The 72,089-nt window shown below is 42.7% G+C and overlaps 2 protein-coding genes across 3 annotated transcripts; both read left to right on the plus strand.

Moving 5' to 3' along the window:
• Positions 1-295: 295 nt before the first annotated feature.
• LOC124663684 (protein MON2 homolog) lies at positions 296-21,436 on the plus strand. Of its 2 annotated transcripts, none has more exons than XM_047201358.1 (44): positions 296-583; positions 2,343-2,528; positions 2,824-2,913; positions 3,491-3,564; positions 3,645-3,800; positions 4,732-4,843; positions 5,013-5,068; positions 6,359-6,413; positions 6,498-6,554; positions 7,469-7,570; positions 7,965-8,045; positions 8,124-8,176; positions 9,254-9,323; positions 10,510-10,573; positions 10,681-10,829; positions 10,911-11,035; positions 11,126-11,183; positions 11,413-11,510; positions 11,787-11,874; positions 11,961-12,026; positions 12,097-12,156; positions 12,248-12,334; positions 12,463-12,637; positions 13,245-13,288; positions 13,378-13,509; positions 13,609-13,737; positions 13,811-13,863; positions 13,943-13,991; positions 14,177-14,235; positions 14,537-14,688; positions 14,766-14,920; positions 15,059-15,187; positions 15,279-15,364; positions 15,851-15,966; positions 16,061-16,173; positions 17,051-17,174; positions 17,254-17,372; positions 18,128-18,332; positions 18,424-18,595; positions 19,113-19,437; positions 19,550-19,689; positions 19,797-19,918; positions 20,073-20,274; positions 21,018-21,436. In XM_047201358.1, the coding sequence occupies exons 1-44, from the start codon at positions 479-481 to the stop codon at positions 21,094-21,096; spliced, it is 4,872 nt and encodes a 1,623-aa protein (XP_047057314.1). In that variant the 5' UTR covers positions 296-478; the 3' UTR covers positions 21,097-21,436. The 2 variants fall into 2 exon arrangements, with proteins under 2 accessions (XP_047057314.1, XP_047057315.1); XM_047201359.1 differs by having other exon boundaries at positions 11,790-11,874.
• A 1,200-nt stretch (positions 21,437-22,636) lies between these two features.
• Positions 22,637-24,935, plus strand: LOC124665631 (single-stranded DNA-binding protein, mitochondrial-like). Its single transcript, XM_047203030.1, has 7 exons — positions 22,637-22,734; positions 23,099-23,398; positions 23,482-23,690; positions 23,803-23,903; positions 24,334-24,393; positions 24,599-24,645; positions 24,758-24,935. Exons 2-6 carry the CDS (start codon positions 23,231-23,233, stop codon positions 24,613-24,615), a joined length of 555 nt encoding a protein of 184 aa, XP_047058986.1. The 5' UTR covers positions 22,637-22,734; positions 23,099-23,230; the 3' UTR covers positions 24,616-24,645; positions 24,758-24,935.
• The last annotated feature ends 47,154 nt before the right edge of the window (positions 24,936-72,089 follow it).

A 72,089-nucleotide genomic window follows, 5' to 3' on the forward strand; every position in this document is an offset into this window, starting at 1 on the left:
GTGGTGGAGGCCAACATCTCTTCTAAGGTGCCTCTAGGCAGCGTTGGAGTTTGGCGAGCGTAGGAATCCTTAAGAATAGTTAGGAGTTTTTCTACAAAGTTCTCCTTATGTAGTTTTCATGTTTATTTACTCATGTTACATTATTTTCTATTAATAAAATACGTGGGTTGTCTAAAAAAATACTAACAAAAGTTGGCTAGAGCTTAATTAGGCTTAAAGCAAACACACCCATAGATCATGATCCAACGGTTCTGCGACCATCTCCCCACCACAACACAAGAAGAAATCAGCGATGGTCGATTGCAACTAACATCACAAAGCTCCTGTCGTCGTCGTCGTCGTCTCCGTCTCACCTCATCAGATCTCACCAATCCTCCATTTTCCGTCGGGTCCTGCTCCGATCTCCGGGAGGAGATAGTCCAAAACCCTAACCCCTAGCCTCCCGGCTCAACCGGAGGAGGAGAATCAAGAGGCGGGGATGGCCTTCATGGCGGCTCTGGAGGCCGATCTCCGCGCTCTCTCCGCCGAGGCGCGCCGCCGCCACCCGGCCGTCAAGGACGCCGCCGAGCATGCAACTCTCAAGGTCCGCCTCTCCCCATGGTTCCCCGAGATTTCAGTGCGGCTACTCATTTCGCGTTCGTGTCGCTTGCTAGCTCGTTTCGGATCCAACTGGCCGAGGAAGTAGTGTCCAAACATCTCGAAGTGTGGCTCGACGCTGCTGTTAGTCTCTGTAACTCTGTTTTCTGTTTGGTTTCGCGATAGCAATGCGTAGTGAGCTACTGATGTAGGAGTGGGACTCCCGCCTGATGATTTTAGGTGATATTTTCCAGGAGAACTAAGGTTTGGCCAATTCCACTTAGGTGACTTGTAGGATAGACATTTCTGCTACCTTTGATGAATTTCAGTTAGTCCCAGTTAATGGTTAGTGCTAGGGAGGGTTTGTCTGTTTGGTAGGTGTAGAGTTTCAAATGCAAAGAATGGTTGCGAGTTGCTTACATTTAGAAGTTTGCAACTGATTTCGGTTAGAGCATCGTTTTTCATTGGAGATCCCAAGCTAAAGCTTGGGCCAATGGCACATAGCTTGTGAGAGTAGTTCAAGTAGCTCCACAAGAAGACTGGGCATACACCCTGTAGAGATGGAGGAAATTTATCGGTTTCTCCAGTTGAAGGGTTCAATACCTAGTTACCTACTAAGTTCGGTTTGTGGTTGGAGGGATAACTTTTATTTACTGTAGTGGGGACTGGAGACACACAAATGACTTCTCTTGTTCGCATGTTTCTGGGTGGCGGATACCATAGAAGTAGCTTTTACGGGATTTCATGATAGAACACACACAAACAGGCCCTGATATTTGCATAACTTGACCAAAATATACTGGTTCCGTTCTATGATTAAGATGAAATACTACATACTACATATCTACATTACAAGAGTTTTCACAAAAAAATATCCATGAACAAATGACATAATGAAACAGTGCTGCTCATATTCATTTGATCAAATGCGATCAACCGGTAGACTAAACAGAACAGCAACTGCACTATACCTCTTAGCAGTCTTGGTGCATGAAAATAACATTCACACATACCTTTTTTTGTGTGTGTACTGAGGTGAGGGGTGGTGTTTACCATTTTTCCGTTTCTTCTCGTAGCATTACTGTATTTGTGCGCACTACCAAGGTTTTCTGTTGGATATACTTGAAATAGAGGAGTGAACTTTAGTGATGCTGGCACACAATGTTGCCCATAACTAATTCAATAGTTGAAATAACCAATGTCTTTGTTGTCAACAATGTGCTCTAAGTTTGAACTGAATTAGCTTAGATTTTAGTCAGCACTTAGTTGCACTTGGCCCGTATTGAAGATGTTGTCCATATTTATGCTTATTTCTTCCTTGCACCAGTGTTTGATCTTGTGGAACCTCCCTGCCACTTCCCCGTATTAGTTTTCTATGTTTAACACACTTTTGATGTTGTTGTGACCTATGAAGGAACTAACCAAGTAGTTGTCATATAATTATATTCCATCACCATTTTATCTGCTTTGGGATGCATCAACAACATAACCTGATTTTTCTGTTTCAGAAAAAATGATTAAGCATACTGCATACCCATCCAAAATTACACGTTGGGGCTAATTCCTCCTAGAATCAAAATTTGTGCATCTGTAGTTGCTAATGATGGATGGATTTTTTTTGTTTTGTTTCTTATGTTACTCCTGCAAAGATGCTAGTACTTTGTAGCCTTTTTCTATGTTTAACATTCATTTTTATTTCTCATGTGATGTAAGTGGTATGCCGCTTGCTTATTACACATTCGTGTTCAATTATCTTTGGCTTGCAGCTCCGTTCTCTATCCAATCCAAGGGAAATAGCTCAAAATGGGGATATATTGCGGATATTTCTGATGGCATGCAACGTCAAATCAGTGAAGCTGAGTGTGATAGGACTATCCTGTTTGCAGAAGCTTATATCACATGATGCTGTAGCATCTTCTGCGTTGAAGGAGATATTAGCTACTTTGAGGGATGTGAGTCCCTAGTTACTTCTGTATCTATTTGAGCTTAGTCTAATGACTTTAACCTAATTGGCATATGTCGAAGGGTTTGTGTTAAATATTATCATGGATATTTGAGTTTGATAATGTGTTTTTCTCCGGAAAGCTGATTCTTAATTAGAACAGTTTATAATTTATAAGATCTTCTGTTTTATCTTTCCATATGTAAGTATCTGTGTGATTTGATTTGATGGATCTTCCTGTAGTACCTTAACTCTTAAGGCTGTTAAAGTAATTATCACTCAACTTTTTTTTTTTCTGACTGCAGCACGCTGAGATGACAGATGAGAGTCTTCAGTTGAAGACTTTGCAGACAATGTTAATTGTCTTTCAGTCACATTTACGTCCTGAAAGTGAGGTAGCACATATCGACCAGTATTATATAAATTATCTAGATTATTTAATATCTGTAATAGATGAAATAGTTTCTTATTATGTGTTATGGTTCGCTAACCTTGTAACACATAGAAGCTTCCCTCTATAGAAAACGTTAATATATGACTCTAATAGTGCGCCAATGAGTAGTTGCCACTCTTAGCCTTCTGTTTTCGAATTTGGCTTATGTCCACTTATTATTTTAGTCTTGTAAAATAAGGTACCATGCCTTTTTTTTTTTTTGCTTTATTTGGGGTTCTGGCGCCTGGCTATTTGGGCTTGGGTTACCAGATGTTTATGTGTTAAACATATTGCATTATGGCAATAGCGAATCTTTATTACCTATCTGCAATGGAAAAAATAGTAACTCCAGCTGCACGATAAATTGTTATTTCTGCCCAGAGGGGAGCATTGCTGTTGATTATTTCTTGGAATGTACATGAAACTTGACTATTTTTTGTAGTTCATGCAATTCTACTGAATGCTGTACTATTTTGAGGGCTATTATTCTTACCATCAATAGGCCAATCTTATCAGCACATTGTTTTCATTTCTCTCAGGAGGACATGTCTCAAGCCCTTGGCATATGTCTTCACCTACTTGAAAGCAGTCGGTCTTCTGACAGTGTCCGCAAGTAAGCTCATTCACATGTTGTTGGCTCAATATTCTTAATTCCTTCTTTACGATCTCCTAAATTATACATTCTTCATTTAGCACGGCAGCAGCTACATTTAGACAAGCAGTGGCGTTGGTCTTTGATAATGTTGTTCTTGCTGAATCACTTCCGACTGGTAAAGCATCCCCAGCAAGACTCAGTTCGCGTGCTAGCTCTGTTGCCAATAATCTTACTCGTAGCTTCGGCCAGACGCTGTAAGGCTCAGTATATTTCTCTTCATTCTTCAACATTATGCTCATATCCTGCAGTAATACAGAGCAATCTACTCTAATATCGAAAATGTTTGTTAGCAAGAAACACACCTTTTATGCATTATCTCTTTGGGTTAATTTCTGGCACATTATCTAGTGTCGACACACACATGAGATGAGACACTAAGCATGAAGTATGGTGTGGTAAAAAGATCCCTAATAGATTGTTTGCTCTAGTTTATCAAGTATGAAAGGTACCAAGAAGAAGGAATCATAAAATGTTCAGAAAGTTGAGTTAGAAACTTATCTCTATCTGATGATCCCTTTCGTTGTTGTTTAGTCATGAATGTAGAATAAGATGAGCATTTGAGTATATTTTTAATAGAAGATATACTTAGTAGCCCTTTTAGGATGGTCTTAGCAGCCAATCGACATTCAGTCCGTGCAAATTAACTTTGATCCTTGGGCAACCTTGCTTTTCTTTTATCTTGTATACTTGGGTGTCTGAAGCTTATTTCCCCCTATTGTATTTCTATCCATTGACAACACTGGCATCAATGCATTCTGCTAGAATCTTATCAGCTGCACCATCCTTATTGCTGTGTGATGGATATCTACTGATGATTGCACATTGCTGTTGCCCATTCAACCCAGACAGATCTTGCTCGTTGGTCCTGTGCTTTTTTAGTACATCTGTCATGATCATGCCATTCACATGGATGATGATTTAACCAATTCTACATTTCTTGTGTTTCCGTTTCATCATCTTCCTCCAGATAATGTAAAACAACTTCTTCCTTCAAGTTAAAGTGAAAGCCATTTGATATTAAAATACTTCAGCATGCAGTATGTCAGATATTAAATTGTTAAATGTATTATTTTGTAATTTCTCTTTACTTGTTTTAGTCGATATTCAACTTACCCTGTGTGACAGCTCACAAGCGTTCAACTATGGTGAACTCACCATGAGGGAAGATCTTACTGACGTCGGAAAGCTCGGTCTCCGTCTGCTCGAAGACCTGACAGCTCTTGCCGCAGGTGGATCTGTATGTGTGAACAATTTCTGATAGCACCTTTTCTGTCCTTCTTTAAATATGAATAATTAACTCGCTCATATTATGTTGTTACATTTTATTCAGTAACTCTGAACTTAAATTACTGAATTTCTAGACCCAATTTTTCTTGATAAAGTTACAACTATTTCTCTTTCTTTAGGCTAGGTGGTTGCATGCTCAGTCACTGCATAGGACGTTTGCCCTTGACATACTTGAGTAAGTTCTCTAAGTTTCATAATGAAAATCTTGGGATACTTCCATTACTCAGTTGTCACAGCTTTCATGATGCTCAATATTCTACAAATTTCGTGTTTTAACTAAGTTCACTAGTCTTAGTTAAAAAGCTCCTTGAGCTGCTGTTGTCACATGTCATTGGCGAAGCTGACGTCGCAATGGTGCTTATATAGAGGGCTGGGTTCTGCTGTGGCAAGATTTCTGGAAGCAATTGTGAAGTGCACTATACACACACTAAAATAAATATCAATCCAAAGCAAAAAAATAAAATAATCTAGAAACTAAACTTGAGTTTGATTTTCTTATAAGCATCATTATTTTATTTTTGATTCTAAGGGTCACATTAGATTGGTCCCATGTGAGGTCCTTCTAGGGCACAAACCAATGGCAGGTGCCATCTACTTGCCCTGTTGAAGTCGTGAAGTATGGAACTATGGAATGACTTCTAAAAACTAAAGTGACGAGTATCTCTGATGGAAGAGCTGCTTGGTGAGATGGTTAGAAGAGGGAGTTTGCTATGTCTGTAAGCGTCAATTCAAAAGCCCAACCCTTTAGTGCAAGTATATATGCTTTGAGGTGGTTACATCTTCCTACAAACTCACAGGTGCCCATACAAGCATTATTAGTGCTTAAAGCATTTAATTCATGCTTGAGGATCATACATAATCATTGAAGGTATCTGAGGTAGTAAAATAGTGGACGATTGCAATTCAAACCCTTAATGCGTTGTCCAGTTTAAGTTTCTGAGGGGAGCTTGGAAGCGCTACTTGTCACATTATAATCCCACAGATAGTCTGATATAAAAATAAGGGGCATTGATGCTTGCAAGTGCAATAGATCACATTACTTTTTCAAAGATGGTTCCATTCATAAACAAGAGATACAGTCAGTACTTTGTAAACTGGTACAAACTTTTTGTTTCATCTTATAGTTTCTTTCTATCTGTTAAATTTTGAATACGCTAAATATGTCAGACTTGGAATAAGCAAGCATAACTTTAGTTTACTTGTCATGTTGACTTGAGTTTTTCTTTTCATTTTGTTTGGTCGGAGTTATGAATGTGTTTTCCAAATTTCTGGACTGTTGTAACATGTGTCAACATCCTTTTCTGTTTCTGTTGTAATTGCATTTTTCTTCAGTTTCTGCATTTTGTCTTATGATCTGTTACTGATTGTTCTGTTTTATTTGTTAAGTAACACAACGAAATTTGTTGTACTGTTTTATCCTAAGTCTTTACTGACGCTGAGTGTGTCTTGACCTTCTTTATGCCAGGTTTGTGCTATCCACATATGTTCCTGTATTCCGGACATTATTATCTTACCAGCAGGTTTGTGTTTCTGTACAACTTTTGTCCTCAGATATGTTGGTTAACCATTGACCCATAACTAAAGAGCCTCTTAAAACTTGCCAGGTACTGCGCCATCAAATATGCTCACTTCTTATGACTTCGCTCCGCACAAATGTGGAGGTAAGTAAAAATAAGGAGTTTGCCTTTTCAAATTTATAGTATGCTAAGTAGCTACCAGCACATTATAAGGCTTCGCCACAGTTGCAAAATTTATATGCAGAAGCATGAATTTGACCTGCCACTTTACTAACGAAGAAGTTTGAAGTGCTCTTCATTTCTTCAAGTACTTTTAGGTGCATACAGTATCCATTTACTTTTTTAGCACTGTTTTGTGGCTGGATGTAACTTTGATTTGACAGCGGTAGCTCTAGCTCTGTAGCAATACAGGAAAAACACATGCCTCATTCCACTCAAGTCTTGGCTAGTAAGATTTGGCCTTAAATAAGTAGCCATTCTATATAGTTCGTCCTTACTTTATGATTAGGACCTTGCTCGGGCTAGACAACCAATTTGGCAATTTCATCCTGTGGTGTTAAGTTTGTGTAGCATATGAAGTTCTCCATCCTGAGAAAGCTCCTCCTCTTTCCCCGACAAGGTGGGCAGGTTCTTGCCAAAATGGGCAAGATATACTAATGCACCCAAATGAAAAGCAAAGCTAGGATCTTTAAATTGGGCAGTGATTGATATTTTATTCCTTTTCTGGTTAGGGCAACAAAACTCGTGCATTTTATGCAATTAACAGCATAGAACACCAGCCCATTCTTCAAAAGAATTGGTCTTAAGTTCTGAGATGGACTGTGTTAAGAAACATGGCGCATTCTCTGCTCCCAATCGTTAGAGTCCCAGGAATTTAGAGGCAGATGTGAAATAATGAACCTCATCTTTTGACGTGCCAGTACCTAGTTTAGTTGCCAGGAAATAAAAAATTAAAGCAAGATGGATTTCACGAGTTTACCATTTCTGCTACCTGATTTCTTGCATGATCCAATTATTAAACTAATTCTGTATTCATATGTTTGCTGATTTATCTTCAGCTTGAAGGTGAAGCAGGGGAACCTGCTTTTCGCCGTTTAGTCCTACGTTTGGTTGCTCATGTCATCAGACTCTACAGCTCTTCACTTGTCACTGAAAGTGAGGTATTATTCTGTCCAAGCTCATGTATATTCCAGTACTGCAATGGGCCTGTGAGCATCGAGAACGATCAACCTATGCTCCAACTCTTAGCTTTCTGATAACTTTAATTGATCAACTGGAGTCCGGACCACCAGCATTGCAGTGGATTATGACCATTGCCCGCCTCGTTTGGTAGAACTACTTTCAGATGTTTGCACTTTTGGTTAGCTATTTCTCATTTGTGCTAAAAATCAAATTGCGAAAGAGAGAAATTGCTATGTCCAGATAACAGAACAATCCACTGGAAATTGCCAGCTGGCAGCTCTATATAATAACGACATAATGAGTGCTCAATGTGCTTTTACTTTATTCTGTTTGTGTTATTCTACATGAGCACTAAGATGCTTGTATTGACAGGTGTTCCTGAACATGCTTGTGAAAGTTACCCGCCTGGATTTACCTTTATGGCATCAGATACTTGTTCTTGAAATTTTGAGGGTAAGTTCCCTGGGTACAACGGAAATTGATGCTTGTGGATGACCTATTCTTACTTGTGTGCACCCGTTGATTCATCAGGGTTTTTGTGTAGAAGCTCGCACTCTGCGCTCGCTATTTCAGACATTTGACATGTATGTATTGTATCCACATAACACCATTATTTCTATGCCTCTTTCTCTGCTGGTGGTTGGTCTTATTTTTGACTTGTCTAGAAGCTTCCACATCATGCTTGTGTTGCAGGATAGAAAGTTGGTGTCTGCATGCCTTTCCCAAAAACAATGTTGGCACTATTATATATACTGTCTCATAGTTCACATTTTGTTATTAGCGGTCAATTTCCAAGAGAATTGGTCCCTGAATTTAACTAGCGTAGGCATGTAGGTAGTACGTATTCTCATGCTTGAAATTATATTCAGTAGAAATTGTTTAACATGCTTCATTTGTATGAGAGCAAGGTTTTCTAGACCGGTGCCTAAAGGCATATATGGTTCCTTTGCCCATCCTGTCTGCCTCAGTAATGAGCTGAACTACCAAATGTCTAATCAGGATTCAGCAAGCTGTACCTTCTGTGAAGTTTGTCATAGCTATTCTTGAGTTATAATAACCTTGCGAGTGTGGAATGGAACTTGAAAATATATTATCGTGGCAACTCATATCCCAAATTCAGGACAATTATGTCAAGTTGTGTTAGTTGGGATTAGGGTATACGGTTGCAGTGCTGTCAACAGTACTGTTGCTATAGGACAAGTAGGTGGATTTAAGAATCTGCTGGAGATACCATGACCCTAAAATCTTTAGCATTATTGTTTATATTGTATGTAACCAATGGACATAGGGCAAGTTATCTCATCTTTAAAAGGTTTCACTTCACAGATATCCATGTAGAGAAGGTACATATGCTCCTTGTTTTCTCGTGGTGGCTTGGTTGTGTATAAACCCCCCAAGGAATTTAAGTATTCTAACATGCGCTATATACAGTTATTTATATGTTTGGAGCAAAGAGCCTATTGGAGGCTACAACTGAATTACTGAAAGCACCCCTGTTATGTTCTACATTATAGGTGCCTAGGTTAGAAGTCTGCTTTGTACCTCCTTGTCATACTAGTTACTGCACTGATGCATTTCATCTCTTGGGCATACATTATACATTTATAATTTCTTTTGGAAACTTTCAGCTAATAATTTTATATTTTTTGCCAATAATACAGAAACCCTACAAATACTAATGTTGTGGAGAACATTGTTAAAGCACTTGCCTTGGTGGTAGCTACTGTTCAGGTGATATACCTTGGTACATACCATTTCCATAACATGAGTTTCTCTTTTTCTTTTGGGTCGTATATTCTTTATTTGTGTTTGTGCAAACATGTGTTTATTTATGTCTCAAGATCAAATTGATTGACTTGGTAATTCTGTTTCCAGTACAAGCCACCTTGTTGTTTCTATGCCCTATTACTATTCTTGATTTTAGATGTATTGACTTGTCGTGCTGATATGCATCCATACCATGCTTTAGCTGGCGTAGTCCCGCTTTGGTGTGCAGTGATCTAAAAGTAGTCGCACACCTCAAATGTAGCTTTGTTGAAAATGACAATTTTATAATGCTCTGGTTTTTGTTTCAGTGACTAAAATTACCATGCTTTCAGTGAAAGCATCCTATCACAGTATCTCACAAGTTATACTCAGCCTAGCGCCCTAGCCCTAGCAATCTTGCTGCCGTGCGTTTGAGTCATTTAATTTAGGTGAGACATCATAATACTTCCTCCATTTCACCCTGTAGGTCTAACATTACAATGCGCTCATGCCAATAGAACACAAAGCTAATGTAACACTTATGCTGCCCCTATTAAATAAGGTGCCCCCACCGCTCAACATTATCTGTCTTATTTCAACAAAGGTCTCTATCATTATTAAAATTATGGGTGGACATGGAAACAACATAATAACTACACCCTTGATGGGTCTATTCCAGTTTGTATGTGATTTTTGGGAAGGACTATTCCTAAGAGTTTCTTATACAACAAAACGGAATGGAGAGTCACCATGCCTGTATGGCAGGATGCAATGCCAAACCACCTGAGCTACGCTTTCCCTTATCTTCTGTCATCCAGAAGTGCATTTCTCAAAGTTTCCTTGGTATGATAATTCATGTTTCACTCTTGTTTTATACTCAAGTTAGAAGCATACTCCTGCTTTGACTTCCAGCAGCTCTCATTTAGCTAAATTCCATCTTGGTATCCTGTTTTCACCAATAAGGAGAACTAAAAATCATTGCTACCTTCAGTACCTGTATGTGCGTGGTCGTAAATTTGGTCTGTGTTGTTTACATGAGATCTTGTCAAATCTTGCTGGTAAGGTCTTACAAGAGACAGTGAGTTTGACATGATTGATGTATGTTCATCGTCATTTTGTTTCTAGTGCAATGCTACATACGTACATATGTTGAGTACATCTTCAATTATAGGCTTCAGATTCAAGTGAAGAGACTCTTGCAGCTGTTGCTGGAATGTTCAGTAGTAAAGCTAAAGGTACCTACAATATCCAAATTCATTGATAGTACTTCCTCTGTTTTCTTCATTTGTTTTCCCAGATTGCTGAAGAAATACAAATAAAATAAAACTGATATTATTTGCAGGGATTGAGTGGAGCATGGATAACGATGCATCAAATGCTGCTGTTTTGGTTGCTAGCGAAGCACATACCATCACTCTTGCCCTTGAAGGCCTCTTGGGTGTAGTTTTCACCATTGCTACTTTGACAGACGAGGCTCTAGATGCTGGTGAGGTAAGAAAGAGAGAAATTATTTAGAAGAAATTTATGAATTTGGGAAGGTAAAGGTGATAATTCTGTTTTTGTTCCCTTTAGCTTGAATCACCAAGATGTGAAGTGGATCGTTTGGAATGTAGTGGGCAATCGGCTCTTCTTTGTGGTGCCATGGTCAATTCAACATGGTTAACTATCCTTGATTCCCTTTCACTTATTTTAATGAGGTGAGGTCCATAGCCAAACTTACATTATTCCTGTATTTGAAGTTGTATTCTTGTTTTTCTATGCTTTGCTCATGGGAATCAAATTAATAGGTCACAGGGAGAAGCTATAATATTGGAAATACTGAAGGGGTACCAGGCATTCACTCAGGTGATTATAATACCCTGTTTGGTGTACGAACCGCTTTGGAGAAAACTCTGTTTGAGTCCTCTTATAGAATGACATCCATTTGCTATGACTTTTAAATGGGATGCTGATTTGTTCTGTTTCTGTTTTATCCCTTCATTGTCTATTGTATTCCTTTCTGCAGAATTATAAATTAGAATTATATCAATTATCTTTTCTTCACCATGATAATATGGCACGCAAACTCTTTCAGGCCTGTGGAGTTCTCCGTGCTATAGAGCCATTGAACTCTTTTCTTGCATCACTTTGCAAATTTACAATCAATAACCCAAGCGAAGGGGAGAAGAAAAGGTATGCCACTGGGATCTTGTTTCTTAGTATATCTGTACAGGAAACTTTGTTAGAACAATACCACATTTCTCTACGGGGAGCTCCTTTTGAGTCTCCTGCAGCTTGAACACATGATGTCTTTTTCAGTATAATTGACTGCAGTTACAATATATGCATGTCTTAGTGATTGTGGTCATAGTACTTCAGCTGTCCATAAAATAAAGCCAGAAAGTTGCTCGCTTATTTATCTTTATTCATGAACTTTGAGCACTTCTTTTCTTCTTCTACACATGTTAGTAGTATCTTGCTCTCTCCTGGATCGAAGAAGCTTGAGACGTTGATGGATCAGCGTGATAGCATTGTTCTGACACCCAAAAATGTGCAGGTAACAGGCGAGATTTGCAGCTAGTTTATTTTGGTTGCATTTTCAATTTGCATTACATATCTACAGTTGGTTATTTTTAAATCCAGGCATTGAGGACACTTTTTAATGTGGCACATCGATTACACAATGTCCTGGGTCCCTCCTGGGTTTTGGTAAGCAGAGAATTAGATTAACTAGCTTTAACTACTGTGCTACTACATCTGATTCTTGAAAACTTTCAAGGTCTTGGAGACTCTTGCAGCACTTGATCGGACTATACATGCTCCGCATGCTTCGACTCAGGTTGTGCAATGTAAAGTTTATGAAATTCTTGTACTATCAGTGTTATCCGAGGTCCTAACTCCTCTGAAGTGGTGCAACAAATTTCCAACAGGAAGTATCGGCTTCTGTTTCAAGACTCTCAAGAGATACATCTGGACAGTACAGTGACTTCCATATACTCTCTTCTTTAAATTCTCAGGTCAGGAGGCAAACATGATATTATTGTTGTTTTTTTAGGGGGTCGTCATGCTTTTCTCCTCTGTTTTTCATCTCTTAACTACATTTTGCATACACTGAATGTTGTTTTGTTTCTTTGTTTGGATGCAGTTGTTTGAAAGTTCATCCTTGATGAACGTAACTGCAGTGAAGTCACTTTTATCTGCGTTGCATCAATTGTCAAGTCAGCACATATCAGGAAATTCTCAATTATCAGGCCAGCAGATTGGGAGCATTGCATTTTCAGTGGAGCACATGACATCGATACTTGTCAATAATCTGCATCGTGGGTGCTTTCCTTCTTGAAGCATGGACATGTTATTTTCAGACAAGCAACCTATTTAAATGATGACAATCGTCATGTTCTTTGCGAGAAGTACCCAAAAAGATATATCTGTAAAAGAAAAATGATAATTTGTGACCAATCAAGTATAGACACTCAGGAAGATTCATTTGCTAAATAAAACAGTTATGGTTGCTATATGTATGCTTTTTCACACGATGAACATAATTTGCAACTAATGTAATTTATTTATACTATGTGTGTAACTCATCTGACAGATTCATAGTAGGCCATTGGGTATTAAATCGATATCATCTCATATCCATGTTAATAGATCACATTAAATTGTCATCCTTGTTTTGTTGGCAAGTGTCCCGTCACATGAAATATAGCATAAAAGTTTACCAGTGCGTGAAATTATTCATTTGAAATAATGAGCTTTGGATTTTGGCTGATGGGGATTTAACAATAATGTTCTGAACTTGGATCTTAAATATTAACTCGATAGTTGCAACTGAATGTGCAGTATAGTCAGGATATAAAGTTTATTGATACCATAGTATTGTGTCCTTGGTGTTTTCTTATATGTGGTTGTTTCATCATGCTACAGGGGTCGAACCAATATGGGATCAAATTGCTGCACATCATCTTGAGGTAACGGTGCATATGTTTGGATTGACTGTTTGCTTTCTTGCTGTCATTTGTAATGCCGTGATGATCTTGATGATGGTAACAAATTGCAGCTTGCCAATTGCTCCAACCCACAATTACGTAGTATGGCGCTGGATTCGTTGGATCATTCAATTTGCTCTGTAGTGGGTTCTGAAAATTTTCAGGGTATCACTTCAGCATCTTACCAGTTTAAAGAGTACCAAGTAAGAGCGCATTAAACTAATCTTATTATCCTTCATGATTTGTCTGACCTTTTGATTTCTGTACTTCTTTTTACTGGAATTGATTTCTGTGCTTGCTAGTTGGCCGAAGAAAGTGAAACACGATCATTTGAGTATGCAGTTTTATCTCCATTGGTGATCCTTTATTCGTCTAACAAGAACATTGATGTTCAAATGGGTGCACTGAAAATTCTTTTGCATGTCCTTGAGGTACTTACCTTGTTCCATATGTCTTCCGTTTGGGTACATCATACCATATTACTTCTTACTAGTACTGTTTCAGAGACATGGAGAAAAGCTGTCCTATAGCTGGCCCAGCATTCTACATATGTTGAGGTGTTACTGCAATTCATTCTTGATGGGTTTTCTGTTTTGTATTTATTACTTGTAGTTCCTTACATTCATTTTCTGCTAGGACTGTTACCGACGCATCTGAAAAAGATACCATCTCCTTAGGCTTTCAGGTAAATTCTGAACCGCAGTGCCTATATTTGGCATACATGTTAGTTCTATCAAAAGTTTGTAGCTCACTTCTGAGCCTGCAATATCGACCTTTAACTCCAGGTTATGGATATGGAATGGGACTACAATGTTACTTATGCCAATAATCAATTTTGTAGCCTCAACACAAATTTTCTTTTTTTTGCAGAGTATACGTGTAATAATGAATGAGGGACTGGCAACAATACCTGTACAATGTCTTGATGAGTAAGTCTTGAATCCATTGTTCTCCCAGATACTATGAGATCTCTGTCAAAGAATAAACTCCTTTTGATAGCTGGTTGGGCACCGTAAATGTTCACAAGTTAGTTACACAAAGTTGCAAAGAATAAATACACTAAAGTCAATATCCTCATTTTTTACCAGGAGATTTTGTGCATACAAAATCTATGATGCCTGAGCTGTAAAGTTAAGGATGCTACTAGTTGGGCATGTACATCCAAAGTTTATGAGTTGTTCACTATCTACTTCAAATTTCTCTGATACTTTCTTGTGCCAACAAATGCAGATGCATTTTGGTTACTGGAGCATATGGTGCCCAGAAAACTGACATAAACATAAGTTTGACAGCAGTTGGTCTTCTGTGGACTGCTACCGATTTTATTGTGAAGGGATTAATCGGCAAGTCTGTTCAGAGAGCTAATCACATGAATGAAGAAGGTACATGGCCACTTCAGATAACATTACCATTCTCTCTGATTCTGTATACTTCATACATGGTTTCTTTTGGATCGCAGAGGTTCAGTCGGGTTTATCAATGAAAGAGGGAGATATACCAACCAACGAAAAAGACGTTAATCAAAATCCCTTACAACAACTGGTTGATTACAATAAGCTGTTCTTTTCAGTTTTTTCTGTTCTTCAAAAATTGGGTGCAGATGACCGTCCAGAGGTATGTCTTCTGTGCATGGCCATAAATGGTTTGCTTACTTATCTTTTGAGTAGCTTATTGGTGATTCTGTGGCATGATTGATATTCTTTGACATGTACAACACACCAGAATTTATGCAAAGTTTTTGTTTATTTCAAGGTTCGGAACTCAGCAGTTCGGACTCTGTTTCAGACTCTCTGTACGCATGGGCAAAAACTTTCTCCAACTATGTGGGAGGATTGCCTTTGGATATATGTTTTCCCAATGTTAGAACATGTTTCCCACTTGGTAAGTATTGTAGAATTGCTTAGCATGTTTTGATATTTCCCTTAAATTTTCTCTAGTTATAATTAGCCTTAGTCTTTATTTTCATTTTCAGGCATCTACTTCATCTAAAGATGAGTGGCAAGGAAAGGAATTAGGAACCCGTGCAGGGAAAGCTGTTCATATGCTTATCCATCACAGGTTTTCAGTCTTTTAAAGCACTATAATCAGACTATATCCGGTTGATGTGAAATATTGTGTTTAAAGCAAAAAAAATACCACTTGTGTTATTTGGTTAGGTCTCCATACAAATCAAATTGGAAGTTAAGTTGTTAATTGATTAATGATTATACGGATAACTCGTTTTGATTTTAGAGATGGAACAAGGCTGAAGGATGTGCTGCCCATTCTAGGAAAACATTGGAGTTTCCACAACCCCACTTAGTGCACACATGTTCATGTACTCCGATTAACTAGAATACACCTTGTTTATCTGATGAATTGAACTCAGATTGATGTTAATTAACACTGTCGCTGTCACAATTAAGCCACATGCCGATCAGTATTTAGTCTTGCTCGTTGTGGCATCAAACAATGTAGAGTTCTTTGTAAGCTTTCATGTTTCTTGGTGATTTTCCTTGTTCCCTCCTTTTATTTACTGGATGGACTCTTCTTTTGCTTTTCCAGTCGAAATACCGCCCAAAAACAATGGGACGAAACTATTGTTCTTTTACTAGGTGGTATAGCGAGGCTTCTACGATCATTTTTCCCTCTCCTCCAGCAACTGAACAAATTTTCTTCTGGTCAGTTCTTTATAGTGCTCATTATGCTTATGTTCGTATCAGTTAATAAATTACCTGTAACTGTTATTGACTTGTCATGCTTAAAAATGTTCAGGTTGGGAAATTTTGCTTGCTTTTCTAAAAAATAGCATCTTAAATGGTAGCAAGGAGGTTGCTCTTGCAGCTATAAATTGTTTGCAGACATTTGTTGGTTCGAACTGTCCAAAGGTTAGTAAGCTAAATTGAATTGTTGAGCTATCATTATCTGCCTGCTCAAATTATTTGTGATGCTGAATGTTTAATGTTGTATTTCGTTATGGGAGCAACTGAGTGTGCTACCTACTGTTTTCACGGTTTGAACATTCTGCTATGCCATGACCTTGCCTTTGTCATCCACAGTTTTGTTTATATGTCATTGCCATCTCCCGATAAAATAGATAATATAGCTGTTAAATTAGTGAAAACACTTGCATAAGATGTCATGAGAACTGATAATAACTTTGTCCATGAAGCAAAGAATTCAGTTATTTCTGGACCAACTACGTCAAACTGGAACTGTTTAACCAACGTGACTTGAAAATTGAAGTAATCCGCCGGCTCAGTCTTCTAGAGATGCTCATAGGGGTAGGGTGTGCGTGTGTGCGTTCATAGGGGTGAGTGTATGCGCGTGTATGTGAGCGTCTACGTTTGTACTGTGTTTCTAAAAAAAAGATAGGGTTTGTGCATTCGTATATGTGTTTACCATCTTTGAAATGCGAGCTGTCAGTGGAATGCAGTCACTTGATGACTGCTATTATGACTAATGACTGTAGTGGCTACTTTATGTTTTTTGTTGCACCTGGAAGAAGCTAAGAGATGTTTTCACAACCGCGAGGGAGTAGTATTTTTAAGGAGACCACTTTAAAAACTTGACTAATTTCTCTGGACTTCTGTGTTGAAAGACTTGATTTTAACTTTCACGGTGGATAAATGGCATGTCTTGGACCTGTCATGTTACTCTTTTATTATCTGTGTAAATATCATGAGTGATGAGTAGATGTTTTAAGATATTATTGACATAAGCATCACGAATACATGTTTGATGTATAATTAATATTTTTTTCAGGGAAATCTAGAATCATCCTATGTCCAATCCGTTCTTGATATTTACGAACTTGTTCTTCAAACTTCACCAAACTATAAGAGTGACTCGGCCGAGAAAGTGAAGCAAGAGGTCCTTCGCGGTCTTGGTAAATTTCTGAACTTCGCAGTTTGTGTCATTAAGTTTCATATTTTAGAATGAGTACTAATCATGTTGCATTCATGCAGGAGATCTTTATGTTCAAGCACAGTCTCTGTTTAATGATGACATGTACCTAAGGCTCATGGCTATTATGCATCTAATGATTAAGAGTTCCATGAATTCTATAGATTGTGATAGTGAATTGGTATTTGCTCGTGAGCTCCATTTTTATAAGTATCATTTGCTACACTCTAGAGTTTATTTCTAGAATTCTAGAAGTGTCCTATGTGCAAAGTATTTGGATATTTCACTGGTTGGCCATCCCAGTACATGTACGGTGGGCATGATGAGCAGGGCTTAGAAAACCAGTCAGAACTGGCTGTTTACCACTGTTTGCGGTCCTACCAGCCTGGGATTGGAAGGTTTAGTAGTCTATTAGTGCCATTTGAAAATTGCTCTGGCTCAGCCATTTTTGACCAATTCCTAATGCTTTAACTGGGAACAAATAGTTCATTGTCCCGTCCCCGACAAACTAACAGTGGACCAGAACATGCCTGTTTCTTTTTTTATACCCTGGGTAGGATAATACACGATGAAAAGCTTTAGTGTCTATAATTTTTTAGATAGTTTTGGAAGGTGACTTTTATTACATGGTTGATGGAACTAAAGCTGCTATGTGTTCTCTTAAAAGAAACATTCCATAGTAACATCGTCTCCTAGGAGACCAGTAAACAAATCCCTACCTTTTCAATTAAATGAAGCGCAAGTCCTTTGCGTTATCTCGGAAAAACTTATCTTGCGACCACTGGCCATGAGATTCACTACGAAAGAAGCCTTTAGTCTTCATTCTCCTTACATGCTCTGGGGATCTGTTTTTTTTTCCTTATTTCTATCTTGACAACTTTCTTGCATGCTTTGCTGTATTGAACTCCACGACTCACTTAGTCTTTTATGCTTTAGGGTAGCATCCCTCCTGTGCAGCGTGGTATCTTGGAAATTATTCCTATGCTACACCCAACAACTATGTTATCATCAATGTGGTCGCCTCTCCTGCTTGAGCTGCTATGCTATCTTAACGGAGAAGAAAGTCCCATGCACAAGAGTATTAAAGAAGTACGCGGACAGAATACTGATGCTTTGGCCAATGGCACAAAGCGTGCTTCTGGTAAGACATGTCATCATATCTTACATACATTTGCATAATTTATGAAATGTGACACCTTGAGTAATTTATGTGTAATTTATCATGGCTACAGTTGAGCGAGGCCATATCAATGGCAGTGGCACAAAAGGGGATACTATGGTGGGCTGTGGATGGGGCATTCTATTTGTAGAAAAGCTTGTGCCGATCATGGCCAACCTTTTTTTAGAGGCTCCACCACATGAAAGGTTTAGTGCCGCTCCAGAAATTATTCAAGGTCTTGGAAGGTAAATTGCTTTAGCTTACAGTCCCTAGCAAAGCTTTGGAGGAAATAGTTATTTGTCCTTATTTGTGAACCCATCCTGGTACTTCCTGCACGGTTTGCAGATTCAACCATATGTTCCATTCTCCACATAAATTATCTTGGCATATCTGTATTAGGTATTCATACATGAAAGTAGAGTAGTTGAATACAAGCTTTGATGGGGCAAAGCAGCTTCGATGCTTTGCTAAAATGAGGCTTTATTTGAATATTGTTTTAGAGTTAAATTTGATGGCATAACTTGTTCGGTTGTTATATTTCAACCTGTACATCTGAAGTTCCCAACTTTTTATGTGGTATAAAAAGAATACAATGCGAAATGTAAGAATATTTCCCCCAGTGAAGAAGATTATGTGCTCACTTCAGAGTGTTCATACTAATTATATATTTGAGAAAAGTTAATTCGGAACCATCTAGATTATGAGCCGAAGGAATTGGATTGTTTAGTTACTCCATGCTTACTCTGAAAGTTGTTAACACAGGTGCATGAACACAAGGAGAGACAATCCCAGGGGTACTCTTTGGAGAGTTTCTGCTGAATGCTTCAACCGTGTTGTGACAGATGAGGTGACGCAGGAAAATGCTGAATGTAGAAGTGACGTGAATTCATATAAACTTTCTAGAGCTCGCTTCTGGAAGGAGGTTGCAGATGTGTATGAAACTTTTCTTGTTGGATCTTGTGGGCGTGTGTTGTCTTCAGATGTTCCTTCAGCTGACTCTGTTACTGCCGATGAAAGCCTTGAAATGACTGTCCTCGCAGTTTTTGGAGACTGTGTTCTGAAACAGCAGAAGGAGGCTCCTGTTGAGGTTTGTTCACTAATAAGATGCACTTGTTGTGTCTTGAAAGAGTTCAAAAAGTCCTTGTGAATGCTCCATTGTTTCCATCTCACAGGTAGTTCAAATGTTTGTTCTCTTCCAGGTATTGCAAAGGCTTGTGAACTGTCTTGACCGGTGTGCATCACGAACAGGATCCCTGCCTATTCAAACTGTCAGTCTTCTACCATTGCACTGCAGCAGATTTTCTCTGGGCTGTTTGCAGATGATGTTTTCTTTATGCAGGTGCACCATTTTTTTTTGTTTCATTTGGCTGCGCTTGATTATGCGAACTACCAAACTGAGAATACACTTAGAACAGAATATTAACTTGTTTTTGTAATTGATGGCAGTTGTACATTGAAGACAAGCTCATACCTGGCAGTATCAGAAACCAGTAAAGCTTCTATTTCCATTCTTACAAAGCGATGTGAGACTATATTGGGTCAGTTTTTAGCTGATGAAAATGACCTAGGTATTTTTCTAAATCTATGATCATTTAATCTTGAGCTTGCTTCCATAGTAATGCTGCTGCATCATTTTTTGTTATCTTTAACACTGTAATTATCAACATAAGTGCTTTCATTTATCACTTGTGAAATTGTACTGATCATGTTGTATTGTTGCAGGAGACCATCCATTGCCTAGTGTCAGAATTGAAGAAACGGTTTGTGTCCTTCAAGAGCTTGCTAGACTAATAATAAACATTGAAACAACTAATGCTCTCAACATACCACTGTACATGAAAGAGGCTTTAGGAAAAAATCAGTCCCACGGGAGGGCTCACTTATTGTCGTTGCTTCCCACTTTCTCTGAGCTTGTTGTCTCAAGGTAAGAAAAGGGTTGTCTCTGAGCTTGTTGATTGACATGTAGAGTTACTAGCAAGTAATATAGGGCTATAGTATCAAATTGTTAGCAAGCAATGAAAAGTTAATGCAGGTAGTTGCGGTCAAATAGTGTGCACAACGATGGATTCTAGCTGCAGTTGAGTAATAAGGAGCTGTTAGGTAGCTTAACATATAGAATTTCCAGTAAATAATGTAGATCTATCACCCTCATGATTATTTTCTGTCCATGGTAGGAAAAATGTTACCAACTTGCTATAACTATGTAGTTCAATCTCTTGGTAATGAACCAATGAGTAGCTGATAACTGCTGTTCCTGTTAGTTGATCAACTCCGCCAGAATTGTTTTCCTGAATTTGCCCATTAATATAAAAAAATAGATAGTTTTCTTAAATAATTTCTCCCGCAGAATAGAATATGTGGTTTTCTTAAGTAATGTCTTCCGTAGAATAGAATATATGACAAGTAATAGAATATGTGGGTTTCTTAAGTAATGTCTTCCGTAGAATATAATATATGATAAGTTATAGGATATGAATCTTCCATAGAATTTAGGTAGGATCTCAGATTCTACGATTCAACCATTTCATTCATCCTACTCAGTCGGGATCTTGATCCTCACAACCTTGGTTGGCATGTAGGATTATATTATAGCTTTGGGTTAATTTCAGCCGTTTTTCTTCTTCTTACTCTTCAAATTTACACTGGCATTCTATGTCCCTGCATCAGAGAATCCAGGGTTCGGGAGCTTGTTCAAGTGCTTCTCAGACTCATTTCCTCGGAGCTAGGACTGCAACGTCTTACGTAAAGATGAATGATTAACTCCAGTTTTATTCTTTTGCTGGATGGGAATCTGATAGCTTTGTTAGTATTCCACCTCATTATTTACATCCATGATTCTGTATATCCATCATGACATGCAATAGGCGCTTGGGGAATCACATCTATACATGAATAGGGTTGTACATGTAACATTTTGTTGGGAAAATGGTGTACTTTTTTCTGTAACATTAGGTATATAGCCTGCTAATTTTATTTTTGACGTAGCAGTAATCAACTCTGGTTGTGACAATAACTTGTATTCTGGATTGGGGATTAAGGCTGTGATTGTCTTGAAAGAAAATAATTATCTGTTTTCACTGATTCAATCATCTGTAAGGTTGATTTCCATTTTGCCAGAGGAAACGATGGTGTTCTTATCAGCGGTGCGACATTTTTTTCTGGCAAGAAGGGCATTTCTGACGAGTGACACATATACATGTATGATGTCCGGAGTGCGGATTTCCACACATGGTTTATATGCCTGAACAGTGGAAGTATTCTGTACTTTTTTGTGCATCTCGCTCTAGATCGCATGTAAATGCAAACCACCTCTTGGTGCAAAAATAAAGAACGGGATCTTAGTTAGAAGGCAACGAAAAAAACATTGTTTTGCTGAGTGAATCTTTTTTTCTGTATTTTCTATGAAAAGGTTCACTATTCTATTAATAAAATAATTACAAAGTAGCCCCAAAGTAATAAAGAATACCAATTGGTACTTGTACCACCAGTGACAATACAAGTAATAAACAATAAACAATACCAATCGCTCCTCCCTATCTGAGTCGGGTAAATCTTGTTGAAGTTGATAGTCAGGATGGTAAGGCCTCAAAGAAAAGGACACTAAATCGTGGGTCGAAAGGGCTTGACTTACAACCACACAACATGAGAACCGCTGATCGATCTAGGGAATGCACATGAAACAACTCCATGCGCCTCAGAGCATATGTGCAGCGCGAAGATGATCAATTATGACATCGAGATGTTGCAATCGCCACGAAGCATATGTGTACCGCGAATGAGAGGGCCGGATCTGCCACACTTCCAAGGCCCGACGGATCATCTGAAATGGGGCACACCGGTAACATCTTTTGCGACCGGGACTAAAACCCTAGGTACATGTTGATCGCCTTTTCTGTTCTCCTCCCATGGCACAACCGGTGCAATAGCACATACTACCCTACCCTCACATCAGTAGAACCATGAAAAGCAAGATCTCAAATAAGAAAACAGAAACCGAGGAAACCACAAGAGTGAAGACTAGTAGAGTTTCGTCTTTTGTCATTCTTTGCTCATTTTTCACTCAATGATTCATTCTAATTTTCCGACCCAATATTCTAGGTAGGATATTGCTACTCACTTTCTGAAAAGAAAAAAGACTTCACAAACTCGCCTACCTTCCCTCTTCCTCCCATGACCCCCATGACCTAAGAAGGCCCTGACGTTGCCAAGCAGCTCCAAGTCCAATCCAACCGATTGCGGCTCTTAAACCTCTCTAAAGTCTACCCACCGCCGTGCCTCAGAGCTGCCCTCCGAAGCCTCCCGCTTCTCTGCGTCGCCTCCGCCGTCGCGCATCGCGTGCCTGCCGTCTCCACCCAGCCCGCAATCTTGTGCATCGATTTTTGAGGTATGAGTCCCGCTTAGTAATCCCGTGATTAATTCAATCCTAACTGATCCCTTCAAGTTCCGGGATGAGATGAATCCATCTAGATCCGCCCGTCTTGACAACTGAGGATGAGATGAATCCATCTAGATCCGCCCGTGTTGACAACTGAGGATGAGATATGAGCGATACAGTGTCCCTTATGGCAAATCAAACGATAAGTAGTCAACAATTTGCTCGGCGTTCGTGCTAAAAGAAAATCACCGACTTTCTGATAAGAAGTTTTTATGAATTACACACAAACTAGCTGCACGCGTTTAGTGTTGAAGTTATTTAATTGTTATGTGATTATATGTCATTTCACCATTCCCCCCCTCCCTGTATATAGGCTTACAATGAGCGCGAAATTGCTCAAGAGCTTGAGCCTGAGGAGGCTCGTAGGACAACAAAGAAATCCAATCGGTGGGCACTGCATATTTGTTTTTGTTTACTCTGATCGTGAAAGGTGCTTGTCGCATATATGACTCCTTGGTTGTCTTCTTCTTTGGTAGATTTATGCAGAACATCGCGAGCATGGAGCTCTACCGCTTCTTTTCCTGGCGTTGATGAGAAGAATGGTGTGAATGGCGATGCAGATGATGGTCTTGCAGGTTCTGGGAAGGAGACCGAATTTCGTGGTGTCCACCGGGTACTTGATATATATCCTGTCAGAATTACGATTCTTATTTTGGTTCTCATGCTGCACTTGGTTGACTTGTTTGCTTCTGTTAGGCAATTATTTGTGGCAACGTTGGACAAGTCCCTGTGCAGAAAATACTGAGGAACGGGCACACGGTGACTGTATTTACTGTCGGGACAGGGGGCATGTTTGACCAGAGGAGAGTCGGTGCTGAAAACTTGCCATTGCCAGCTCAGTGGCATCGCATAGCTGTTCATAATGAGGAGCTTGGTACTTATGCTGTTCAAAAGTTGGTCAAGAAGTATGTGGTTTGTACTTCAATTCTGTTTCCCCCCTTGTTGATAGGACACTATGCAGTTCAGATTCTTAATTCTCCATGTATATAAATTGGTTATTGTTATGTCTTATTTCAGTGCTGCAGTTTATGTTGAGGGTGATATTGAGACTAGAGTCTACAATGACAGAATCAATAATCAAGTGAAAAATATACCTGAGATCTGTGTGCGGCGTGATGGTATGTTAATCTGAGGTTTGAGTACAATTTTTTTTTCCTTTGCATTGCTGTAGAGACAGTATTAGCAACATAAACTTACAAATGCATTAGCTGAGCACCTAGTAGCTGACTTAGTCCTCCAAGATTTCCCTCCTAGTTATCTTTCCTTTGCAATACCCCACCGAACACTGTCAAATGTGCGTTAATAAGAAAACCTAGGCCTACCTTCAAGGAATAGCCCCTGTGGCTTTTCCATAAAGGAGAGACAACCGCGAGCTGACTGCGGAGTCTAGAACTGGAATGCAGTTCTCCATGCAGCTTACTTTTGAATCCTCCCAATATATTGTATTATTATTTCTGAATTCATGATGTTCTCATTCTTTCAGTTTTCTATTTTGTTACTATTTCCATTTGTATAAGGTTGATGTATAGAAGTTTTATCTCTTTGCAGGCAAGATTCACTTGGTTCAGTCTGGGGACAGTGATGTCAGCCAATCATTGGAAGAATTAAGTAAGTGCAATCAGCATCTTATTATTTTTTATGAAAGAAACACATCACAACATATAGTGAAGTGTAGGGGAAAAAAAATCTGATAGGCAGCATATCTGTTCTTTCCCCTGCGCTACGCTATGTCTGTGAACAATCTTATAAAACTTGTGAGGATAAACAAGTCGTGTCTCAACATGCGTTCATCACAATAACTTCTTTTTGGCAGGGGAAGGACTATTCTAGTCGCGATCAATGCTAGGGAAGGACAACAAGGTAGAGGAAGAATTGGACAGTTGAAGTCTTATACTTGGGACAAGCCTGCGGAATTTATTTATTTTTCTTAAAAAGTTTCATCAATACTATTAGTACTGAAGGTCCCTTGTAGATGCAAAGCCCTGTGCTTCATTTCCGTCTATGGAAGCGTATGGATTTTAGTGTTGAAGTTGATTTTGTATTGTCGCCTGCTCTTGAGCTCTTGGAGAGAAACTGTGAACATGCTTTGTTTCTGACTGATGCTCGGGGCACCTGTGGCCTGTGCTCTTAGTGAAGACCAGTTTCAGTTATATTTGTCTGTAACTTGGTTCATTCTAGTTACCCGTTCTTGCAGTGTCGCACTCTGTTCGTTGATATGACCGAACTTTGTCTGCTGCAGAAATAGAGCCGGCGAGTGAGGGTTTCTCCTGCCTTTTGGGAATAGCCTTTGGTATATTGGTAGCCATTGATCTCATAGTTGCACGCTTGGTTACCTGGGCTAATATTTTGCACCACTATGCCAGTTGGAAGAAACCATCTGCGCATCGGAGACGGGTCATAGGCCAAAAAAGCCATGATTTTTGTCCCGGGTAGGATAGCGAGTCCACATTGTTTGGTTCCTCGCATGCTTCTCCTAGCCTCACCTATATAGAAACATGGTGACCTTGCCTCACCCATCACAAACATGAGCACGTCGCCGACCTCGCCGACCACGAAGCATGCAACCACCATGGCACCGCCGGTTACAAGCATCACCACGTCGCCGACCACGAAGATGAAGACCACCATGCCACTGTCGGTCACGCCGGTCACAAGCATGGGCACGTCGCCGACCATGAAGATGAATACCACCATGACACCGCCGTTCACGCCGGTCACAAGCATCACCACGTTGCCGACCACAAAGATGAAGACCACCATGACACCGCCGTCACGCCGGTCACGAGCATCACCATGTCGCCGACCACAGAGATGAACACCACCATGACACTGTTGTTCACGCCTGTCACAAGCATCACCATGTCGCCGACCATGCAGACGAACACCACCATGCCGCCACCATCATGGATTATCACCACTCACTTCTCACCTATCATCACCATGTCACCATCCGTGAACATGACAAGTGAGAAGTTGAGCAAAAGTACTCCAAAACATACTCACACATACATACGAATTACACTATACTAGCGAGTTATTTATCTAACAATCTATATCTACCGAAACAAAAACCTTTCAACATGAAAGTCACGCGGAATGGTGAAGTGAACCTACTTCTCAAAGGAAATTTCAAACGGTTGAGCGTGTGCGTCAAATTTGGCAAAATTCGCTCAAAACTTTATACACGAAACTGACGATTTACGACTAACGAAACTCGAAACCGATTGTCAGAATTGATTCATATCATCAACATGCATCTTTTTCATGTACAACTTATTTGGATTCGAAGTATAGTTATGTTGATTTGAAGAGAGGGTGTGTGGAGTAGTGTAAGAGTGAGCATGTCCAGGTGCATAGGTTGCATACATCGAGTAGAGGAGTGAGAGGAGTGAAGAGAAGGTGGATCTGACCGTTCCTCCAGGGCTGTCCCTAGGGCCACTTTTTTTTTTCGAGGATACACCATGGAAAGGTGTATCAATCATATAGAAGAAAGCCAAAGAAGGCAAAGTTGATGCTGCCCACAAGGGGGAGCAGCTCCCCACGCACGCCTACTCTCCTAGCTGCCACGGGAGAAGACTAGGATCAAGAAAAGCAAAAAGGGTGCCACGGAAGAGCTTGGCCAGCCGCCACCTATCAAACTCCAGACTAATCCTGTCTCTAATGGTGAACTGCGAAGCCGCCACGCCGTTGAAGACCACATCGTTCCGGTGCCTCCAAATACACCAGAAAACTAGGATGATCGCGGTCCACATGTCCCGCCTATGCGCCGCCGGGCAGGTATGAGAAGACCACCACTCCAGAAGCTCGGTGTCCGCCGCTGGGAGCCAGTCCTCCTTGCCCCAACAGCGAAGGGCCCATAACCAGACCTCCCGCGACACCACGCAGCCAAGGAGCAGATGCTGCAGGGACTCTGGCTCCTGGTCGCACAAAGGACAGGCCGGTGGGCGAGGCAGGCCACGTCTCTGAAGTCTATCCGCCGTCCAACAACGGTTCTTCGCGGCGAGCCACGCAAAGAACTTGCAACTATAGGGAGCCCGGGAGAGCCAAATCTCATCGGAGATAGGAGCCCTCACCTGTCCCGCGAAGAAGGCTCCATACGCCGACTTGGCGGAGTAGCAACCGTCAGGCGACCATCTCCACAGAGGCAAATCCTCTCGCTCAGGGTCCAAGTGGAAGTTGGCCAACCTCTGCCAGAGAACGAAGAACTCTGGGAGAGCCTCGACACTCATAGCGGGGCCACAATCGCGAAGCCACTGGCCCGAGAGGCCCTCCCTCACCGAGCATGCCGCTGCTCTCCTCCTCGAGACCATGCTAACCACGTTCGGAGCGATCTCCGCCACTTTGGCCCCGTCTAGCCAGCGATCCGTCCAGAATCTAGCCCGGTCGCCATTGCCCACCGTGTAACAAATAGCAGCGTCCGAGATTGCCATGCGGAGGCCGGGGAGTTGAATGTTGAACTCCGCCCAAGCCTTTGACGGATCCACCTTTGCAGCCACGCCCAACGACATCGAAGGGCAAGATTGAGGAGGCGAAGGTTCGGAATACCTAGGCCCCCAAGCGGCTTTGGGGAAGCCACTTTGTCCCACGCGACCAAGCAGTGACCGCCCGAGATCTCCCGCCGCCCTTTCCAAAGGAAGGCGCGACAAATCTTCAACAACGCCTCGATGACCTTCGGAGGGATGTCCAGAGACATCATGGCGTGAACCGGGATCGCCGAGAGAGTAGTCCGGACCGGAATGGTCCTCCCTCCACGGGTGAGAAGATTGGCACACCACGGCTGCAGCCTATTGGCCGCACTGTCCACCACGGGCTGTAGCTGTGCCGCTGTCACCTTTCTAAGTCCAAGGGGGAGTCCTAAGTACTTGAAAGGGAAAGAGGCCCTAGGGCCACTTTAATATTCGATTCGTGTAACAACGTGAGCGAGCTCAGAAAACCAGACTATTTTTTGCTGGTCCGATGCGAGTCAAGTCGAGCTCAGCCTACTAAACGCGCCCTTTGCAAGTGGCTACTTCCCCGGTTCATTTTTGTACATAACACCTCTCAGTTTGTTGTCCACGAAGAAATTCAGACTTTAGCTAATGACATAATAAAGGGACGTGCACGTTTGGAACTTGGGTACGCGCGTACCCAGTTTTCCAAAAAATGAAAAAAACGATATTTAAAAGTTTTAAAAAAATCTGACGTAAAATTTTGCATGTACGTATTATGTTGATACTTACTCGTGTGCGTTTTCACGAAAAAATATCATTGTATGTGGCCTACACAAAAATGACAAAATGCCCTAATGACAATAGTGAATAGAAATTTGTACTATTCACAGGATCCGAAAATTGCATTTTGTCATTTTTGTGTAGGCCACATACAATGGCATTTCTTCGTGAAAACGCACACGAGTAGGTATCAACATAATATGAAAATGCAAAATTTTACTTCACATTTTTTTGAAACTTTTAAATAGCATTTTTTTGAATTTTTCATAACTGGGTGCGCGCGTACCCAGGTTCCGTTTGGCATTTTCGCATAATAAAGCGACTAATAAAGAGTGGGGGAAACTTGCGTCGCATCTCGGCCGTTTGATCTGATGCCACAGGCTAGAGAAACCAGCGATTACGCTTGTAAAATAAACAAGAAATAGCGCTTAATTCAGATGTGGGACTTTTAAGCTTCGCAGAAAATCTTCTCCTTTTTCCAAGTGAAGCTTATCAGACGGTTAATTCACTAAACGAAAACTTTAGAAGTAACCATCGGGAGCTAGACTGTTACTGTGCACAAACCAATTTACAATTCCATTGTGTGCATCCTCTGCGTTGAAACTCTGCATTGGCATCCTGATCGGCTATCCGCCGAAAAATAATCACTCAAGATTGCCAATTGCAACCTCAATTTGTTCAAACTACCTCTGATCACCGCTCATGCCTTCCCCAAACATTCCACGCATTATTTTAAATCCATGAATTTCAAGAACCTGTATTTCACCTACTTGCAGTGGAAACATCACCAATTTTGATATGAGATTTTTTTTCCAGAGTTTCATAGCTTGCCTCGGTGGCTTCTGTGATTTTCTCACTGAATAAAAAGATCGCATCTGATTCATGTGTTTAAATTGTTCATTTTAACCCAATAGTGAAAACCGATTTCTGCTTGCATCTCTAGATTAGAGCATCTCTAGCAGAACCCGTAAAAAAGACGGAAACTGAAAAACTCCGGCGATAATACGGGTTTGGGCTGAAACTGGGCTAGAACGGAGCCCGAACTCGCGGCCTGGCCCGTATAACCAGTTCGGGCCCCCGAGAAACTGCGCGGCCGCCCCGTATTAAAAGGGGCCGCGGAGGGGAGTTCGGTTTCCAAACGCTACTCCCCTCCGCCGCCACCTCACATGTATTCCGGCGAGCAATCGAGCAGGCCGCAACCACCCCTCCAACCTCCTAAGCGGCGCGATGGCCTCCCGTGGCGGCTCAGCAGGCCGCGGCGCCGGATTGGGCGGCGGGGACTCGCCGCCGCGTCCCCCTGTGTTCCGCACCGACGCGGAACATCGGAAGTGGAACCGGTCGGAGGGCGCGCGCAAGCGCAGCGCCCGCCGGTGGACGAACTGGGGGCTCACGCCCCCAAGGAAGCTGGCGAGGTACGCCAACAGCGGCGAGGGGTCGTCGTTAGGCGGCTCCAGTCGTGCACCGCGGCCCCCATCGCTGATAGATCCGACGACGACGAGCTCGTCCCCGCGCGGTCGCCCACCTTCTCAGCGGGCGACTACGTCCACCGCTCCGACGAGGAGGACGCCGTGCTTGCGCAGACGAAGGCCATCTCCGCGGCAGAGGCCCATGCTCGCTTCCGCTAGGAGGAGGCGGACGCCGTCCGCCAAGTGCGCGACTACGAGGCGGCCCGCTGGGAGGAGCGCGTCCGTCGCGTCAAGCTCGAGAGCTTGACGCCGAGGAGTGAAGTTCCTCGACGCTAGCATCGACGCCGTCTGCCGCCGAGACGCTCCGCCACCACCGGCACCGCCGCGCACAAACCATTATTTAGGTCGCATTTTGGTTCAAATTAGTAGCGCCCGCCGGTGTACTTAGTAATTTAGGTTTAATTTATCGAATTATGTAACTTTTGATGTTAATTGGAGCATCAAATCCATCTATATATTTGATCATCCACCAATTTCACCGCGATATTTTAAATTCAGTTTTTCATTTCTTGTTTTACGGATTCTACTCTGTGACAAGGTTTTCCGATCCATAAACACGAGTTCGGTGAACTGAACTCCGAGTTTTCAGTTCACGTGTTTACGGCTCTGCTAGAGATGCTCCTAGGCCTGTACCATGCTGACCAACCCATCCCCATTTATTCACCCAAAGCAGCCTACTATGGACACAAGTCACACAACACCACTGTCCACCTCCCTCGCTTCTTTCCTTTCCGCTCCCAGCTGAGACCAAAAACCTCACTGCCTTCTCTCCTCCAGATCCCATCCAAGACCATAAGGTGAAGCTCTGCATGTTACACCAGCACATTGCCCTTTGACCCAGCTTTCAATACATTCAGGAAACAGGTACATGCACGAGCAATTTAAGGATTTCGAAAGGGGCGGAAGCTTGAGTTCATTCTCGTCTACATCAGGTTATTTTCTCTGCTTCCATGGAGTCGATGTCGCCCTGGAGGTTCATCATATTCAATATATAGGCTTCTTCTCGCCGTACACCATCTCCAACATCCTTCTTGCAACCTGGTGAGCTCCTGATTCCTGAAACGAAGCGTCTCTTCTGTCCTGTGGCCGTAGCGCTAGATAAGGTGGATGTAGTCAACGTGCTCAGCAGTAGTTCACTCCAACCCTCATGGGTACTGAATAATTTCAGTCAGCTCGCCATCAGTTCCGATTCATGTTTCCCTGTCTTGGCGTGTTTGGCCCCTATGCTGTAAAGTTTTTTTTTTTTGAGATGGAACTAGACTTCCATTAACAGGTGGAACCAGCACGATCGCTGTCCACTAAACAATGTACAAACTCAGGCGCACCGTAAAGTTCAGTGATGTAATCCTGCATTAGACAGCTTTTGAAACAACAGAAGGCAGTACGTTTGGAATTTAAGATGTGGCACAACCATAATATATGCATCTGAAGTGAGCCAAAAACTTCAAATCTTGGTCAACTAACACAGCACACGGTTTCCTTTAGATAGTCCCAATATCAGATCCTCTATTTTCATAATACTTTTCTTTGTCCATTTGCTGAATCCACAAGAACACAGGTAGCAAAGTTAATTCGGATTACATGTGAGAGGAGTACGTGATGAAAGGCCGAAACGTTAAAGACTTGTTTCAGAATGTTCTTCAAATACTCCCTCCAATCCATAATAAGTGTCGGAGATGATTTAGTACAATTCGTATTGTACTAAATCATCTCCGACACTTATTATGGATCGGAGGGAGTATAAAAACCGTTATATCAATTAGGGACTGATTGACTAATAGGCAAGGTATATCTTGAATCCAAAAAGGGTGAGACACATAACTGAAATAAATAGAAACAGATACTAGCTGCTATTGAAGAAAACTCCATGCCATCAAAAATTGTGAAGTCCAATCTGTGTTTCACAAGTATGAACAAAATCCATGAAAGGACAACCAAGCCCTTTTTTTATCTCCAAAAAGGACAAACAAGCCTTCAATGTACCACATCACAAAAGATAGTTTCTTTTATTCAGGTCTATCTGTACGTTGCCATCCTCAATTACAGTCTCATTATATATCTATGCTTTGATTGACATAGGTAACTGCAAAACCAGGCTACAAGCTCTGACCGCAGTCACGAGTCTTGAAGATTGATCTACTTCAATTCTACAAGCAGAAAGGCGTAATCAGCAGGTAAATCATCGATCATCAAAATAAATCTTCCAAAACTGTAACAACAATGATTTAAAGAACTTTGTGTCAGAAACAAATGTAAGTTCAATCTATTCTCAGAAAATAGCATTTGTATTCAGGTTTTGTCCATATAAGTGATGTGATTATACAGAGATTACTGTATATGAACTTTCCATTGTCAAGTACAATCTCATTGTTCACCAAATCTATGCTTTTATTAACTCCAGCGTAACTAGAACGCTAGGGTAAAAGTACATACCATGATACCTGGTCCAAAACGATGATCTCCGACTTCTAGAACAAAGGCAGAAATTCATATGGCAAAAATTTGATCGAAACTATCAAAGAACTGAACAGTAATAATAGTGTTCCAATATCTGCAAAAAAATGCATGATATTTTTGTTTTCACGTCATAGTTGGAGCTTAACACCCTCTTTAACATTTTTTATGCATTTGTTGTTTAGCAGGAAGAAACAATGAAAAGAAAAGGTAGGGCGCATAACAAGGATTTTGACAAACCTCCCAAGATGGTTAAAAGCTACCAAATAAGCAATCCAATGAGGTAATCTGTTACTGATCATGTATCTGTAATAGCTACTACATACCTAAACTAACATGAAATTTCATTATATTTAATTGATGCAAATCCAGAGAAAAAGCAAAAAGTGCGAGATTGGCAAGGAGAATCAAACTTAAAGACAAGAAAAACAGAGGACATTCGGTACTAAATGGAGATGTGCCGCACTGCACACATATACCAGAAATACAAGCAAAGAACGAGGAGATGTAATAAAATCTTCACAAAGCTATTTCCTTATATGTATTATCATCCACTTGGTTTAGTTACTATTTTTAAGTCAATTGTTTATCTTTTCAGTTGCATAATGCTAAAAAACAACCGAAGGCAGTACGTTTGGAATTTAACATGTGGCACAACCATATATGCATCTGAAGTGAGCCAAAAACTTTAAAATTTGGTCAACTAACACAGAACATAATACGCTAAATAAAAGTAGAAAGAATTAGTGACCTCTTAGCGATCATCTTACTGTTGATGCATGTTTTCCTCCAACGTTCAGTCGACGCGGCCATTTTGTACTGTAGATCTGTTCCTTCGCACTGTAGATCCACGTGTTTTTTTTTTTCTTTTTTTTTTCAGCGTGTTAGTTGTGTGTGACCGACTCCCTTCCAGTGCCTTCCCTTTTTTGTTTCAGGTACGTCCTGGTTTCTGAGTGCCTTTCCTTTTTTGTTGGTCGCGGCGGCCGGTTTTCTGATTTCTTTGTAACACAAGCTCGGTCATGGTGGTTTACTGCTGATTTACTGCCACGTCTATGCTGTTATTAGCTACGTGTCGCCTTGCTGCTTTTGCATGTCCTTTAGTTGCTCTTTTCGGTTGTGGTCTGAATCTTTTTTGGTGTGCTCTGCTTATTGTTGTTACGGCTCCGTCTTGGAGGGACCGATGTGCCTAACACATCTCCTTTTTTGCCCCTTATACTCCGCCGGCAGGCCGGTTTCTATTTCCTCTCTTTGTTTGATTTCTCGTGTTATTTTTTCCCATGGAGGTTTGCAGGTCCTGCAGTGCACGTGGGCGTGGCCGTGGCGGCTCTGGCCAGTCTGATGTTCGTTATTTTTCATCTTTGCCCGTCGTGTCTCCTGGGGTGCCTGCTTCCTTGGATGCTGATGCTTCTAGACCTGGGTTATCGGAGATGGACGCGCAGAGCCGGGAGATTTGGTTGGGCAAATGCCCAGTTGGCGATGGGTTGGATGGTACTATTGGTAGTTATTTTCTTTCTTCGCTCGGCTCTTTGAATTCCGTCGTTCGTGTCTTTGTGATGTTGGTTTCCATGCATTTTCTGTTTGTTGTGCAGGTAATGGTGAGTTGCCCCAGGGCGGTGGCCCTTCTATTCGTGATCCTGCTGTTGGTTCTGCGCTCGGCCAGTTTTTTGGAGCAGGTCCTTCAAATCTTGGTTTGTTTGTTTCCTTGTTAATTATGCTCTTTTTTTTCTCCTTGATTTGTCCAGGTCCTTAGATGGATTCATCTAATGACGATTCTTCTGTGGGTTTGGCCGTTCCTAGGTGGTGATTTTGCTAATGACGATGATTCGTTTGCTGCTTGGTCTCATATGGACCATGATTTTCTGTCACGTATGTCCGGGCAAAGCTATTGGACTCCTCTGTCGCGTGGTCATTCTTCTGGTCTCGGCCGTGCTAATCCGTCTCCTCCTGTTGGTCATTTCTCTTGGTTGTCTGCTGTTGGGCATGCTAGCTCAGTAGATGATTTCCAGCGGTTTGAGGTGCAATCTTCTTCGTCCATGCCGGCAGATCATGTACCCACTGGTACGCCAACTGAGGTGCATGTGCCAGATCCTGCGCCGGCAGACAATTTGTCCCGCGGTATGAAGCTTATGTTCCTTTGTCCTTTACTTTTCGTATGTCTGTGTTAATGGTTGTCTCTGGTCATCTCTTTATGTCCGCTTCTTTGGTCTTTAGTTGCTGCTACTCCTTTTGTGCCTGCACATAGACGATATGTGAATCGTCGGATGCGTGTGTGGATTCGTCGCCACCATATGTTTCTTAGAGCGGGGCACCTTCTGAATGTTCGATTGCCTATGTCAGCGGAGTTTATCAGTGTGCTTAAGCGTAAGTTGGGGTTTTTCCTTGTTTGTTTGTTTGTTTCTGAAGGTTTGTTTGTGGACCTTTTTTTCGCCAACGTGCTGTTGTTTTGCAGGTGCTTGGCCTGGGAGATCTTATTATGGTGGTCCTCATCATGTGTGTAAGCATTGTGGTGCCAATTTTTGGTACCAAGAGCGATGCAAGCATCTGAGTACAAAGCGGCGGGTTGTCTACACTGGCTGTTGTCGTGGTGGAAAAGTTTCACTCCCCATCTATCCTGATTGGCCATCTCCTTTGGCTGAATTACTTCGTTTTGATGGTGGAGCTGAATCTAATCGTTTTATGCGACTGGTCCGTGAATATAACTCTATGTTCGCTTTTACGTCTCTTGGTGTTCATGTTGATAATACTGTTAATGCTGGAAAGGGTCCATATGTTTTTAAAATATGCGGGCTGGTTTGTCATGAAATTGGTTCTTTGCTTCCTCCGTCTGACAATCCTATTCCTAAGTTTGCTCAGCTGTATATTTATGATACGGGAAATGAGTTGGACCACAGGATGGATATATTTGCTACAGGTGATAAGGAAGTCCATGAGCCAACTCCATTGAGTGAGCAACTGTTCTCTCTGTCCCGTGGTCATCGGCAACGGAGGCATTTGCAGGCTGATGCTGAGTTGTCTGGTGTTTCTAGCCGCCCTGTTCGTCGGCGCAGGCGTAGGGAAGAGCCAGATCGTGCTATAGTTGATTCATTGCGAACAATGCTCAACGGCTGCAATCCGCTTGTACAAACGTTTCGTATGGCTGAGCAGAGGTTATTCTCTCCTGATGCTCCAGAGGTTGTTATTCGGCTGTTTGGTCATGAGGGAGCAGATCATGGGAATCGTTATTCCCTTCCTGCTGCACCTGAGCTTGCTGCTCTTATTGTTGGTGACCTCAATGTAGAGACATGCAGATTTGATGTTATTGTTCAGAAAAATGCAGGACATTTTCAGCGTGTGTTTCCTCAGAATCCTTCTCTTATGGCTCTTCAGTATCCACTTTTGTTCCCTCATGGTTCTATGGGGTTTCATCTTGGGATCAAGTACCAAAATGTTGATGATGTTCCTGCTGGTGGGCGCCAAGACGTGTCTATGCTTGAGTACTACTGTTACAGGTTTCACTTTCGGAGGGGGGAGCCCAATCCTTTTACATGCTGTGGTCGATCGTCCCACCAGCTCATGGTGGATTCTTATTCTTGTGTTGAATCATGTAGGCTTAGCTTTCAATTCTGGAATCAAGATAATCTTCGGTCCGAGACATATCAAGGTATATCTGATGCTCTAGGTGAAGGGAATTCTAGCGGTAAAAATATTGGGATTCAGTATCTTCTGCATTCTAGCTTTACTGGAAGCCCACGTTATATGATTGAGAACTATCAAGATGGAATGGCGATTTGTCGGGTTTTTGGATCTCCTAATCTTTTTATCACTTTTACATGTAATCCAAAGTGGGAGGAGATATCTGACGCACTCCTTATGGAACCTGGCCAGACTCATGTTGACAGGCCAGATATAGTTACACGTGTGTTTAAAATGAAGATTAATGAATTCACCCTTGACGTCAGAAAAGGAGTGGCCTTTGGTCCTGTCTATGCATGTATGTTTCTGTTCTACATTTCAGTGAAGTTAAATTTGATTTTTTCTTTCCGAATCTTTATGTTGATTTCTTTCTAGATACTTATTCCTCTCATCTTTTTGTATTTTCTCACTATTACTTATTTGTTCATGCATCCTGATTTGTTCCTTTTTTCCCCTCCTTCTGTGTTACTGGCAGATTTGTATGTTGTCGAGTTCCAAAAGAGGGGTTTGCCTCATATACATGCACTTGTGTGGTTAAAGGCAGATACAGAAGATCCAACGCCAGCCAGGATAGATTCTTATATATCTGCAGAGATACCTGATCCCTACGTTGATCCGCTTGGATATGCGCTTGTGGAAGAGTTTATGGTTCATGGACCTTGTGGGGAATATAATCCGGATTCCCCATGTATGAAAAATGGAGAATGTTCTAAGCGCTATCCGAAGGAATTTAACGAGGAGACAACAATTGATGGTTTCGGTTTTCCAGTGTACCGTCGGCGTAACAATGGCCGCTATGTTACTAGGAATGGAATATGTCTAGATAATAAGTGGATTGTCCCATATAATATGGCATTGCTGAAAAAATTTCAGGCCCATATCAATGTAGAGTGGTGCAACAAAACAAATATTCTCAAATATTTGTTCAAGTATCGGCATGATATGGCCCGGGCCGGTTTACATTCTATGTATCAGTGTCCCAATTCTGAATCAGCGGGAATTAATGAAATAGATGATTATGCCAAGTGCAGGTATTATTGGAATATTTTCAGTTGTTTTTCTGTTCAGCTTTCATCTTTGGTTCTGTCCCATTTATACTGTGCATATTATTGTTTTCTGGTTTATTAATTTTTCATTTATGTACTATTGTGCTTTAGGTATCTCTCTACGTTTGAGGCATGTTGGCGTACATTTGCATTTGATATTCATGTTCGGGGGCCTTCTATTGAAAGATTGGTTGTTCATCTTTTTTTTTTGAGAAACACAGTACAACGCAGACGCTCACATACACGCGCATACACTCACCCCTATGAACGCACACACGCACACCCTACCCCTATGAGCACCTCCGAAAGACTGAGCCGGCGGGAATCTTGAAATTGACGAAGTCACCACTGGCGCCTCGCTGTCGACGGGAACGTCGCCTCCCACTGAATGAATATTCCGCCTTAATGAGACACACAGATGTCAAACCTGGGATTTGAACTCTGGTGGGCTGGGGGTACAACCACCCTCCTAACCACCCAACCTCAGGTTGGTTCTCAAGATTGGTTGTTCATCTTCCTAACATGAATCGAATTATATATCGTGAGAGCAAGGATCTTGTCAATGTCATAGATAATCCTAACAAGTATAAAACTATGCTCACTGAGTGGTTTGTCGCCAATCAGCGATACCGAGACGCCCATGCTTTGACATATTTGGAGTTTCCATCCAAGTGGGTTTGGGATGCAAAAACGAAGAGATGGGGAAGGAGAAGGCGTAATACAAAGTTTGGTCCTCCAATTGGTCGAATCTACAATGTCCACCCTAGCACAAATGAGCTGTTTTACTTGCGGATGCTACTAACAGTAGTACCAGGAGCCACATGTTTTGAAGATTTGAAACTTTACCGTGGAACATTGTTTGGTTCATTTAAGGAAGCTTGCAAGGCTCGTGGGTTAGTTGGTGATGACACTGAATGGTTTCTTTTATTTGATGAAGCAATCCAGTGGGCATCTTCTTTCCAACTGAGGCACTTGTATGACAGTTCTGCTATTTTGCGGCGTCACCAATGGCCAGAGGCTTCTTGATAAATACTGGCGGTATATGAGTGATGATCTATATGCTCGGATTGCTCAATCTATGAGCGATGGTCATCTGGTGATTCCTTCCCAGTACTTGCATGCTCAATTATTGCAGGAGCTTTCTATTATGTTTAGCAGCAATGGTTATTCTTTGGCGTCTTTTAATATATCTACAGATTCTCTTCTTAGTGGAAGGCTACTTGATAATAGGTTGGTTTTAGAAGAGATGCAGTATGACAAGAATAATCTGAGGACCATGGCTTCTTCTCTTTACCAGAAGTTAAATCGAGAACAGCTAGGTATATATGATCAGGTGATGTCTGCTGCAACTGGCTCAACTGGAAAAGTATTTTTTGTTTCTGGCCACGGTGGTACCGGAAAAACTTTTCTGTGGACTGCTATCATCACAGCTTTACGGGCTGATAATCATATTGTTTTGGCGGTGGCTTCGTCCGGTGTAGCTTCCCTGTTGCTCCCAGGAGGGAGGACAGCTCACTCCCGGTTCAGAATACCGTTTGAAATTGATGAGCGTACAATGTGCAATATGTCTCGTGGAACCAACTTGGCTGAGCTTGTGGAAAAGGCTACATTGATATTGTGGGACGAGGCGCCAATGACACGTAGGCGTTGCTTTGAATCTCTGGATAGAAGTATGAGAGATGTTCTTTCGGTGAATAATGGTTCTCGGAGTTTACTTCCTTTTGGTGGGAAAACTGTTGTTTTAGGAGGTGATTTCAGACAGGTACTTCCTATTGTTGAAGGAGGCAGTAGGTCTGAAGTTGTTGATTCTTCACTCATCAGATCGCCTTTGTGGCGACATGTTACTGTTGTTAGGTTACGGAGAAACATGAGGCTGTCTAATCCTACACTTTCAGTGAATGAAATTGCAGATTTAGATATGTTTGCGCAGTGGGTTCTCAGTATAGGCGATGGAACAGTGCCAATGGTTGTACGTGAGGGGGAAGCCAGCCCTTCGTGGATCTCTTTGCCACCTGATATAACATTGTTACCTGATTCTGACTATGTGTCTGCTATCGTCGATGCTATATATGATTCCTTCCTTGACAGATACTCTGATCCATCTTATTTGGTCCAGCGTGCAATTGTGTGTCCTACCAATAAGGTTGCTGATTCTATAAATGATATGGTCTTCTCTATGGTTCCTGGTGTCGAAACGGTATTTGAAAGTTGTGATACTATCTGCAAAACGATGGATAATATGGCAGATGCAGATCTACTGTATACTCCGGAATTTCTTCACAATGTGGATCCCAGCAATTTTCCACGTCACAGGATCTCACTGAAAGTCGGTGTGCCAATAATGTTACTACGCAATATTAACCAATCTATTGGACTTTGCAACGGTACCCGTCTCGTGGTTAGCAGGCTATACGAGTGGGTTCTTGAAGCCAAAATCATGACGGGAAGCAATGTAGGCAAGTGTGTGTGCATACCAAAAATCGTGCTCAATGCCCCATCTACCAAGTGGCCATTCACGTTGCAGCGCCGACAGTACCCAATCCGTTTATGTTATGCAATGACCATTAATAAGAGTCAGGGGCAAACGCTTGAGAAAGTTGGAGTCTATTTGCCAAAGCCTGTTTTTTCGCATGGACAGTTCTATGTTGCTGTGTCAAGAGTGACATCAAGGAGAGGACTGAAAATACTTGCACTTGATGAAAATGGAGAACCAACTACTGAAACGAGGAACATAGTGTACCAGGAGGTGCTCGATTATCTCTGAGGACATTGTTTGCCTGTGCATGCTGAGGCAATCCTAGATGGTGTGTCTTCTACCTATGTGGTGAGTTCTTATGGATTTGCCCAATGTACAGATTTTTATTGGCTTGCTCAATACATAGACTGATTATTTGAATTCTATCGCAGGAACATGCACAGAAAATTGACTTGTGATAAATATGTATGCTTTGCCTGCTGGTTCTGCGTTATGGCACATTCAATAATTTTCTAATTTGGTTTTACAGATTAGATCTATTCAATAATTTTTCTGCATTATGTCCAGCAGACAAAAAAAATCAGAACATCACAGTTACTTTCTTTAGCTTAAGAAGAAGAATTAAGAGTGGCAGATAAAGAATTAAGAATATTAGCTGAACACCAGAAGAATTAAAAAAATTACCCCCTTCTGAATTTACCCGGCCATACTACCACAGATAAAGAAGTAGCCATCACTGCATATCTCTTACATAATTCACTGCTAGATATTTGATCTGATGTAAAACAGAGCATTGCGGAGTATGTTTACCTTACAAGTGCGGCGGCGGGTGACGCTAACCCAATAAATGCCCGCGTGCTGAAGATCTGCGGCGGGCGGGCTTACTCCACTCGCCGAGCCCCACCTTCAAGAGAGCTGGACGCCGCCGCTTCACCTTGGGCACCGACACGTCCGTGTCCGCGGCCTGAGCAGGCGAGTTCTTCGTCCAGATTCCATGTAAAGAGGATCCTCGCCCACATCCACATTCACACCCACCATTGCCACCCTCCAAATCTCTCCTCCCCGCTCGGCGCAATGGAGAAGGAGGTAACAGATTCGCACTGACAAAAAGAGCAGAGAAAGTCGACGAGGAAAACCCTGGAACGGTAGTACTCCAATAGTTTCCCCAACGGCGCGACGTTCACGGTGACCGGAAATGCGTCTGGACCCTGCTCCAGCGGAACGATGCAAACTGATCGGGCCGTCCGCGGCGACGCAAATCTGGCCTAAATATGCGCCGAGTGTCCACCGAAAAAGACGTATAACCCGCACGTCAAGGCCGATATTATTCTCGCCGGTGGCCATTCCACGCGCGAAAAATCAAAGTAGAACGGCGCGAGCAGTCCAGAAGCAATGGACGTCCTCGCCGCTGCAGCCACCACCATGGATGCCGAGCAAACCCTAGCACCCGCCGCCGCCCCACACTCCCTCGTAGCCACGACCATAGCCACAATGGAGCCTGCAGCTCCAGCGGAAGCAAAGCGGGCGGCCGGGAGGCAAAGCCGAAGGCGGCAAAGAAGGTGCTCTCCAAGGAGGAGAAAATCATCAATATCGCGAAGCGTCGCGGCCGACGCAAGAACCTGAAGGAGAAGACTGACGCGGCCGCCAACCAGGCGTGGCAGATGCAGATGAAAGCCAGCGTCGCGCAAGTAGCCCTCCATCCGAGCTTAGCGGAGGGCTACATGCTCGTCAAGAGAGAGGGGATCGCCGACGTTGCTCCTCCGGCCTCGTCGGTGAGCTTGATAAGTTCCCAGCTACGTCCTGGAACTCTCACTCCCTTGTAGGTCCACCCGGCATCGCGGTTCGCTTCCGGCGTGCCGCCGGTGCAGTTGAACGGGGCGCCGCTGCAGTTCAATGGGGCGCCGGTTCCCGACCTCAACCGGACGCCTAGAAGCGGTGACTCGTGCTCGGGCGCGACACAGAAGACGCGCCAGCTACCGGAGGAGAGCATGCCGGTGCCCCGCGTCCTATTCGACGAAATGGCACCGCCTGCCCCCACGATGGACGACCCGGTACGTGAGCTCTCTCAATGTGTGCGACTGTCGTGTATCATGCGTCTGACGTCCGATCATTCGTAGGCCTATTGGAAGGACCGAAATGAGGCAGACATCGAGGCCATGATCGACGACCGGGCCGGGACAGGCCCGCATGATGACTGTGCACCGACGCAAGATGCGGAGGACATCAAAGGCGCACTACTGTTCACCACCCAGCCCACGCAGCAAACACCCGTGTGCGTCGACGACTTTGACGACGCACCAACACAGCCTGTCCCCACGAACAATGCTACCAAGAAGAAGGGGGAGAGCCGCATGACACAAGGATTCATCGACGACGAGGACAAGTGTTGTGCGACGTGTGGCTTGCAACAAGCCTTGACTGTATTAATGGCGCCCACCAAAAGGGCAAGGTGTACTGGGCCAAGGTCATGCAGGAGTACAACGAGAGAAAGCTTCACCACCCCTACAACATCCCAGGCCCTCGCACGGAAGAGTCCATCAGAAAAAGATGGAACTACATCAAACAAGAGACAAACAAGTTTTGCTCGGTCGTCGAACATACTTTGAGGCACCCCGTATGCGGCGCTGGCTTCATTTCAGTGAACTACAAGGATTCCAGTCTATTGCACAAAATTTATTGCTACGGCTGTCTTTCGTTGCAATAAAATGCAATATTACCACAAAATCCCGTTCATGGTAATAGGTTCTACATATTGCCACAATTTAACTTTGTCGCGCTAAGTACCATTTTTGTTGCAATAGAAGCCATGTATTGCCACAAGCTAAATCGGCGTTGTAATATGGTAGCAATATTGCAACAACTGCATCGTGTTGCGTGAACTAGTCATTTTGTTGCAATATAGACTAGGTATTGCAACATAGTAAATCTATGTGGTAATATTCAGACATATATTGCAAAACTTTTGGCACGTGGTGTTAGGTGCATAGATTGTTGCAAAAGGTTAGTTGCATGCTGCGACAATATACGTTCGTTGTAGTAGGGCACATTTTCTTGCCTCAACTTCTAATATGTACAATATATTGCCACAATTTTCTGCTCTCTAAAAAGTAACAAGATATTGCAACGATATTCTCTACAGTGTCCTATTCACTGGAAGAGATCTCATATACCATGACGAAAATCCACATGACGGTGGTTTGTAACATCACGGAATATCATGACCAGGTGGGTCGGTTCGAAGGGAACCTACAAAGAAAAATGACATTCGGTACTAAAAAGTACCTTGCACAGAAGGAGAAGAAATAAAAAAGCGTAAGATGGTGGAGAGCTAGCATTTAAAATGAACTTGTCAAAAGTTCGCGAGTAGCATAAGATGGTGGCGAGCTACGTAAGAAGGAGAAGAAATAAGAAAGTTTCGCCTGCTGAAATCTTGGATGTTATTGCTGCTTCCTTGTATGAGTAACTACCAAATACAAGAGTGAACATATCCCAGAAATCTCTCTAGGACTTAATCACCCCCGATCGGTATCCCCTCCCTTCCACGAGCAAGTTTTCCGCGAGTGAATGTCCCGCGCTTCTTTCTCTCTCCCACGCGGCATCTAGTCAAAACCTTGGGCAATTTCAAGAACGCGGAAGATCTCCGTCTCCTCGAAAATTTTCAGCAAAAGAGGGAATCACATTGGCGGCAATGACCGAAAATTTTCGTTTTCAGATTACCGACGATGGAGCTATAAATTCATCCCCTCCCACTCGACATCTCAACAGTGTCCCGCTCCAGAACTCTCTCCACTGCTCGTGGCTTGTTCTCTCCGGATTGCCCATCTCTCATTCTGATCGCCATCTCCCATGACTGGTCGCCGCCCAGGGTGGATCAACTCGGATGCCATCGGCGATGAGGCGGAGGAGGATGCAGGCGAGTTGAATTACGAGTACGAGTGGATCGTATCCGAACCAGGTTTATCGACATTGATTCATTAGTTTTCGCATTCGTTTTCTCAATCCATATATGATTCGATTCTCTGCCTTGTCGCATGGTAGACGAAGAAGCGCCCGAGAGTTCCGATCAGCGTCCTATAGGAAGGCTCGGCGTGGCAGGTGGCGTGAGAGCTCCGGGTGCATTCAATTGTGGACCGAGCAGTCGCGGGTGGAAACGGATCGATACCTAGCACGCGGCAGCAGTGATCAGCCACGCGGTCATTGACGTCTTGGACTATCAGGTTCAAGGCGTGGCCCTAATCTGTGACAAGATGGCCTGCACTACCTCCAACTCAAGGTAACCTATGCTCATGTGTCGTTCATCATTTGTAGTCATGCAGTAGTTCATCACGTATTCCATGGAGTAGCTGCGATGGTGATGGCATGGTATCTGTTAAGCCTCATCTATTTTGCATGTGATGAATACATCCATGTCGATAGTTTTGTACGCATCTTATTTTTAACTTCTCAACTTCTACGGAGTACGTACATGCAGCATGGTGCTCTTTCCTCATTTTTCTTTCGGACTGACAGTGATGCAGCTTGCCTCTGCTAAACAATTGCTCGGCTCCCCAGTCTCCGGGATTTTGCACACGGCAAGGGATTTGTGTGCGGAAAGGGATCTACGATGGCAAAAATTTCGCTACTAGCATAAGATCGTGATTGTTCCTCTACCCATATTTCAATTTGCATTTTCATCCGTATGTAACCACTATGATTTATATGTCTGACAAGCTATTTAAAATGCATAGTAGAATTCACTGTACCACTGCCGTTGAACACTTTTTTTTAATACTTTGACATCGATAACGATTTTTTTTGCAGGTCCCATAGATCAGCAAGACTTGCTATATTCGGGTATCAGCTCTGGACATGTTGGACAAAATATTGCAAGGAATACATAGGATTAGGTAGAATATTATATTTTCACGCAAGATTGTAAATTATCTATTGTTCAAAACAATTTACATGTATCGGATGGTATTCCAGTAATAAATACTGAATTATTTATCACTACATTCATATTGTATTCTATCATTTGTGTGTATTGTGCTATGGTTCTCTCGCAAAGAAAAATATTCGAATTATCCTGCCACAAGGGTATTGGTTCGTGGCAAAATGACTAGTGCCACAAAAATAAAGATTGTTGCCATAGTTTCTTGCCATGATTGACTATTGCCACGGAAGAGTATGCACCACAAAATGAGCATCGTTGGCATAGGTTATTGCCACAAATGTCTATCGCAACGAGCTATTAGTTGCAACGATTCGTTACATATTGCATTAAGCTATTTCTACAAACCAAACAGTGGCATCAAGTGAGTTCTGCAACGGGAAAAAATGTGGCAACTTCCCGCATGATCGTTGCAATAGCACTCTTTATTGCCACAATTGTTGCTTTGTGGCAATAACCTATTACCATGTGTTTAGTTGCAACGACTGCCAACAAATGTCATTTTGTGGTAATAGATACATATTGCCATGATTCAGCATGTATTGCAACGAATGATTTTGTTGCAATAGACCTGAATCCTTGTAGTGGTGGTAAAGAAGATACAACCATCATCATTCTACTCTATTTACATCATTCTATGTACATCATTGGCGGCTTTGGCGTGATTGCAGGTATCCCGGGCCTTGGACAGGTTCAGGGTAGTGCATAAGAAGGGCTTCCATATGGTCCATTGCTGGAACAAACTCAAGGACGCGGAGAAGTGGAAGACAAGCTTTGCGGCCTACGATGAAGCTGTGAAGAATGGGACATCGGTCAACCTCGACGGCGAAGACGACGATCAAGGCCGTCAAGCCCTTCCACCTCGTCCCCGAGGCCATAAGGCTACCAAGGCCGATCTAGCCCGGGAGGCACAGGGCATTGCGTTCACCCAAAGCATGGAGAAGATAATGGCCGAGAATCTTGCCGCCTTGGCCTCTAGGGACGAGAAGAGGCGTCTGGAAAAAGAGGCCGCAGCTACCATCTACCACAACCTCGCGAATGAGGTCACTGAGGTCCAAAGGATGGACGTCAAGGCCAAAAAGGCAGACGCCGAGGCCAAATTGCGTGACGCCGAGGCGAGGAGGATGAACGCCGAGGCCAAGACCCGTGCAGAAGACACAAGGATCATGCTTGCCGACTTGAGCGGCGTCGACGACGACACCAGGGCCTGGTTCATGAAGAGACGCGCCGAAATCCGCGCGCGAGACGCCTGATCGCCATCGCCATACGCCCAACACCTCGGCCTCCTTTTGGACTTTTTTTTATTATTGTTCAGGCTTTGTTGTGCCTCTTTTGGACTCCACTTTGCGCCAGCATATGCAAAGTGTGATGAACTTATTTGTGACCTTAATTTGCGGCTGTAATTTCGTGCGAATTTGAGGCTACAACCTCTTTTTTGAATTCTGGCATGCGCCGAAAATGCGTCGGCCCGCTGGAGCTAGCCCTAGACGCAAACGGACGCACGACCATTTCCGCGTCCGCCAGACGACGCAAACGAACGTCCGCGGACAATTTGAGCATCCAAAATGCGTCGCCCCGTTGGAGATGCCCTAAATCAGAGCGAAAAAAGACGGTGGACAAGTAGAACTCTTTTTAGGGGATGATGATGGACTAGTGTTATGCTTAGGCCCAATCTGTTAAATCGGCCCATTGTGCAGACTGGTTATAACTAGGTATCAAGCCTATTAGATTCACCCAACGAACTGAATTTGGGGTACGCTAGATAAATACCGACCTTCGTGAAGTGAAAATTGGACCACCACATCACGATATGTGCCAGCGCGTGCGGTGACAAGGGATTAACTTATCAATGCCTACAAATTGTAGACTAGGGTTTTAGTCGGAAGTAGAGGGCAAGTAGATCTCGAAGGTTTCAGCCGAAAAGTACTCGACGATGTAAAAACTAGGGTTGCATTAAACAATGAATCGATCCTCTCTTTGTCCCTCCACCCCACTTATATAGGAGGCGGAGCCGAGGGATTCGTAATACACAGGTTACAGAGTCCGGGAGGGTTTCTAACCCGTCCCGTAAAATTACAAGTCTATATTTCCTAATACAACTCTAGCTTTCCTTAGTACTAACATGGGCTTCCGAATCTCCATATTCATCGAGTCGTGGGCCTTCAGTAAACCCCGGGTACCATCTTCGGCAGGCCCATTGGGGATGCCTATGTCAGTAGCCTCCGAGATTTTGCGTGAATCGAAGAATCAGGGAAAATCTCCAGCTTTACAATCATCCAATAACTTTGTCGATTTTATTGCATATCTTTAGACACGCAATTATATATTGTACAGGAATAATGGTAGTTGGGGCTAGTTCATCTGACGGATCAAGTACTAGTTAACTGCTCTAGTGGCAATCCGCAAAAACCTACTTCAAAATCACGTCCCTGGACATGATCTCGGGATACTGGTGTAAACTTCGACAGGTGCCGTTTAAGGTCTTACCATTCTGTCGAGTCCCAGTCATATTTTATCGGGTACCTAACGCGTCCGTTGGGATTTTTCTTCGTATCTGTTGATACGGAAAAAAGTAGCAAACCGACGTCAGATACGGTGCCACGCCGCTCAGAACGGATCTGGGGTCTTACCTTCGCAAATTTTTGCGGCATTCAGAGATTATTCGTGACTTTGGCGCTCTGAGAATATATTGTCGAGTGCTTTTTCGGCTGTTGGAATAGCACATTTTATTGAGTCAACGGATGACTTATCTTGCCCTCCCGATGGGAGTATATGTAGAGTTATTTGTATAACTCGAAATATGCTCACTTTTTTTTATAATTTCATCGGGCACGCGAACAGCGTTCCCGATGGGAGTAGCCCCCGAGGCTACAGCCAAGGACTAGTGCTTGGTTGTAGGCTTAACACTTTAATGCCTCATGTCGCTATATTGTCATTCTTTCTCGAACTTTTTATCTATCGGGTGCGCGACCAGCGCTCCCGATGGGAGTAGCCCCCGAGGCTATGAATAAATGCTTGCATTTGGTCATAGGCTCTCGCCATTTCTATTTTGTCATACTCGAATTTTTCTTTTTTCCAAAGTAGCCCCCGAGCATTTGAGCAAAAACTTGTCTTTGATCAAAGGCTTCTCGAAATTACCAATAGTCTTTGTCTGCCGCCAATTTCATTAATCGTCATAGCCGAGATTTTTTCTTTTGGCAAGGTGACATCATCACTGACGATAGCCACGATCACTGTATCGGGAAGACGCGAGTACTGCTCTCTCTCTGCCTTGCGGGCCCAAAATCCTTATCAAGTTGACACGTCGTGCAAGTGGGGAACACACGTCTCCACTTTTCCTGGCGCACGCACTATAGCGCCTGTTCCTTTCCTTCATATTGAAATTACGTTGTTACCCCTTATCCACGTGTACATCATCCATCTCATAATTTCTCCATCCAACGGTGCGTCATTTCACCGCACCCCTACTTAAGGTCATCGTCTTCCTCCGTTCGCACTTTCGCTCACGCCGCACCTCTGCTTTCCTCTGCGAAAAATCCTCCATTGCGCCCATCACTTCTTCAGCTCAACCACGCTCGCACCTTTCTCCTACACCATTGTTGATGCCACCGCGCGCGCGGCTCACCAGGCACAGCACTCCAGAGTCAAAGATGGCGGCGGAAGATCTGGGGAACACCGAGTGGGAGAGATCCAAAATCTCCGCCCAAGACATCAACTTGCTGAAGAAGCTCGGGATCAGCAAGAAGAAGGAATCGCTGCGCTTCCCCAGCGAGGAGAGCTATCCATCTCCTCCAATCGAGTACCGGGTCAGTTTCGTCGACCACCTCATCCGAGGCCTTTCCTCCCCCATTCACGATTTTCTGCGTGGGTTGCTCTTTGTATATGGATTGCAACTTCACCATCTCACCCCAACTCCATCCTGCACATCTCTATTTTTATCACTCTTTGCGAATCTTTCCTTGGGGTCCAATCGAACTGGGCTCTCTGGAAACGCATCTTTCTTCTCCGCCGCAATGGCTCCCCCAATGTCGCCTATAACATAGGTGGCGTTGTTATCTGCGTCCGCCCTGACGTCGAATACTTCGACGTCAAATTCCCTGACTCAGTTCAAGGGTGGCGCAAAAAAATGGTTGTATATCCACGAAGAAAGCCTCGACTCGGCGGAACACAACATTCCCCCTTTCGATGGTACCCAAAAAATCTATCGCCGCCGGTCCTGGGATGCAGAGGTTACCGACGAAGAAAAAACGGCGACAGAGGCTCTAATGACACGCATCCGTGAGCTTCAAAATACACGTGGTCGAGAATTGTCGGGTGTCCAAATCACCGCGTACTTCCTTAGGATTAGGGTGCAGCCTTTGCAAGCTCGCAAAAACCCCCTTTGGATGTATTCTGGCGACAAAGATGTGGATCGCCTGTCGATAGATTTATCGGTCAAGGACTTAGAAAAACTTGTCCGGAAGATCTCGTCGCTGAGCAAGAAAGACACCGTCCCATCATCTTGCCGTGTGACACCATACAGCGCCACCAACGCACTCCCGCAGGTAATTTATTTTACCATCTGCTTGTTCATTTCACTCTCTTCTTTTCTCTTTTTGTACTGCCATTTCTTCGTCTACTATTATTGATACAAATTCATGTCGATACTCTTTCTATGTTGTCCAGGGCCATAAAACTGCGTCGCCTCTTCCTCCCCTTCCTGAAGGTGGAGAAGTCGAAGAACGGACTGTTGTCACCGACGACAACCAGGGTACTTCTCGCCCTGAGAGTGAAGTCGCGGGTTTTCAAAAATCTGCGGCTTCCTCTGAAAAAGAAGTCGATTCTGAGGCTAGCGAATCAGCACACTCCCTTCCCTCCGCTGTTTCTCCAAGGAACAAGAGAAAAAGGGACAAAGTTGCCGATTCTGGCACCTCCAAAGCCGGCCCTCTCCTGCCGAAGAAGTTGTTCCTACTGAAGAAAGGACGACTTTGAACCCTTACTTGGATGCCCTTGTCAGCTCGTAAGTCCTTGCTTCTCTTTTTTGTTTGCTCTCGATATTTTGTCTATGTTATTTCTTATATTGTCGCCGTTTTATTGTAGTGGTGACGAGGATGAAAATCCACCTATTGACGCGGCTGCTCGAACGAGTACGTCGCGTACTTTAGTTGTCTCTGAAGCTCAACCTGATGGGGAGGAAACCTCGCCTCCTCAGCAAAACATCGAGCATCCAACTCCAGTTGCAAGCCCCCGTGCCCCTTCTCCAAAGAGGGCTAGGGTCGAGCCGGCCAAGGAGCCTACCTTGCTAACTGGTAGTTCCACGACTCCTTTAATGGATGATGTAAGTTATCTCTCTTCTCTCTCTCTCTCTCTCTCTCTCTCTCTCTCTCTCTCTCTCTCTCTCTCTCTCTCTCTCTCTTTTTATAGTCTGAACATTTCATTGCTTTGGACTCCCCTCTGGTTTTTGCTTGGTGCTGTCGAGCTTTTGCTTACTATATTGATTCCTGTTTTCGATGGTCTTCTCTTCAGCCTTTGATGAATGAATTTGTCCGCCTCGGTACCCAATTGATCGGGTACCGTAATTATGCCTCCAAGCTCGAAGGTACTATTTTTTCCTGCCTCTTCTGCTGAACATGCTTCTTCATTCTTTTTGTCGTGATATTTTACTGTCGTTTATTTTGCCAGAGACTCTTGCGGAAGCCAACAAACGCGCTGACGCTCTTGCTGTCAAGTTAGAGCAGAGCGAAACAGCTCGCAAGAAAGCTGAAGCAGATGCTGCCGCTGTCGAAGATCTTCGAAAAAGACTTCATGACGCGGAAACTTCTTTGAGCGATAATATAGCCCAGAAATCTGCTCGTGAAAAAGAAATCCTCACTCGCGTGGAGTCGCAGAGTCGACGTTTTGTGAGTAAGTACTCACATCTCTTCTATTTCTTCGGATCATCAAATTCTTCTTGTCTCGCTTTTCTCTGACAAGCTTCTTTTGACTTACTTAGGGAAAACGCAGCAAGATTATGAGCTGGAGAATCCTGAAGGTGATCGCCTTCTCAACGCTCTTTCCCTCCTTGAGATCCACGGAGATGAGGCGCGTGAAGGTCTTGCCGATGTCAGAACAGGTCTGTCGCGGCTTTTTCCTTACTTCTTCCCGAAGAAGGAAGAACCCACGCCTTTTGCTGCTCTCACCAAATACTTCAATTCTCAAGAAGATCTTGGGCTCAAACTTCACCAAGAAGGTTTGAAAGTTGGCGTTGAAGGCACTATCGCCTTGGTCGCTGACAGCTAGCAAGATGTCGACTGGGCAAGAGTTGGCGACACGAAGGAGATGGAAACCAAGAGGTGGCAGTCGTTGATTAAGGCTGCCAAGCCAAATTCAAAGAAAATCCTCGCCTACCTCGGATGCAAGCCAACTCCTGCTCCTAGTTCATCGAAGACGGAGGTCAAGTAGATCACCTTGCCTTCTCTTTTGTTTTCTCTCTTTTAATGTTGTCGCCATAGTAGCTTTGGCGACAACTACCCCATTAGTTCGCTAGGAACTCTTCTTTTGTAATAGAAATGTAAATACCTGCCCTTATTAATGAAAAACTATGTTTCCGAGTTATTGATATCGAAATATTTCTCTTCAGTTGATTTTCGACAACTATACCGTTGAGCCTCATTCCTCGACTGTTTTGCCTGCCACGACGTACTCGAAAAGGTCCCCTGCTGTCGAATGTACTGGAGGTTCGTCGAGTGCTGTTCAGAATGAAGATTTGTACGAGTTTCAACAACAACTACAGTCTATGAAAAAGCAGGCTCTCGTGATAATGGAACAGTCTCGAAAATCATCTGAGAGGGAGAAAGTTGCAATACAGCAAGCTCAGGAAGCTATAGCTTCACAAAAGGCCGCTGTCGCTGAAGCTACACAGGCTACCTCCCGAGAGAACACCATGCTTGAGTTGATGACCGAAGCAAGCTTGGAGATGGCGGGTATGTTTCTCAGACTGAACCTTCCTCTTTTCTCTTTGCCTATTTTCTGCCTCTAACTGGTATACTGTCGCCAAATAGGTCCCTTTTTGGATGCCGATGCCGAAGATCAAAGAGTTGACACAAGATCAAATTTCCTTATTAACCTGGGACTTGACCATGGCGTCCATTTTTGGGCCACCCCGGAACGTACCCGACAAATTGTCAGATTCCAGGACCGCTCATGCCAAGTTCGTGAATTTCTTGAGTTTTGTACCAAAACTTTATCTATGATTTACAATTCTATGTTTCCTCGGAATGTTCAACCGAAAACCCTTCCTGAGCTGATGGAGAAGTTTAAGGACTCGCACAAGATCCATGGTTTTGTGAGAGCTCAACTGGTAGCTGGCGCCAGGGTTGCCCTTATTATGCTTCAAATCTGCCACTCCAAACTTAATATGACAAAGATGGTGGAAACTTTCCATACCAAGCTAAGGCAACGACGAAGAGGTGTCGAGAGAATCGATGCAGTGGTTACCCCAGTAGCTGATGAGATAATTAATGACCTTCTTCGGATGGATGCCGACTTTTTTGCAGATGGCCATTACGCTGATTTTCTGGGTGCCTCTGCCAAAGAAGATAGAGTAAATATTGACGACATTGTAGGTCATGACTGAATTATTTTTTCAGTAAATAGCTTATATTGTCGAAATAAAATTGTAACTTGCTGTATCTATGTTGCAAGATAGACATGTATATATTTTTTTTTGTTTCTTTTCCCTAGCCCCCGAGTGGTTCGGTGGCGATTTTCTTTATTGTGTATGCGAGGTTGAACCAAGGCAAATAAATTATATTGAGTATACTATATTTGCGGGTATTAGCCCCCGAGCCTTTTTTGTTGATCACTATTTTGTATCTTCATTTATTTTGCGAGGTGGTTTGCACCAAGGCGAAATATTTTCGGTAATGTATATATATATCGTAACTTCTGGGCGCAAGACCCCGAGCCTGTCGAAGAAAAAGATGTATATCTCCACTATCTTTATTATATTGCAGCACCGCGAGTCCGCCTCATTAAAAACCTTTTTCAGCCCCACTCGGTGCCCTGAAAAAGGAAAAGAGTGCGTCTGAAAACTCACGGGCGTTTCAGTACATTGTATTTTTACAAGGAGGACTATATTTCGACGTCAAGCGTGAAAACGCCTTAGCTGCGCCACGTTCCAGGGATTTTGCTCGGGAACCCCTGTCTTCTTGTCCTTTATCATGTACGCTCCTCCTTCGATTACTTCTGTGACGATGTAAGGGCCAAGCCACGGCGACTCGAGTTTTTCATGGCTTTTTTTATTGAGTCGTAGAACTAAGTCTCCAACCTGAAAGGATCTTGGTCACAAACGTCGACTGTGGTAGTTTTTCAAGTCTTGCTGGTACTTAGTGACCCGTGATAATACTTCGTCTCGAGCTTCGTCAAGTGCATCGACATCGTCTTCCAATGCTTTTCTGGAAACTTCTTCATCGTATTTCGTGACTCTTGGAGAATCATGGTCTATTTCTATCGGCAGTACTGCCTCAGCTCCATGGACCAGAAAAAACGGAGTTTCCTGTGTCGCTGTATTTGGTGTTGTTCGGATACTCCACAACACACTCGGCAACTCCTCTGGCCAAGTATGTCGAGCTTTTTCCAATGGTCCTAACAAGCGCTTCTTAGTACCGTTGCAGATGATACCATTGGCTTTCTCGACTTGACCGTTGGTCTGCGGGTGCGCAAGCGACGCGAAGTGCAATTTGATGCCCACCTCTGCACAGTATGCCTTGAATTCCTTGGATGTGAAATTACTGCCATTGTCTGTGACGATGCTATGAGGTACTCCAAAGCGAAAGACAATGCTTTTCACGAACTTGATTGCCGACGCTCCGTCTGGTGAATTTATCGGCTTTGCTTCTATCCACTTGGTGAATTTGTCGACGGCGACGAGTATATACTCGTATCCTCCTGGAGAGGCCTTGTGTAATTTTCCCACCATATCGGGACCCCATTGAGCAAAGGGCCAAGACAATGGTATTGGCATCAATTCCGCTGCCGGAGAGTGAGGTTTTGCGGCAAATCTCTTGCACGCGTCGCAAGTACGAACGATTTCTTTCGCATCTTCGATTGCTGTCAACCAATAAAATCCTGCTCTGAAAACCTTGGCTGCTATAGCTGGGCTGCTTGCATGATGACCGCATATTCCTTCGTGTACCTCCTTCAAGATTATCCTTCCTTCTTCGGGTGTGACGCATCTTTGCAACACTCCCGAAATACTTCGTTTGTATAACTCCCCTTTGACCACAGTAAAGGCTTTAGATCGTCTAATAACTCGCCATGCTTCAACTGGATCGTCGGGTATTTCTTTCCTTAGGATGTATGATATGTACGCCTGCATCCATGGAATTTGCACCATCATTACTAGGTCATGTTCCTCTTCTTCTTCCAATGCTGCCTTTGTAGCCCCCGAGGGTTTCTCATCTTTCTCCTTCTTCTTTGGTTTCTTTGACTTGGTAGATCTCTCTGCTATCTCTTCCCAGAACACGCCTGGTGGAATCGCGAGACACTGCGAACCAATGTTTGCAAGAAAATCGGCTTCATCATTACTTAGCCTGCTGATGTGATTTACCTCGCATCCATCAAACAACTTCTCCAGCTCGTTATATACTTCCTTGTATGCTATCATACTTTCATTGACTGCATCACGTTGATTCATGACCTGCTGAGTGATACGTCTCCGACGTATCGATAATTTCTTATGTTCTATGCCATATTATTGATGATACCTACATGTTTTATGCACACTTTATGTCATATTCGTGCATTTTCTGGAACTAACCTATTAACAAGATGCCGAAGTGCCGGTTCCTGTTTTCTGCTGTTTTTGGTTTCAGAAATCCTAGTAACGAAATATTCTCGGAATCGGACGAAATCAAGACCCGGGTTCCTATTTTCACCGGAAGCATCCAGAACACCCGGGAAGGACCGAGAGGGGGGCACCGGGCCCCCGGACCATAGGCCGGCGCGGCCCGGGCCCCGGCCGCGCCGCCATATGGTGTGGCCACCCCTTCGACCCTCTGCGCCGCCTCTTCGCCTATATAAAGCCTCCGTCGCGAAACCCCGAGGCGAAAAACCACGATACGGAAAACCTTCCGGAGCCGCCGCCATCGCGAAGCCAAGATCCGGGGGACAGGAGTCTCTGTTCCGGCACCTGCCGGAGCGGGGAAGTGCCCCGGAAGGCTTCTCCATCGACACCGCTGCCATCTCCACCGCCATCTTCATCACCGCTGCTGCTCCCATGAGGAGGGAGTAGTTCTCCATCGAGGCTCGGGGCTGTACCGGTAGCTATGTGGTTCATCTCTCTCCTATGTACTTCAATACAATAATCTCATGAGCTGCCTTACATGATTGAGATTCATATGATGATGCTTGTAATCTAGATGTCATTGTGCTAGTCAAGTGAGTTTTACTTATGTGATCTCCGGAGACTCCTTGTCCCACGTGTGTAAAGGTGACAGTGTGTGCACCGTGTGGGTCTCTTAGGCTATATTTCACGGAATACTTACTCACTTGTTATGAATGGCGTAGTGAAGTGCTTATTTATATCTCTTTATGATTGCAATGTGTTTTGTATCACAATTTATCTATGTGCTACTCTAGTGATGTTATTAAAGTAGTTTATTCCTCCTGCACGGTGTAATGGTGACAGGTGTGTGCATCCGTGTTAGTACTTAGCGTATGCTATGATCATGATCTCTTGTAGATTGTGAAGTTAACTATTGCTATGATTGTATTGATATGATCTATTCCTCCTACTTGGCGTGAAGGTGACGAGTGTGCATGCTATGTTAGTACTTGGTTTAGTCGTGTTGATCTTTCTTGCACTCTAAGGTTATTTAAATATGAACATTGAATTGTGGAGCTTGTTAACTCCGGCATTGAGGGTTCGTGTAATCCTACGCAATGTGTTCATCATCCAACAAGAGTGTAGAGTATGCATTTATCTATTCTGTTATGTGATCAATGTTGAGAGTGTCCACTAGTGAAAGTCTAATCCCTAGGCCTTGTTCCTAAATATCGCTATCGCTGCTTGTTTCTTGTTTTCTTGCGTTACTCTGCTGCGTTACTACTGCTTGCGTTACTACTGCTTGTTTATCGTCCCGGGAAAAGCACTTTTCGGTGCTGTTGCTACTACTTATTCATACCACCTGTATTTCACTATCTCTTCGCCGAACTAGTGCACCTATTAGGTGTGTTGGGGACACAAGAGACTTCTTGCTTTGTGGTTGCGGGGTTGCATGAGAGGGATATCTTTGACCTCTTCCTCCCCGAGATCGATAAACCTTGGGTGATCCACTTAAGGGAAACTTGCTGCTGTTCTACAAACCTCTGCTCTTGGAGGCCCAACACTGTCTACAAGAATAGAAGCTCCCGTAGACATCAAGCACTTTTCTGGCGCCGTTGCCGGGGAGGAAAGGTAAAAAGGCACTCATACTCCGGTTCCGGGTAACGGTACTTTTCACGGCGCCATTGTGTTTGTGCTCGAAGCTATTTCCTTTAGATCCTGCAATTGCATCTTTTTGTTTCTTGTTTACACTAGTTTGGCATAATGGACAACAATGACCTTCTTATTCTATTTCCTGATTTAAGACATGGATTGTTTGATGCGAAAATTAAAAAACCTATGGAATCTTATTTGCATGCTGGTAGTAATATTAGTATGAACGCTTTGAACACCATTGTTGCTAATGATATAGAAAGTTCTAAGCTTGGGGAAGCTGGTTTTCATGATCTTTTTAGTCCCCCAAGCATTGAGGAGAAAATTTTCTTTGATGATACTTTGCCTCCTATTTATGATGATTATAATAGTGGTCTTTTGGTACAACCTACTATGGAGAGTAAATTTTATTGTGATTATACTATGCCTCCTACACTTGATGAGAATAATAATGATAGCTACTTTGTTGAATTTGCTCCCGCTATTACTAATAAAATTGATTATGCCTATGTGGAGAGTAATAATTTTATGCATGAGACTCATGATAAGAATGCTTTATGTGATAGTTATATTGTTGAGTTTGCTCATGATACTACTGAAAGTTATTATGAGAGAGGGAAATATGGTTGTAGAAATTTTCATGTTACTAAAACACCTCTCTATGTGCTGAAATTTTTGAAGCTACACTTGTTTTATCTTCCTATGCTTGTTACTTTGCTCTTCATGAACTTGTTTATTTACAAGATTCCTATGCATAGGAAGCATGTTAGACTTAAATTTGTTTTGAATTTGCCTCTTGATGCTCTCTTTTGCTTCAAATACTATTTCTTGCGAGTGCATCATTAAAACTTCGAGCCCATCTTAATGGCTAAAAAGAAAGAACTTCTTGGGAGATAACCCATGTGTTATTTTGCTACAGTACTTTGTTTTATATTTGAGTCTTGGAAGTTGTTTACTACTGTAGCAACCTCTCCTTATCTTAGTTTTGAGTTTTGTTGTGCCAAGTAAAGTCTTTGATAGTAAAGTAAGTACTAGATTTGGATTACTGCGCAGTTCCAGATTTCTTTGCTGTCACGAATCTGGGTCTACCTCCCTGTAGGTAGCTCAGAAAATTAAGCCAATTTACGTGCATGATCCTCAGATATGTACGCAACTTTCATTCAATTTGAGCATTTTCATTTGAGCAAGTCTGGTGGCCTAATAAAATCCATCTTTACGGACTGTTCTGTTTTGACAGATTCTGCCTTTTATTTCGCATTGCCTCTTTTGCTATGTTGGATGAATTTCTTTGATCCATTAATGTCCAGTAGCTTTATGCAATGTCCAGAAATGTTAAGAATGATTGTGTCACCTCTGAACATGTTAATTTTTATTGTGCACTAACCCTCTAATGAGTTGTTTCGAGTTTGGTGTGGAGGAAGTTTTCAAGGATCAAGAGAGGAGGATGATATACTATGATCAAGGAGAGTGAAAGCTCTAAGCTTGGGGATGCCCCGGTGGTTCACCCCTGCATATTTCAAGAAGACTGAAGCATCTAAGCTTGGGGATGCCCAAGGCATCCCCTTCTTCATCGACAAACTTATCAGGTTCCTTCTCTTGAAACTATATTTTTATTCGGCCACATCTTATGTACTTTACTTGGAGCGTCTGTATGTTTCTTGTTCTTGTTTTTGTTTGAATAAATGCTTGTGTGGGAGAGAGACACGCTCCGCTGGTTCATATGAACACATGTGTTCTTAGCTTTTAATTTTCATGGCGAAGTTTCTTCTTCGTTAATTTGTTATATGGTTGGAATTGGAAAATGATACATGTAGTAAATTGCTATAATGTCTTGGATAATTTGATACTTGGCAATTGTTGTGCTCATGTTTAAGCTCTTGCATCATATACTTTGCACCCATTAATGAAGAAATACTTAGAGCTTGCTAATTTGGTTTGCATATTAGGTTTCTCTAGAGTCTAGATAATATCTAGTATTGAGTTTTGAACAACAAGGAAGACGGTGTAGAATCTTATAATGTTTACAATATGTATTTTATGTGAGTTTTGCTGCACCGTTCATCCTTGTGTTTGTTTCAAATAACCTTGCTAGCCTAAACCTTGTATCGAGAGGGAATACTTCTCATGCATCCAAAATCCTTGAGCCAACCACTATGCCATTTGTGTCCACCATACCTACCTACTACATGGTATTTATCCGCCATTCCAAAGTAAATTGCTTGAGTGCTACCTTTAAAATTCCATCATTCACCTTTGCAATATATAGCTCATGGGACAAATAGCTTAAAAACTATTGTGGTATTGAATATGTACTTATGCACTTTATCTCTTATTAAGTTGCTTGTTGTGCGATAACCATGCTTCGGGGACGCCATCAACTATTCTTTGTTGAATATCATGTGAGTTGCTATGCATGTCCGTCTTGTCCGAAGTAAGAGAGATCTACCACCTTAATGGTTGGAGCATGCATATTGTTAGAGAAGAACATTGGGCCGCTAACTAAAGCCATGATTCATGGTGGAAGTTTCAGTTTTGGACATATATCCTCAATCTCATATGAGAATAATAATTTTTGCCACATGCTTATGCATTAAAGAGGAGTCCATTATCTGTTGTCCATGTTGTCCCGGTATGGATGTCTAAGTTGAGAATAATCAAAAGCGAGAAATCCAAAATGCGAGCTTTCTCCTTAGACCTTTGTACAGGCGGCATGGAGGTACCCCATTGTGACACTTGGTTAAAACATGTGTATTGCAATGATCCGGTAGTCCAAGCTAATTAGGACAAGGTGCGGGCACTATTAGTATACTATGCATGAGACTTGCAACTTGTAAGATATAATTTACATAACTCATATGCTTTATTACTACCGTTGACAAAATTGTTTCATGTTTTCAAAATAAAAGCTCTAGCACAAATATAGCAATCGATGCTTTTCCTCTTTGAAGGACCATTCTTTTACCTTTTATGTTGAGTCAGTTCACCTATTTCTCTCCATCCTAATAAGCAAACACTTGTGTGAACTGTGCATTGATTCCTACATACTTGCATATTGCACTTGTTATATTACTCTATGTTGACAATTATCCATGAGATATACATGTTACAAGTTGAAAGCAACCGCTGAAACTTAATCTTCCTTTGTGTTGCTTCAATACCTTTACTTTGATTTATTGCTTTATGAGTTAACTCTTATGCAAGACTTATTGATGCTTGTCTTGAAGTACTATTCATGAAAAGTATTTGCTTTATGATTCACTTGTTTACTCATGTCATTACCATTGTTTTGATCGCTGCATTCATTACATATGTTTACAAATAGTATGATCAAGGTTATGATGGCATGTCACTTCAGAAATTATCTTTGTTATCGTTTTACCTGCTCGGGACGAGCAGAACTAAGCTTGGGGATGCTTGATACGTCTCCGACGTATCGATAATTTCTTATGTTCTATGCCATATTATTGATGATACCTACATGTTTTATGCACACTTTATGTCATACTCGTGCATTTTCTGGAACTAACCTATTAACAAGATGCCGAAGCGCCAGTTCCTGTTTTCTGCTGTTTTTGGTTTCGTAAATCCTAGTAACGAAATATTCTCGGAATCGGACGAAATCAAGACCCGGGTTCCTATTTTCACCGGAAGCATCCAGAACACCCGGGAAGGACCGGAGGGGGGCACTCGGGCCCCCGGACCATAGGCCGGCGCGGCCCGGGCCCCGGCCGCGCCGCCATATGGTGTGGCCACCCCTTCGACCCTCCTGCGCCGCCTCTTCGCCTATATAAAGCCTCCGTCGCGAAACCCCGAGGCGAAAAACCACGATACGGAAAACCTTCCGGAGCCGCCGCCATCGCGAAGCCAAGATCCGGGGACAGGAGTCTCGTTCCGGCACCCTGCCGGAGCGGGGAAGTGCCCCGGAAGGCTTCTCCATCGACACCGCTGCCATCTCCACCGCCATCTTCATCACCGCTGCTGCTCCCATGAGGAGGGAGTAGTTCTCCATCGAGGCTCGGGGCTGTACCGGTAGCTATGTGGTTCATCTCTCTCCTATGTACTTCAATACAATAATCTCATGAGCTGCCTTACATGATTGAGATTCATATGATGATGCTTGTAATCTAGATGTCATTGTGCTAGTCAAGTGAGTTTTACTTATGTGATCTCCGGAGACTCCTTGTCCCACGTGTGTAAAGGTGACGAGTGTGTGCACCGTGTGGGTCTCTTAGGCTATATTTCACGAATACTTACTCACCTGTTATGAATGGCGTAGTGAAGTGCTTATTTATATCTCTTTATGATTGCAATGTGTTTTGTATCACAATTTATCTATGTGCTACTCTAGTGATGTTATTAAAGTAGTTTATTCCTCCTGCACGGTGTAATGGTGACAGTGTGTGCATCCGTGTTAGTACTTAGCGTATGCTATGATCATGATCTCTTGTAGATTGTGAAGTTAACTATTGCTATGATTGTATTGATATGATCTATTCCTCCTACTTGGCGTGAAGGTGACAGTGTGCATGCTATGTTAGTACTTGGTTTAGTCGTGTTGATCTTTCTTGCACTCTAAGGTTATTTAAATATGAACATTGAATTGTGGAGCTTGTTAACTCCGACATTGAGGGTTCGTGTAATCCTACGCAATGTGTTCATCATCCAACAAGAGTGTAGAGTATGCATTTATCTATTCTGTTATGTGATCAATGTTGAGAGTGTCCACTAGTGAAAGTCTAATCCCTAGGCCTTGTTCCTAAATATCGCTATCGCTGCTTGTTTACTTGTTTCTATCGCATTACTACTGCTGCGTTACTACCGCTGCGTTACTACTGCTTGTTTATCGTCCTGGGAAAAGCACTTTTCCGGTGCTGTTGCTACTACTTATTCATACCACCCGTATTTCACTATCTCTTCGCCGAACTAGTGCACCTATTAGGTGTGTTGGGGACACAAGAGACTTCTTGCTTTGTGGTTGCGGGGTTGCATGAGAGGGATATCTTTGACCTCTTCCTCCCTGAGATCGATAAACCTTGGGTGATCCACTTAAGGGAAACTTGCTGCTGTTCTACAAACCTCTGCTCTTGGAGGCCCAACACTGTCTACAAGAATAGAAGCTCCCGTAGACATCACTGAGCCACCAATTGTGAGTCGCCAAATATTTTTAGTCGGGTTGCACCACAAGCCTTCGCCATCTTCATCCCGTGTATGAGAGCTTCGTATTCTGCCTTAGTGTTAGACGCGTTTGGAAACGTCATCCGTAAGACATACTTTAATTTGTCGCCTTCGGGTGATATTAGTATCACGCCCGCTCCAGCTCCCTCTAATCTCTTGGACCCGTCGAAGTTCATAGTCCAGGTTCTCGATGGGTCCCGTATTTTGTAGCTCCATCCACTCTGCGATGAAGTCCGGTAAAATTTGCGACTTTATTGCTTTTCTTTTCTCGTACGTGATGTCCCGAGGGGAAAGCTCTATTCCCCAAAGGGAGACACGACCCGTAGCTTCTGGATTGTTTAATATATTGGATAAAAGGCGTCTCATTGACCACTATTATCGGGTGTGCCGAAAAATAATGTCGCAACTTTCTTGCTGTTGTGAACACTCCATATGCTAGCTTCTGGTACTGTGGGTACCGCTGTTTTGAAGGCGATAATACTTCACTGATGAAATATACTGGCCTCTGTACTCCATGAAGTTTTCCTTCTTCCTCTCTTTCGACTACGAGTGCTGTGCTGACCACCTGGGGTGTGGCTGCAATGTATAGCAAGAGGGGTTCCTTCTCCTTAGGCGCCACCAAGATTGGTGGTGTCGAGATTGTGCGTTTGAGATCCTCGAAAGCTCTGTCTGCTTCTTCGTTCCACTGAAACTTCTCTCCTTGCTTAATCAAAGCATAAAACGGTAACGCCTTTTCTTCCAGCCTGGCGACGAATCTGCTTAAAGCTGCGACTCGCCTAGTTAATTGCTGTATTTCTTTTAACTTTGTTGGCTTCCTCATTGTTACAATAGCTTGAATTTTTTCTGGATTGGCCTCGATCCCTCTTGCTGAGACTAGGAACCCGAGAAGTTCTCCTGCAGGGACGCCGAAAGAGCACTTCGTCGGGTTCAGTTTGAGGCAGAACTTGTCAAGGTTGTCGAAAGTTTCCTTTAGATCCTCGATCAAAGTTGTCCCCTTCTTTAATGTTATGACGACATCGTCAATGTATACTTGTACGTTTTTCCCAATCTGTGTTGCTAAGCACTTCTGCATCATCCGCTGATACGTTGCTCCCGTGTTTTTCAGACCAAAAGGCATTGTTTTGTAGCAAAACACGCCATAAGGTGTTATGAATGCTGTCTTGACTTCATCATCTTCTTTTAATCTGATCTGGTTATAACCAGAATATGCATCCAGGAAGGAAAGACATTCACATCCTGCCTAGGAGTCGATGATTTGATCGATCCTTGGGAGGGGAAAGTGATCCTTTGGACAGTGTTTATTGAGACACGTAAAGTTGACACACATGCGAAGGACTTTCGTGTTGTTCTTCGGGACCAGAACTGGGTTAGCTACCCATGTGGCCTCTGTATGTAGCTCTTTGATAAAATCAGCCTCTCTGAGTTGATCAATCTTTGACAGCATGGCTTTGCGGTTTGGTTCCGAAAAACGCCGCAAAGGTTGTTTGATTGGTCTTGCTAGTGGATCCAAGTTTAGGTGGTGCTCGGTAAGTTCCCTGGGTACTCCTGGCATGTCAGCTGGACACCATGCGAAGATTTTCCAGTGCTCACGGAGGAACTCGACGAGCGCGCTTTCCTATGCGAGGTCCATGTCTGTTGCCATGGACGTCGTTTTCTTTGGATCTGTCGGGTGAATCTGTACCTCCTTGGAATCTTTCGTAGTGTTAAAGGTTGGCTCCCTGAGAGGCCTTCCTACATCTGGCAACACATCATAATCAGTTGTGAGCCTTGACGCCATATATTCTGCTTGCATCCCGAAAGTTTCTGACAGTCGATGAAAATCCTTGTCGCATTTATCAGCTAATGCAAAACTTCCTTTGACTGTGATTGGTCCCTTAGGTCCTGGCAACCTCCACAACAAGTACGTGTAGTGTGGTACCGCCATAAACCTGGCATATGTTGGTCGTCCCAACAAAGCGTGATATTGCGACGGGAAATCCACGACTTCGAACTCCAGCCTTTCGATCCTGTAATTTTCTCGGGTTCCGAACTGAACGTCGAGATTGATCTTTCCCAGCGGATAACTTGGCTTCTCTGGCGTGATTCCATGGAAACGTGTGTCAGTTGGTTTTAGATTTGCCAAGGATATGTTCATCTTCCTTAGTGTATCTGCATACATAAGGTTTAGGCTGCTGCCTCCGGCGATGAATACTCGAGATACGTCGAATCCTGCGATCACCACTGGCAAGATAAGTGCTGACTGCCCTGGTCGAGGAACTTGCTGTGGGTGATCCGCAATTGTGAAACCAATGTCCTGTCCCGACCAATTTAGGTACTCAATCGTTGGTGGAGGCATCTTCTCTGCCATGAACACTTGTCGTGAGATTACTTTCCGAGCCCTATTGGACGGCCTAGCTTTCTGAATCATCGAGACCGCTCCGTTAGAGTTAGGATCAACATATGGAGGTGGGTGTGGTGCTGCCGCTATTCTGAGCTGGTGCCGATTTTCGTCCGTAATTGCGGGAGGAGGTGGCAAGTGAATCTCACTCCTGGGCCCTTGGGGGTTTCTATTTATTGCTTGGGCATTGGCTAGCCCTGCGACCCTCAAATATCGCTTGAAAATTTCGACAGTCCTTCTGCAGATGTCCTGACTGCCTCTTCCCATTATTGTCGAGATAGAAATGCATCTGACATGGCCCGTTCATCATATCCTCGGGCGATACAAAAGGTCTCTGAAACCTTGGTCCACTATCTTGCCTGTTATTCCGAGAATCATCTCTATTGTCGCCTCGCTGCTCGCTACTCCTTTGATAATCATCTCGACTATTTCCCCCAGTATTTCCTTGGAAACCAGCCGATATTTGGCCAGGAGCATCATAACTCGAAAACTACCGAGGGAATCGTCGTCTATTTTTGAAGTTTCGACTGCGGTCCTCCTCTGGTGACCTATGTCGCTTATTGTGAACAGCATCTTCTCCATCCGCCCATCTATTTGCTATCTCCATTAATGCTGATACTGTCCTTGGGTTTGTTCTCCCAAGTCCTCGACAAAATCTCCTCGTCGAATTCCTGTCACGAACGCATCTATTGCCCTCTCATCAGATATGTTCTCTGCCGAGTTTTTGATAATGTTCCACCTATGGATGTATTTCCTCATTGACTCATCATGCTTTTGTCGACATGATCTCAACTCTTCTAGTGATGCAGGTTTTTTGCAGGTAGATCGGAAATTCTTGACGAACACATCCTCAAAACTGTCCCAGCTGTCGATGGAACCTGGAGGAAGCTTCTTTATCCAAGATCTTGCGGCTCCACTTAGGTGTACTTGAATGCTCTGCATTGCTGTTGCTCTGGTTCCACCTATCAGTTTCACCATCTCGAGGTAATCGACTAGCCAATCCTCGGGATCTTGCGGGCCATCGAATTTTTTGAAATTATCGGGTAACTTAAACCCTGAAGGAACTCGAGTTTTTCGGACCCTTCTTGTAAAGCACGGTAGCCCACACATATCCTCGTCATCTATCTCTGGGGAATGCCGATGTTCCCTTCTATTTTGTCGTGCTCTGTCCACCCGTGCTTGTGCTGCTGTGTCTCTTGCTCCACTTGTTCTTTCGGGACTCGGTGCTCGCTGCGGTGGGTCGTGGACTATTTTGCCTTGCTGATCCTTCGGGAGGTGTAGTTGCGAATGCTGCTCCCATGGCTCCACGCCCTGCCATGGCCATGTTATACAACGCTTCTCTTGGATCTCCGGGAGGTGGCTTGGACGCTAGGATGAAAGCTTGCGTTGCCATATATCCCGCTTCCGGTGTTTTGGGAATAATATTCCCCCTCGTGTCGATTGACGTAAAAGACATGTCGAGGTTTTGACCTAAATTTTCTCTCTCTGCTTCAGGTATATTTTGCAGCCGAGATCTTGCTCCCCTTCGAGCTTCTCTATGACTGTCTCCCGAAGTTCCTGAATGTCGGCTTAGCTCTGCCCTTCGCCTGCTTGATGCGGAAGCTACTTCCTGCCTCCTGTCCAGCTCGATTTTCTGCTTCTCGAGCTCCCTCCTGGTACGTGCAAGCCTATATTGATACGCTTGTAACTCCTCGAGTGTTGCCGTAATGGTCATTGGTTCTGTACCATCAATGGCTCTTGCGACTCGATCCCATACTCGCTCGCGGAAATCGCACCATCTCTCGTGTTCCTGGTCCGATATATTTTGTTCCCAAACCTCGCGTGAGATCTGCAGGATCGACATACGGATTTCCTGCATCGTCGAAAGCCTCTGACGTCGCCGGTTCTGGCCGACTTGGTTCTCCAATTGCATAGATCTGATGATATTTTGGATTTTGAGCTTTGTTGGATTTGGTGACACCATCATAGAGATTGGTGAAGACCTCTCCAACAATAGTAGATTTTTCGATGAAGTTGAAGTTGTCGATGTTGCTCGAGTCATCGCTTATATCGGAGTCCGCAGATGACTCGAAAGACATGTCGCTGAAGATCTTGGCGAGTTTTTCACTTGCCATGGTGCTGATGAAGCGTGGCGACGAAGTTTCCTCGTCGTGTGACTCGATTGATGATGCTGAACTCGAAAAATCGGGATCGACCGCTGATAATCCCGACGAGATCGGAATTTCGAGACGATACACTCCTTCTTTCTCGACGCGAAAGTGGAACTTCCCGAACGTCATCTCCATGGGCTCCTCCAGATACACATATGCATCCAAACGGGAGGGCGGGTGACGAACAAAATCAACTAGACCAGTTTCGATCTGTTTACCTCTGCCCATCGCGTTGCTTCCAGTTGATGAAGTCAACGATCTTGAACGTGCCATCGAGATCAGATCCTTGACACCTCTAATTCCCACAGACGGCGCCAATTGACAAGGGATTAACTTATCAATACCAACAGATTGTAGACTAGGGTTTTAGTCGGAAGTAGAGGGCAAGTAGATCTCGAAGGTTTCAGCCGAAAAGTACTCGACGATATAAAAACTAGGGTTGCGTTAAACAATGAATCGATCCTCTCTTTGTCCCTCGACTCCCCCTTATATAGGAGGCGGAGCCGAGGGATTCGTAATACACAGCTTACAGAGTCCGGGAGGGTTTCTAACCCGTCCCGTAAAATTACTAGTCTATATTTCTAATACAACTCTAGCTTTCCTTAGTACTAACATGGGCTTCCGAATCTCCATATTCATCGAGTCGTGGGCCTTCAGTAAACCCCGGGTACCATCTTCGGTAGGCCCATTGGGGATGCCTATGTCATGCGGGCCCCGCGTGCGTACTCGCCCGCGCGCACCATGATTAGTACTCCCGCGCAGATCATGCACACGAGTACAGTTGCGCACAACACATGAGTACAATTGAACACACGGGCGAGTACAAGTCCAGTCACGCACACAAGCAGGTACAGTGGTAAACACGAGCAAGTAAATGTACAAAAGTACAGTGACACACATGAGCAACTGCAGTCGCGCACATGATCAGGTACAGTCGCGCACGCGATCAAGTACAGTCGCGCACGTGATCAGATACAGTCGCGCAGACGAGTAAGTACATGTACAGTTACGCACACGAGCGAGTACAGTTAATCAGTTACCGACAAAGGGAAAAAACTACACCAAATACACTAAAAACAGAAGTACTCACCGATTGAAACACGAGTACAGTTAGGTACACACCACGAGTATAATCGTACTAGTATTGGAAGTACGGGAAAAAGTATCCCTAAACCTATTAACATGGATCTGATTTAAAGATCTCGACGCGAGGATCTCAAAAGTGAAAACGGTTCGTAATTTGGACTTACGGTTCTCGAGAAATTTCATTTTGAAAAAACGAATCGATAAAAAAGAAAAAGCTCACACAAAACAGCCTCCCCTATCTTCTCTCTCCTCCCTCATCCTCACGTTGCTTCCCCTTTTGACACGTACATGGCGAGTAGGGAGATCACTTCCTATGGATTTTCTCACACCACAACATGCCACTTGTCACGTGCGGAGTGAGTTGCACTCCCTTCACGAAGGTCGGTTTTTTTCTAATGATTTCGATTGAATTTGTCATATCTCCAGGTCCCCATTTCTTTTAGCTCCGCGTGTGTAATCTAGTGTAAATATATTTATAGCTCGAAAAACCAGCTCTGAACTCGGGTGTAGATGCTCCTGATTGAATAAATAACTTAAAAAATAAAATAAAAAACTCATAAAGAATCTGAAAATTATGGACAGTGAACATGAACAAGTGTGCTACCTGCACCCCAAAAATCTCCAGGAAAAGACATATGTAGTGGTCTACGCAAAAAAAAAAAAGATAAAACATGGTGATGTTTGGAACATTAGATTGGTTGCTTACATCACTCCAATTTTTCTTTTTTGCACACACTACTGTATATGTCTTTCTCCAGATATTTTGTGTGTGCAGTTAGAACACTTGGTCATATTCATTATACACAAATTTCTTTTTTGAACTTATTTTCTATTTTTTGTCTTTTTTTATTTAACTAGGAGCATCTACACCTGGCTATAACTCCCTTATATTGCCAGCATTATCTCAACATTATTAGTCAAATTACAGGTGAAAGTTAAAACACGAGAAACAAGAACACTACATTCATTTATTAAACAGTCTGATATCACCAAAGTCACTACAAACACCTTGTCATAAGGGTCATCAGTCTACCTTGTCCAAGCATGCTAGCTCTTCCATGTCGACCACCTCAAGAGGAGAGAGGGGGGAGGGAGGGAGAGAGGGGGGAGGGGAGGGAGAGGGAGAGAGCATGATAATGTTTATTCTATATGATAAACTGGTAAAAGAGAAATACACTTAACATAGAAGGAGCCTAATATACAAGTAAACAGTCGATTCAAGGTTTTACCGCATCTTGGCGTTTGATCTGATGCCGGAGACTAGAGGAACCAACGAGTACATTGGTAAAAGAAACAAAAAAATGCTTAATTTAGATGTGAGACCTTTACAATTTAGCAGCCAATCTTCTCGTTTTTTAAACTTCGGAGAAATATCTCCCTAATTGCCTTACCAAAACATGTACTCGAATAAAACCAAAACTCTGGAAAGAGCCACCGGGAGCTAGGCTGTTAGAGCATCTCCAACAGACGCGCACTAAAAAATTATACATCGTTGTTTTCCCATTTTTAGCGCTCACATTTGCGAATCGCTTCACCAAGCGCTGGAATATTTAGCGCGTGCAAAACGCGTCTTTTCTAGGCACTGTAAAATGTAGCTCGCTGGCGCATGCATAAACAGAAATCAACAACTAGAAACGAGATCAAACACAATCAAATAAATCAAATATAAATATTTTATTACAACACTATCAAATAAATTTTTATTGTTAATACAACAAACTGTGAAAACTGAAATATAACAACTACAAATGAGATATAATTACTTCTCGCTATTCCATGTCCATGACTTTTCGATCAAATCATTCTGAAGCTGAAGATGAGTTTCCTCCTTTCAAATAACTTTGTAAGAGGCAATAAATTTGGCCACTCCCTTGTCTCCTATGCACTCGAACTGGTCGACCCATCAACTCATAGTGCAAGCCGTCATCGTATTGACCATGCTCATCTTCGATGATCATGTTGTGGTGACCCAGCGTACCACTGCATGGTGTAGTACACAAGTCGTTGACATAACACAAGTGAAACACCGTCCCACTCATATTACATCCCTCAGAGTGGTACAACATAAACATATGAGAGTCCAAGGTATGTCTATAGAAGGATACACAAACTTTTTATAGAAGATCAACATAGCCTCCTACTTTACAGTAAGGTAAAACTTCAAAACAAGCTCCAGAAGAACGACTCGTAGTCTAACTTGTTGCTAACTCAAGCTTAAGAGCTACCTGGCTTGCTATAGAAATCTAGCTACTTAGGTGCTAGGATTAAGGAAAGGTTCCCTTCTATTACTAGTCTAAGTTTCCACTCTAGTTGCTGCAGAAGTTGACTTCATTGACTTCTTTGCTTCGATTATTCATCTTGTTGCAGTTGACTCCTTTGTCTTCGAGTTCCACGGTAGTTTCTCCCTCGGTGCCTTGATATAAGAAGGGGGTTCAAATGGGAGGGAATGAGTACGAGCGTACTCATCAAGTTCATATTAGGAAATAGGTGTATCATGCACTAACTACAGCCATAGACCAGAAAGTCGTAGGCAAATGCATGTTTTCATAAACATTTCTTCAAAAGGTTTATTTTATTCTGAAAACTATGCCCGTCAGTCTTCACAGGTTGAACAGAACTTCGTGGAGTTCCTTTCCTGCTGCGTTCGTAGTTCCCTTCTCGGAACAGGGAGTGACTGCCACAATTTGATACCCTCTGCAGAGGTGCGTTACTTTTCACATATGAGAACTTATCCTTGATACCTAACCGAGATGCATGCTCGTCCACACTTCCTTGGTGTGGGGCCAGGTGTAAGATCCAAGCCAATCACTGCCTTCTCCACGACCTTGCATACCCACCCTTTTGTCCATCCGTACACCCCCGGTAGACATCTCACGATCATACGGCTTTACCCTCGGTGTACTACGGACAATCCCTCATAGACGGTAGAGCCTCTCATCCACACAGATGGGGATTTTAAAGGATTTTCCAACCTACTGCAATGTTATCTCTAACATCCAGCCAAGCTCTATCAAGTCCGTTGATATGCAAGAGGGAAAAGATACAGCTGACTTCCCCAGAGCCATTATAGATCTTATGGTCAACGTGATATGTACGATGCTAGAATCACTAGACGGCATTGGTACTTAGTCCTAGATGAGTAGTACCCTTGCAATGGAACCTCCACCATATCAACACATATCATGGTTTCATTGCCCACCACATAGTCATATTCATAATTGTAAAGTAATATTTTAGTTTTCAATGCAAGAGTGATAAGTATAGTACTTTGCATATAGTTTGATAAAAATAATCAAATGATATGAGCAAGCGATGAACTTGCCTTTCTTGACTGCAAGATTATGCAGGCAAAAGCTTCGATACATGAGAACTCCAAATTCTGAAACACCATAATTGTCCGGTAAGGACAATGTTTACAGAACTGGCAAAGATGCTATAATGCATAGTATGAGATGCAATCATCCCGAGCGTAACCTAACCCCGATGATTTAGGATTGGTTGAGTTGTAAAGATTTCTTTAGAGTGTGTTGCACTTTTAGGATGGTTCTCAAACTAGTTTCTTATTAGGGTTTGGTGATATGAATAGCATAAACAAGTGATATAATGTAGCATAACAAGCATACACATAAAGGAATTGTGGTTGAGTAATATGTAAGGAACAGTTGTCAATTTTAAGTTCTACGGTGCATGGTTGATGCTTACATATATTAGACTTCAAAAGAATAACTTTTGAAGAACATGTTGATTAAGAAATAATAAGTATTTCAAATAAGACTAGGGCTTCTATGGTTTGATTGACATTTACACTTCAAAAGAATAACTTTTGAAGAACATGTTAATTAAGAAATAATAAGTAGTTTCAACAAGAAATATTTACTTACATGGTTTACTTGTGTATTTACTTCAAAAGAATAACTTTTGAAGTACAAGTTCAATAAAGAACAAGAACTACTATATATAGGAGCTATGGGCTTCTAGAGTTTACTATTGTATTCATTTAGTTCTCTAATAGGGACTAGTTGAGCTCTTAAGTAGAATGGGTCTGTATGTAGCAAGTTTAGGCAGGTTTGTTACTATGGTTGATAATAGGTGTTCTATCAAGGGATGGTTATCAAAGTGGTTTCATTAGCTATTAGGTTTACTATGGTTTCACATTTTCTTCACTAAGTAATCACTAATGGCTTTTAAACTAGGTGACTTATAATTTCCTAAATAGGGTTTAGTGGGATAGGAGCATGTGATGTGAATTACTACACAAGATTCGTATTAGGATTGATCTCCATGGTTCTACTAGGGTTTGATGGTTGAGGTTGATTCTAATGGTGTGGTATATAGGAGTGGTGATCAATGGTACTAATATAATTAACATGCTTGGGTTTGCATCTAGGTGGCACTATTGGATCATATAGGTATTACTCAAAGATAGAGACATGAAATGATGATCCCATGTGAATTGTCCTAGTTTTATTTTAGTATATCACAAGCATGGATTCATTTGTTGCTAATTAAGGTTCTAAATGTAAAGTTGATGTTTATATGATCATATGAAATAAACAACTAGGGTTTTAGAATTGAAATAATTTAGGATGAATACATAAAATAATGAGATCAAGGTCTTACTTATATTAAAACTAGGGTTTCTAAATTGTGGTACAACTCTTAAAATGATAATTGGCAATATAGGTGTGGTAACTAATTACTTTGAAACAAAATTAATAATGGTTTGACATTTTATTAATTTTCACAAGAATTAATAATAAGAGTAACTCCTATTTAGGTTTAATTTAGAAATCAGGGTTTAATTAGAAACTAGGGTTTTATAATTATTAGGTTAAAAAATAATAACTTGCTAACTAAAAATATTTGAGTTCACAATATTTAAGGTACCAAAATAATATTGGCTTTTAATATTTTCTTGATTTATTATTATTTAAAAAATAGAGAATAGCAATTTGCAAATTAGGTTTTTAGGAAATACTACTAATATTTAAGTTAAATAAAAATATGATAAAGAAGACTATTCTTAATATTTTATTTAGTTACTGAATAGCTAATATTTATTTTTTGAAAATCCACTAATTATTGAATTCCAGTTGGTTTTAAAACAAATGAAAAAGCATAATTAATAAAGTTAAAAATAAATGAATTTTTATTTTGACACACATTTTTATTTTATATTTTATTTGAATATAATTTATTTTTGTGAGCATTTTGATATATTATTTATATTTTTCTGAGCTAAAATGAATTTTATCTATTTCTGTAAAGTTTCAGTTATTTACTGAGATTTAAATTTAAGACAGAAATACTAAAGCTACCCAGTCTAGTGCTACCCCAGGTCACTGGCTTGTGGGGTCAAGGCCATGTCAGCTGCCACGTTGGCAGTTGACTGGTCAAAATCGAAACGTGGCAACGGAGCTCATCTTTGGCGGGAAGTCGACGACGGCGCCGGCGACTCGGGCCCTCCCCGGACGGTTGGGTGGTACTGACAAGGGATTAACTTATCAATGCCTACAGATTGTAGACTAGGGTTTTAGTCGGAAGTAGAGGGCAAGTAGATCTCGAAGGTTTCAGCCGAAAAGTACTCGACGATTATGAAAATTAGGGTTGTGTGAAACAATGAGTCGATCCTCTCTTTGTCCCTCGACTCCCCCTTATATAGGAGGCGGATGATACATCTCCAACGTATCTATAATTTCTTATGTTCCATGCTAGTTTTATGACAATACCTACATGTTTTATATGCACTTTACATCATATTAAGGCATTTATTGGACTAACCTATTAACAAGATGCCACAGTGCCAGTTTCGTTTATTATGTCCG

This window comes from Lolium rigidum, chromosome 6 (genome assembly GCF_022539505.1).
Source record: "Lolium rigidum isolate FL_2022 chromosome 6, APGP_CSIRO_Lrig_0.1, whole genome shotgun sequence".
NCBI classification, from domain to species: domain Eukaryota; kingdom Viridiplantae; phylum Streptophyta; class Magnoliopsida; order Poales; family Poaceae; genus Lolium; species Lolium rigidum.

Excerpts from the sequence above, each read along its gene's own strand:
- LOC124663684 (XM_047201358.1), top strand. The coding sequence starts at position 479 with ATGGCCTTCATGGCGGCTCTGGAGGCCGATCTCCGCGCTCTCTCCGCC. Across the intron at positions 11,875-11,960 it reads TGACACCCAAAAATGTGCAG|GCATTGAGGACACTTTTTAA; the intron begins GTAACAGGCGAG and ends TTTTAAATCCAG. Across the intron at positions 14,236-14,536 it reads CCTGTACAATGTCTTGATGA|ATGCATTTTGGTTACTGGAG; the intron begins GTAAGTCTTGAA and ends CAACAAATGCAG.
- LOC124665631 (XM_047203030.1), top strand. The coding sequence starts at position 23,231 with ATGACTCCTTGGTTGTCTTCTTCTTTGGTAGATTTATGCAGAACATCG. Across the intron at positions 23,399-23,481 it reads AATTTCGTGGTGTCCACCGG|GCAATTATTTGTGGCAACGT; the intron begins GTACTTGATATA and ends TGCTTCTGTTAG. Across the intron at positions 23,691-23,802 it reads GTTCAAAAGTTGGTCAAGAA|TGCTGCAGTTTATGTTGAGG; the intron begins GTATGTGGTTTG and ends GTCTTATTTCAG.